The sequence below is a fragment of the Macaca fascicularis genome, chromosome 7 (genome assembly GCF_037993035.2).
Source record: "Macaca fascicularis isolate 582-1 chromosome 7, T2T-MFA8v1.1".
NCBI lineage: Eukaryota > Metazoa > Chordata > Mammalia > Primates > Cercopithecidae > Macaca > Macaca fascicularis.
The window spans coordinates 165,545,248-165,617,336 of NC_088381.1; positions in this window are offsets into that span (position 1 = coordinate 165,545,248).

The following is a 72,089-nucleotide window of genomic DNA, read 5'->3' on the forward strand; positions in this document are numbered from 1 at the left end:
GGCTTCTATCTGGGCACACATTCCATTTTCAAATGTAAATAATCATTTCCACCTTTAATAAATTAGATGGAACCTGTCTTGCTGGGAGAATGAACATTTCAATATCTTCAGACACACAATGACATCGTATCAATATTTAAAATCATTTTATGCATGTATTCCAAGTTGTCCAACTTCATTAAGGCCATTCATCAAGCCCTAGCTAGAATGTATTCCCATTGGACTTGTAGGCCTGGGGGCGTACCAAACAGAAATTTAAACTAACTCGCCTTTTTAATTCACATTATTCTCAAATATTCTCTTTTTTAACCCCCTGCCATGACTAAGGCATTTAGACTGGGCCATGATTCGGTACATGTCAACATTTAACTGACACAATCCCCATTAGTATGTCAGAATGTGTGTGCCCTGGTAAAATACAGTATCCATCCCTCCGTACTCGTTGATAAATTACCCGCTAGTTCTTTTCAGCACTCGGCAATAATTTGAGTTTATTGCTTGGTGTTTCCGTTAAATATTTACAAACATTTTAAACTATGTATAAATGAAACTTTCAATGTTTTGCCAGTCTCATCCTTTCCCCTGACTCAAAAAAAAAAACCTCTTGATCTATTTTTCATATTCCTGAAAATGCCCCACTTGAGCATTGATGCTGGGAATCAAATATTCTTGCAAATAAGATCAGCCCCTCTCCCTGCCATCTGTGTCGACCAGGGTGGATTTGTTTCCCAAGATATGCATTTTCTAGTTGACGCTGAAGTCCCACGCTGCAATGCCGATAAGCAATTAAGTCCATGCTGAGGAACTTGCAATAAAACCTTCTCAAACAGGGCACCGACCCAGAGAAGGTTGGAGAAGCCTGCCTCCACGATGCCACCTTTTGCCAGGCAAAGGCCACAGAATGCAAGCTCATATTTCAGGGGCAACCAGGCATCCGTGAGTGAGTGAAGTGGCTCTTTAGGAAAGGGAGGGGGAGGTGGCATTGTTGTAGTCTACTAAGGCTGTGTGTGCGCATCTCTAGTGATTCTTCTATGTGCAAATTTCTTTTTCTTATAAGGATTCCTATTGGATTAGGGCCCACCCTGCTAACTTCATTTTAGCCGTTTAAAAACCCTATTTCCAAATATGGTCACTGTCTGAGATACCGGAGTTAGGGCTTCAACTCTTCAACTCTTCATTTTCTCTTCAACTCTTCATTTTGAAGAAATGAAATTCAGCCCATAACAGTGCAGGGCTGTTGAAACAATAGGATAGTGGAGGGAATTCCGAGAAGGCAAGGAGCAGCGTGAAGGATGAGAGGAAAAACGATGATCACAGAGGCAGAAAAAGACCAGCAGCTGGGAAAAGTCCAGAGGAATTCAGACCTCTTTGTGCAGGGAAGAAGGCTGGAAACACAAGTTTCCAGTATCCATCGTAGCTCTGACACTTGCTTACTGTCAACATCCACTTCCTTTAATGCTTGTCACTGTGTTTAAAATAATATCTCAACTCCCAAATCCCCTGTGCGATTGGTCTCCTGCCACGTCTTCCCAGGAGCACCCCTCTCCTTCTCAGAAAGCATGTGGCCCTCTCTTTTCTCCAACACACCAAGCTCTTTCCCACTCCACAGCCTCAGCACATGCTGTTCCCTCTGCTTGGTGGTTCCTCTTCAGCTGGTTAATTTCTTCTCATCTTGCAGATATCAATTTAAACGCCTTCCAGTTTAAGAGGTTCTTTCTCGGCCGGGCGCGGTGGCTCACCCTGTAATCCCAGCACTTTGGGAGGCCAAGGCGGGTGGATCATGAGGTCAAGAGACCGAGACTATCCTGGCCAACATGGTGAAACCCCGTCTCTACTAAAAATACAAAAATTAGCTGGGCATTGTGGCACACACCTGTAGTCTCAACTACTTGGGAGGCTGAGGCAGGAGAATTGCTTGAACCTGGGAGGTGGAGGTTGCAGTGAGCCGAGACCACGCCACTTCACTCCAGCCTGGGCAACAGCATGAGACTCCGTTTAAAAAAAAAAAAAAAGAGGTCCTTTCTCTTTACTCTTATCTGAGAATGAAGCCTCATTTTTTAGCATCCTGGTTCCTTTCTTTGAAGCACTACGTTTGTCTACGTTTGTTACTACCATTTGCAATTGTTTTATTTTTAGGCTTGTTTAGAGTCAGTGGAGGGAGAAACTAGCTCCCTGTAAGGAAACGTTGAATTCGAAATTCTCATATCATATCCCGGTGGAGACACCCAGCGGTTCTTGGGACACAAAGGCGTGAAGATCTGAGCTAAAGAAATGGATTTAGAAGCTTCCAGTCTAAAGTCTGTAGTTCAAGCCATGAACTACATGAAGAGGTCCTGAGTCGGAGAGTAAGAGGGAACAGGACAGAATCCTGAGTGCAATTTCCATATTTATAGCTCCTAGAAAGCCACTAGAAAGTAAATAAGAAAACGCCCTAGAAATTTGGAAACATTAGTTGCTTAGTATCAGTGTTTCTTATAACCCAAGAGGAGGCCAGTTATGGGGTCCCAGTCTAGAAGTCAGGAGACATAGATCCTGGCATGGCTGTGTCTGAACTAGCAGCTGTTTCCTGATCTGGGCCTCAGAGCTCCTGTCTGTCCAGAGGGCATGTCATGCCACATGATATGAAGAGTCTCCTCGAGGTCTGCTGTGCCTTTGGTTGGCCAGTGACTGCCCAGCATAGAGGAGAAATCATAACCCTCTCAGTTCCCTGGAGTACTGCTCTGAGACATGTCCTTGTGAGCAGTGGCCCTGCTTGCAGCACAAACAAGAAATAAACTCCTGCGTGCCTATACTCTTGCTTCTTTGGGTGTTTATTTCCTGTCTGCTCTTTCTAGTGAGAAGCCATCTTATCAGGGCTGGTGGTGGGGATACAGGGAAATACCCAGGGCCTGGTAGGGCAGACGGCATCCAGGGCTACAAAGCTTCATAGCAATGCAAAGTCCAGGTAGAGATTCATTGCAGAGTCAACGCCAAATACCTGGGCCAAGAGTTTCCCATCTGCTTCTATTAACCCCCAAGATCTCCTTGTGTTATAGATGAGAAAAATGACTTGTCCCTGGTGGTTGGAACTCAGGTTTTCTGAATTCAAATCTCAGAGCTTTCTATTCCATCTCAAGGTACTGAGGACAAGGACCCTTCCTTCTTAATTGGTCAAGTCTTCCTTTTTGGGCAAAGTCTATTCTCTGTTTCATCAAGCATAGACTCATTTATTCCTCTCCTGAATGAGTAAAGGAAGCAGTCTGCGGGTTCTTTGAGGTTCTTAAAAGTTCTGAGGTCAGCTTAATGCCTCTGTGGTCCTGTTTCCTCAGGGATCAAATGGGGATAAGGACTATTTACATGACAGAGTTGCTGTGAGAGCTAAATGACCCCACAAATGAGAAATTGGCTAGATGACAGTAGGCATTCAATGCACAGCAGCACATCTGAATTGAAAGGTGCCAGAGAGACAGCATTTAAGTTTGGGGTTAAAAACCACAGTGTTTGGAGAGGTGGAGTGGGAAAGTGAAGATATTCCAGGCGTATAGAAGAATTGAGTGCTGCCTTTCCTCCATATTTCCCCTCAGTTTGGGAACTTTGCGGATTTATTTCTTAGTGTTGGGTGATTGCATTTTCAAGTCAGTCATGTGCTCAATGGAGTAATAGAGCATTATTTGAGTCACTTCCAAAATGAAGTGCTTATCTAAAAAAAAAAAAAAAAAGTTGAAGAGCTCCCATAATATTAAATTGTTCTGCACTGTTCGAGCCCAAATCCTCGATCCTTTCCAAATTCAGTACTTCACATTTTTTAAGAGCTCTTCATGTTAGAAGTGAACGGGGTGTTCTGGGCTCGTGCACTGTGGGCCAATTTAGACTCCCTCGATCGTGCTGATAACATGAAGAGCGCTCCAGCTATGTGGAGTGCAGCTCCGGCATGCATCCACTGCTCTCACGAGCCCTTTCTGAGCTGGAGGCAGACTGGTCTCTGGAAGGTCTGTGACCATGGGGACAGCTCTGGGCTGGACCCACCCCAGGCCTCCAGTGCAACATATTGTTCTCATTCTGAACAGAAGTCTGGGTCCCAAAAAGAATTAAATAATTAGGCAACAGAGTATGGGGTTTGTTTTCACCAGGCCACTCAGATGGAATCCTTGTAGAGCTGGTTTATCCATTGTTGGAAGGACAGAGACCAGTTGTCATTAAAGTGCTGCCCTATGCTGGTTGCCCGTATGAAGACTTGAGTTGTCTGTTTTGTTGGGTACAATAACAGGGTGAGATATTTACACACCGTGGAGGCAGAAGCTCAGAGACATTAACAAATGTTCCTCCAGATAGAAAGGAACATCCCTGGGCCTGGACTTGGTTCTACCCATTCCAGTGTCTGTGCTCTCCTCCCAGTTAGGCAGTGTGGAGAAAATGTGGACTTGGAATTAGAAATGGAGCCTGGCCATTAAACATGTCTTCTGACTCCGTATCCAGAGTTCCTTCTGCTCATAACACATCAGTGCCATTCTCTGAAAAAACAATATTCTTTGGTTGGATGGTTCAATGTCAGAGTTTCAATGTCAGTTTTATTCATAAAGAGCAAACAGATTATAAATATGACCACTAATCACAGAAGTAAGTTCCACTGACAGCCACAGATGAGGATGTGGGGATTGAGGCGTGGGGATGGCACATGGCTATTGGAGGTGATGCGGTAAGACAGCGGCCAGACTCGTGTAGATTTTTCTGGTTTTGGCTTCCCTGACTGATACGGTTTGGCTCTGTGTCTCCACCCAAATCTCAGCTAGAATTGTAGTTCCCATAAGCCGCACGTGTCAAGGGCGGGATTGGATGGAGGTGATTGGATCATGGAGGCCGTTTCCCCCATGCTGTTCTCATGATAGTGAGTGAGTTCTCACGGTATCTGATGGTTTTATAAGCATCTGGCTTTTCCCCTGCTTGCACTCACTCTGTCCTGCTACCCTGTGAAGAAGGTGCCTGCCTTCCACCATGACTGTAGGTTTCCTGAGGCCTCCCCAGCAATGTGGCACTGTGAGTCAATTAAACTTTTTTCTTTTATAAATTACCCCATCTCAGTTATTGCTTCCTAGCAGTGTGAGAACAGACTAATATACTGACCCTATGTGCAAAATGAGACTCCTGACCTTCTCTCTTAAGGTGTCCTATTTTTCTTTTTCTTTTCTTCTTCCTTTTTGAATTCCAAATCTCATGCTGTGTAAAGTACATATTCATTTCAGGGACACTGTTTCACGTCTGTGTCACCATCTCCTTCCTTTTCCCTGGACGGTAGGGTGTGTGTGGTCTTTTTGGTTTGAGAGTAAACTCAGTGCCTGGTACAGAACCTGGAACATAGTAGAAACTCAACAGATAGAAAGTGAAGATGTAAATGGGAATCTATCTCTTTCTTTCACTTCTCAGGCGTGGTGTGGAGGGACCTGGTTTTTGAACCTACAGCCCTAAGACTTGCTCTTCTTTTCTGCATAAACTTGGGCCAGTCTCTTGATTTCTTTGGGTCTTGATTGATTTTCTCCTATGTAGAATATGGATAATCACACTCTTTTCCCAGAGTGCAGTGAAAGTCAATGGAGAGAGTATTTGTGAAACATCCTGCCCAGCTACAGAGCTGTGAGTTGGTACATTTGCTGGTTCTGTCTCCTGGGTCTCACTATTTCCTGGAGTCTTAGCCCTTGGGAGGAAAGAGATGCAACCAAAGAAGAGGCTTTTTTTGGGTGGTTGGTGATGCGCTGGCTACACTACAGTCTTTGGCAAGGTGAACACATGACTCGGTTTACTCTGGTAATATTCCAACACAATCCCTTGTCAAATCTGCCCTACTTCCCTCTGGAAGCCACTCTTAGACCAGCCATCTGGGGACAGATAAAGACCTAAGTCCAGTGACAAGAGATTCAAAATAAACACTAAATAAAAGTGAGTCAAAAGTGATCAAGGTCAGCATTGATTTTGGCTCCAAGAGAGCTGGATAAGGCAGTTCCAACTTTCCAGTATAACAATCAATAGGTGAGATTATGTGGAAGTATTTATCATGTGATATTAACCTAAGCTATTTCTTATTAAAAACTGCCCCCACTTAAAAAACAAAACTCCATGTTCATCTCATCCTTAGCTCAGGGACTTATATTCTTACATACTACCTCTGTTCCCAACTCTCCAATTTGCCAGTGGGTTCTACTGCTTTCCAGATGAATTCAAACAAACAAATAAACAACAAAAACAAGAAGCTTCTTCTGCTGTTGTCCACTCTTTCGTGGTTTGCACTCAGTGGCTTTGATAATGTGCTTCTCTTTGCCCAGCTTGCTTTTCCTCTGAGAATCCTACTTTTGTCTTATATCTGCCGGTCTGGTCATATGATTAGCATAAAATACTGGCCCTCTCCCACGAACCCAACACCAAAGAAGTCAGGAAATTAAGGAGTAAGTGATTGGACCTGAACATTACAGACATTCCGAGGAACTCTGGGGAGACTGAGGGCGGTTATACCTAGCATGGCCCCAAGGATGCCTGGATACCACATTTAGTGGGGTGGATATAAGAAGGGAGCTTGTGTATTTTATCTTTTATTTTTTCCATATTATACTTGGAATATCTCTGCCAACTCCTTGACCTCTTTGAGAAAAAAATAGCAAAGTCAACTCAGCCATGTTGGGGTCAGTGAGGAAGTATCACCCCTGAGGGCAAGATGGAGATGCCTGAACGAGCAGTGCAGTCAGAGACAGGCTGCTGAGGGCTTCCAGCTTCACTTCCTTCCTTAGCCACAAAAGATGGAGGCAGGGAGACAACCTCTTGGGAAAGAACCACGCCTGGCTACACGGAGGGAAAGCTGCTGTAAGATGAGGCTTTGGGGTTACAAAGTAAATAGGCTGACCAAGCCCAGAGTTTGGTGTAGGAGGTCTCTATTCTAGGCCACATGTCTCACTCCTTCAACTCTTCAGGAGACTAGAAGCAAGGGCCTGAGGAGCGCAATCATAGTAAAAGAAACGGTGCTTGTAACGCGCAAGCGTATTGGGCGATGAAGCGGAAACAAGCAGTTACAGAGTGGGTACAAAGCAAAACCACGTGGAAAAACCAGGTATAAAACACGCAATACTGAATATAAAGCATGTAAGGAGTGGACTAAAAAAGCACAATGGATACAACTTAAGGATAAATTAGTGAGCTAGAAGGTCAGTTTAAGGAACTCTCTGAGAAGGCAGGAGCAGGTAGAAAGAGTTATAAAAAGCAAAAAAGTTAAAATAAATAGAGGCTAGAGGCACATCTGTCGATACAAATAAAATAGGCAGTCATGGAGAGAAAAAAATAAGGAGAGGAAGTATTTGAAAAACTAATAATAATAGAATAAACAAATAAAAAGACATTCATAGCCACAGTTCTTATGGAATGCCTAATAGAATCTAAGTAAAAAAATCACTTAGACAACATAATTCTATTTAAGCACATCAAAGGAAAAGAAAAAAAGCGACAAGCTCTCCCAGAGAACCTACAGATCACCCATACGGAAATAATATTTAGATTAAAATCTTATTTCTTAATAGCAACATTGAATTGAGAATTATTTTCAAAGTGTTCAACTCGCTTGTAAGTTGTAATCTTATATCCAGCTAGACTATCTCTCAAAAATATAATGATATGTTTAAGCAAGTAAAGACTCAGAAAAGTTTACTACCGCATCGTGCACTCTCTGAAAACAACTTGAGAGAAGGACACTCGAAGGAGGAAGTTTTGAAAAATATGGAAATTAAGGATGAGCACATAGATTGGTAAAATTTACGGCACTAAGTTTTACCCATGCACACGCATGTCTGTGTGTGTTTAAAGTCATATCCAAAAAGAATGAAGTAAAAAGAAAATCTACAACATAATTAATACAGTTAAAATTCTGCACAGTATATCGTAATACCACCAAGTTTGCTGTGGTGAGAGGAGGGAAGGGGGTTAGGAATAATGTCCAGGCAAGCAGCAAAAGGTGAAGATAGTCCAAACCTTTTTATTCTGGAGAAAGATCTTGATCTAGGTTCTCTCTGGTTCGTATACCATCACGAAGCCTGGCTCTACATCCTGGCTTCTCTACTCTATGTCTGTGTCACTTTCTGGACGTTTCTTAGACTCTCCAATCCTCGGTTTCTCATCTCCAAATCCTGGATAATGAGGCCAGCCATGATAGGTTATTTGTGGAGCTTTGATGTAGAGCCTGGCTCCCACTGGATGGCAGCTCTAGGTACTGTACAGATGTTAGCCCTCATTGTTAGAACCCAGAAAATTATCCTTTTTGACAGTAAAAATGTAGCTTATGTGTCATCCTCTCTCCCAGACCTTGGCACAAGCTATGCAACAGTAGGACACTTCTCGTCTTTGGAGGCTGAAGTAGCTTAGAGGTATAAAGGGGTAGGTCAGATCTGAAAATCCAGTTTATTTCATTTAATTTTGCAAATACAGTTTTTGAGACTTTACAGTAAATTTGCTTTTTCAACCAAATATGTGTATATGGCTGAAGAAATCAAGGCTCCTGCAGTGCCCTTAATTGCCCAGTTTGCTTCTTGGGAATAGAGCATAGGCACTAACACATGCTCATTAGGCGTCTTAATTGGAAACAAAAATTACCATGGACACCACGGACATGATTTAAAAAGAGTAAAGCATCCTGGTCAGTTTTCATTTGGATTTTGTTTTATTTCATTTTATTCCCAATTCTCCCAAAGCTCAGGAACAGCAGTTCACGATAAAAAATAATGGCCTGAGAAATGTCCTTCTGCAACATCCCCACAGCTGTGTGAGTTTGCATAACTCGAATGTGCCTAGAGGGACCCATTTTGTTCTCTGGCCCTGCTGAGAGTGAGTTGGGGTGCCTACATGTGAGTGGCTCGGATCCCCAAAACTGCTATCCTGGGACAACCCAGGAGATGGTCTTAAGAGAACAATATCTTCCCTTTTTCTTCTCTCCTTTATTGCACTTGTTCAAGTGACAGCATTCCAGAGTTCCCATCCTCTCGTCTGGATGTCCTGCCAGGGGGCCCTAGAAAGAGTCTTTATATCTCCAAAGAGAATAGAGCAACCTGCCGCTGCCACTTGTCTTTCTAACCCTGCCGTGTAGATTTCCCCTGGATCCTGGAATGACAAAAGGTTCCAAACGCGATAAAGGACTTCAATGGGATGGGACACGAAAAGGTGTGCGGCAAGCCCTCCTATCTCTTGGCACTTTTCTCTTTATTCTTTGATTAAAGTCTTTTCCCTTACTTACATCCCCCATTAAGATGTCTCAGTGTCATTTAGGGTGTTAATTGAGAGGAGGTTTAAGCTCATCAAAGCGATTATAAGTGATAGTTAAAAATTTCTATATATGGCCTGTGCTGGAATCGGCACGGTGGGGTGCCATTTTTTTTCTTTTATCCAACTGACATTGGTAATAATAGATGAAATTATTACTAAATCGCAGCTGCAGAGATGATATCATGATTTTTTGTGTGTAATCTTTGATGAAAAATTAATTTTTGAGAGGGATAATTTAAAATGATTTAAATAGTATTATACTGAAGTCCTTGCTGGTAATTAACACCAATCTTGTCAGAAGGGAAACCACTTTTGCAGCTGTTTCTAAAGATACCTACAGTATTTGTAACTTTTCTGCGAGTAAAATTATAGTGTTTGGACTTTATTTTTACTGCACAAGGACCATTAGAAGAAAAGGCGTCTGATAGAAACCTTTGTTCTCTGAAGCCTGAATCCTGTTTTGTATTTGAAGACCCTGATCAATGCCTGTTTAGTCATCTCTAGACTATGGACCAGAGTAAGGTTGGGTCTTTATTTTTATTTTTTTCAATATATAAAAGTATTCATAGTGGATGCTGCATACATACCTCTCTTTAGTTCTTAATTATTAGTTATGTAAGAGCATACTACTTGATGTGCACAGCATTTAATTAACAGAACAGATGGCTGCTGGTCACAATGTTCCTTCATCTTCATCGGTGCCTTGACTTTCTTCGGAATCCACTTCTTTCATCATGGTGGCAAAAGCGTTCTAACATGGAACAGCTGATAATAGATTTTTCTTCACTAGTTTCTTCATACTTTAAATGACAGAAGTGAGGGAGTAAGGGGTGTGTGTGTGTGTCTGCGTGTGTGTGTGTGTGTGTGTGTGTGTGTGTGTGTGTATTGTGTCCTATATATAAAGACCTGCAAGAGAGGTTAAAAAAAGAAATATAGTGAAATTTACATAGCAAAAAAAAAAAAAATTAAATGAGAATGTGGGATAACTGCACAGTCTTCTGAGTCTTGAGTTTTGCTTTCTTCTTTTTTAACGGGCACACTGATTTTTCTGACAAGATATATGGCACTAGATATCCATGGCAATTGCGGTACCTGCCACCTTGTAATTTCTTTCCCCCTCAACTTTTGTGCTGAGAATGGGGGAAAAGGAATGAGTAAAGGGAAAAACGGGAGACGGGAGGAAGGGAAGGAGGGAGGGGTGAGAGATGGCAGGAGGGCTTGAAAATTGTTATGCAGTGTGTCTGTTCATTAAAATAGGAGCTACGGCCTCAGCTTCTGCCGCAGGTGCAATTTTATTTCACCAGAATGCGATTGTCACTCTATATGTTTCCGTTAAGAAAAGAAAGACAGAAACATGCTTTTTGTTGTTGTTTTTTTTAAAGTCCCTTTTGCAAGCAGAAAAGACAGTTTATTGGTGGAGGCGTGGCATGCGTGCCTGTGAAGTTTGCAATATGGAGATGCCGGCAGATAAGATTGTACTTCTCACAGCAATGCAAGAAGGTGGAGGGCCCTCGGCAGGCCTGTGGGAAAGTGCATCAGCCACAAGGCCTTAGGTGACCACCAAGAGGAGGAGGCCTCTGGGAACGAAGAGCTTTGCCCCTGCAGGGTGAGAAGTGGGTCAGGCAGGGAAACCGGGCTGCCATTTTGCAGCTGTTCACCCTAAATCATGTATCTTGTTTCAAGTGGACTCTTTCTGAGTGCTTCCATGTGCCAAGCGCATTGCAGGTATTAGGAACTGAATCTTCCTACAAAACCCAGGAGGCAGGGGGCATCATCATGCTGCCATAAATGACAACAGAGGGGTTTTGAAGTAAGCGGCCTGCCTAAGTCACAGAATGTGGCTCCTGGTCAAAGAGGAGAGTGAAGGATGGGGGATGTCAGGGCTAAGACTTTAGAAGGTACATAGTGAATGTTGGTGAAAAAAGTGGGTGAATTCACTTCCCTTCTCAGAGCCCTGTGAGTACCCAAACTGCTCTCACCTTCAATCCTCCCAAACTCCTCTAACCTTCAATCACCTCTGATTCTAAAACCCATGGATTTTAGGATTAGAAACACAAGCTCTTAATATTCTTCAAGACCACGCTCTGATGTTATCAGCTCCCACCGTAGAATCAGGAGCCCTTTCCTCTGAAAATATGTCCATGCTTATGGTAACCCTTACCCAATTATATTTTACTTACTTGTTTTTAGGTTTGTCTTTCCTGCTAGACTATTAAGTTTCCTGATGGCAGAGACCGAGCATTTATTCACTTAGGCATTTATTGCATGCATTTCTCATTCATTCAACAAACACTTCCTAAGGACTTATTGTGCACTTGGGCTTGGCACTGAGGATGATACAAAGATAGACGAGGCAGCCTCTGCTTTCCAATTGCTTACAGCATGGTGGGAAACAGACTAGTGGCGTAAGTGAATTAATGACTTCCTGAATGGATGAAAACAGTATAAAATCTGATATACCTTAGAAGGAAGATTGGCCAACTTTCTCTCTAAAGGACCAGGTAGTAAATATTTTAGGCCTTGCAGGCCATATAGAGTCCATGGCAACTGCTCAACTTTGCCATTGTAGCACAAAAACAGTCTCAGATAGCACATAATATGAATGGGAGTGACTCTTTCGATACAGCTTTATTTACAAAAACAGTCAGTAGCCCAGGCCTGAAAACCACAGCTCCCTGGGCTTGGCATAGACTTCATCCAGTTGAAAGTCAAGATGAATATTATGCCCTAATCCATCTGCAGGAGCTTCAGGAAAGGTCAGAGGGAGTTGGCTGGGGTTCGTTGCCCTAAGATCTTTGCACGACTAAGGGACAGGTAGACCTGTTTGTTACTTGGAAGGGAAGAAATGGTGTGGATTGATGCAAAGGAATTTCATCTGTTGATAGACTTTGGTTCCTTGCTCTCTCTGGGCTCAGACAGTCCTGAGAAAACTTGCAGGAAGGCTCATTCATTTGGCAAGGCCAGAGGGCAAGGCAGGTGTGGGTAGGGTGTGCTGAGCCAAGCCAGCCAGCAAGCCCAGATCCCGCATGTCAATCAATGTCCCTGTGAGAGTATGCCATTAGGCTGCAGTAAAAACCTGGGGATGCATCATGCCCTCATCTGCTCCCAACACTCCTTTCCTTTTACTGGCTTGTTTCCAGAGGAGGATCCAGTGTCTTGAAGCCTAGAGGAGTTTGGTCAGTCTTGGCTGGGTGGTGAGGGCTCTCACTGAAGGAGTCGTAGCCTGCTTCTCCATCACTGTTCTCTATCTACTGGTCATTGTCCCCACATGCATGTCCACACATTTAGGACTCCAGATGGGGCAAAGGGGCATTGCATGCTACAATGTGGGACCTCCATGGGCCTGGAAAAAGGCTGACCCACTTTAATGAGCACAGGTATTCCAGACACAGAAGCAGGTGCCTTCACTTCCTTCACAGTCTTAGGTACTGTGTCTCCCTTCCACAGAGGAGGCTAACGAGAGTCCGAGGTAAGACAGTAAGTCCAGCCAATCCACATGCTGTGACTACAACGTTGATACATACCCAGAGCCAGGGGCTATTCATGTCCATTCCAGCAGGTGCAGCTTAACCACTTTTCAGGTCTCTGTTCAAAGATCACCTCTTTCCTGAAGCCCCCACCTGTTGTCTCCACATGTCCACACTTCTTCTCATCTGAGTGCACAAATGACTTTGTCTGTACCTCTCATGTGTGCACAGTCATCATCTGTCTTGTGTTCCAGGTACTCGTGTATGAGCCACCTCTCAAACAGGCTGTGAGTGACCCAGGTGCAGGTGACCTGCTGGAGTGAAGCTTTTGGCGTGATGTAAGCATCCAGTGTGCGCATGTAGGATTAAGTGAATAGAAGAAGAAATGACTTAGATAAACATAAAGACCAAGTAGATAATGGTCTCCAAGTCCCCAAGTGTCCCTTCTCCTGTAAAAAGAAACGGATTCCATTTAGAGGAAGGAAGAAGGCTCATAACAGGATGAATCAGATGGGGATGTGGGGCTTGAAGGAAACAATGAAACACCTGGGTTCAAATCCCACTAGGACCCTGGCCAGTGGCATGTGTGTGAGCATGGATGTTCTCCCAACCTCCCTACATTCTCTTTCTTCGTGTCCTTGTCACTTGGGATGTTTGGAGGGATGCTGTGCCAACAAAATTAAATGATGAACATAAACACAGGTCTGATAAATAATCAATAATTAATGGGATTCTGGGCTTGTCTTGGTGACTTGTGGATCTTAGATTGCAAGCTCCATGACAGTAGGAAACGTGCGTACTTTGCTCATTTCTATGTTCCAGAACCCGGCAGAGTTCCCAGCACTTATAAAGTAGGGCTAAGTAGATACTTATCTTGAATAAAGGAATGAATAAACTGCTTGTTTGTATTTTTCAGAGTCACTGCCTGGCTGGATGAGGGCTTGGTTGGGTGTTCATCCCATCTGCATCCCAGCCAGGCTGTGTGGTCTCTTGCTGCCCAGCCTGGCCCCCTAAGGTGGGAGGGTCACAGAGGCAACCCTAGGAGAGGGATGGGCTGAGCCTATGCAACTCCTGCCTCCCTGAGGGGCCCTCCCCAAACTGTGGGAACACTGCTGAGGATCTCAGGGAAAGCAGCCTGGAATGGTGGCTGTCTCAGGCTGACTGCCTGAGGGCCAGGGCTCTGCCAACTCTCATGTCAGACTTGCCTACACAGGCTGGCAGCTTCCAGAGCTAAAGCTGAGCCCATCTTCCTCAGGGCTCGTACCGGGCACCTTATCCTCTTGTTTTGCTGGGTCTTGCACCTTTTAAGGGGACAGATTGTGAGCATGTTCTCTACCACACCCTTTTCCACCCGCTTCGTGCATGGGTAATGAACTGATAGAGGCCTCCTTTTGATGGAACTCGGGTGGGACCCAGATGGGAACTGAGCCCAAGGAGATTAGGCCCCAACAGGGTGGATTAATCATTTCAGCCATCACCCTAGCAAGGGCAGCATGACTCACGGTGAGCAAACCATATTGCCAATGGCAAACTGGAGGACCTTTGTCACTACAGGACCAAATCTCCCTACTCTTACACACAAGATGTGTGTGTTTTTTGGCCTTGGAATTTGTTTACCACCTTTCCAGCTGACGCAATACTGGGCAAGTAGCAGGCATCCTATGAATTTACTGAATGAATCTGCAACCATGTTTTGGGTTTGATTTTAAGATTATGCACACTTGTGGACCCATCGCAAACAGACTAAGAACTGAGCCTAATGACACAATTTTTCCATCACTACTTGAAGTCATAAAGTACTAACTGATTGGGAAACATTCCTTATGGGCTCACTAGCTGAGTTTCTTGACCTTGGCACTGTGGAAATTTAGGGCTTGTCTAAGTCTATTTGGGCTGTTGTAACAAGTAAACATCTTGTTTGGATGGCAGGCAAAAAACATTTCTTGTTCACAGTTCTGGGGGTTGAGAAGTCCAAGATCAAGGTGCTGGCAAATTTGGTGTTTAGTGAGGGCTGGCTTCCTGGTTTGCAGACATGGTGGGGGAGTGGGCGGGGGCAGGGGCAGAGAGAGAGAGAGAGAAAGAGAGAGAGAGAACGATCTTACATCTCTTCTTATAAGGGCACTAATGCCATTCATGAGGGCTCCACCCTCTCAACCTAATTACCTTCCAAAGGTCCCACCTCCTAATACCATCACATTGAGGGGTTAGGGTTTTAACATACGGATTTGGGGGCACACAAACTTTCAATCTGTAAAATTCATTGGCATCCCTAGTTTCCACCCACTAGATTCCAGTAGTACCATCTTCATCTTCCCAGTTGTGATAATCAAAAATGTCTCCAGAAATATCTCACAAAATGTCCCTTGGAGGGCAAAATATTGAGAAGCACCCCTCTGGGAAAGCTTTCTGAACTCCTCAAGAAAGAAGCACTAATTTTACACCCTGTATCCTTTGGAATGTGTCATGTCCTACCAGGTCTCAAAGTTTCCTTAGGGCTGGGATGGATACTCAATGGAATCAGTCCATCTTGTCCCTAAAGTGAGACACATAGATTAAAGATACAGAATACATCCCCTCTCACCCCTGAACAGCAACCCCTCCAGTCATTGTTTCTGCATGTATTCCCCTCTAAATTTTTCTCTTTGCTGCCTCTCTGCATCCTTGTCTGTGGAAGTCCTGCTAATTCACTAAGGTCCAGCTCCAATCTCATCTGTTACATCAGGTAGTTACCAATCCTGGTGAAATGTGCTCTGCTATGATCTGGATGTCCATGTGCCTCCAAAATTTATATGTTGAAACTCTAACCTCCAAGGTGATAGTCTTAAGAGGTGGGGCTTTTAGAGGTTATGACAGCAATGCCCTCATAAATAAGATTAGTGCCTTTACAAAAGAGGCCCTAGAAACCTGCCTTGCCCCTTCAACCACGTGAAGGCTTCGTGAGAAACCATCATCTATGATCCAGGAAATGGGCCCTCATTAGACACCAAATCTGTTGTCACCTTGATCTTGGACTTCCAAGCCTCTAGAGCTGTGAGAAATAAATTTTTGTTGCTTATAAGCAATAATTTATGGCATTTTGTTAAAGAAAGCCAAATAGAGTAAGACAAAAACTGGTACTGAGAAGTGGGTATGCTGCTTTAACCAATACCTAAAAATAGAGAAGTGGCTTTGGAATTAAAAGAGTTTTGAAGTGCCTACTAAGAAAAGTCTACATTCTTAAGAACAGACTATTAAGGGTGATCCTGGTGAGTGCTCAGAAGGAGAAGAGAAGAGCTTTAGAGAAAGCCTCAAGCTTCTTAGAGAATACCTAAGTGGTGGTTAACAGAATGGTGGTAGAAACATAGATGGTACAGATCATTCTGATTAGGTCTCAGACCAAAAGGAGGAAAACATTATTGGACAATAGAGAAAAATCATCCTTTTAAAAAAGTGGTGAAGAAATTGGCTGTATTATATTTACATCTTAGTGTTTTGTGGAAGATAGAACTTGTGAACAATAAAGTTGTATATTTGGCAAAAGAAATTTCTAAGCAAAGTGTTGAAGGTGTGGCATGGCTTCTCTTGACTGCTTATCCTAAGATGTGAGAAGGTACTAACAACTTAAAAATAACATTTTTTAATCAAAAGAGAAGTACAACTTAAAGATTTGAAAAATTATAAGCCTGTCCCCATTGTAAAATTAAGAAAGCCTGCTCTGGAGAGGACACCAAGGATGTGGCCATGTGACCATTTGATAAGAAGATTAGTATAAATCAGCTAGGTGTTATTCATTAAGAAAATGGATGAGTGATATGAAGGCATTTTGGAGATTATTGGTGCTGCTTTTACTAACACAAGCCTGAAGTGCAAAGACCTTCGAGGTAATTTGATTTAAAAGGAAGAGCCAAGGGTGCCTGCCAGACATCGGCTTCCCAGGGCCACCTAAAGACTTTGCTTCCTGCATTTTGGTGGAGTGCTCCTTTGATGACCCAGGTGTGGCTCCAGTCAGCCCAGGTGTGGTACAGGCCACTGTGACTGCCTCACTAGAGGGCACAGGCAGTAAACCTTGGAGGCAAACCTTGGCAATGTCCATGTTTTGCCATATTCATCAGTGTACAGAGTGCATGAGCTGTGGGGGTATGGCTACCTCCACCTAGATTTTAAAGAATGAAGCTGCCTAGAGCCTGGGGCACATGACCCAGGCATAGGACCATTGCAGAGACAAGGTCACTAAAGGGTCCCCACCAGGGCAATGCCTAATAGAGATCTGGGATATAGCTGTCCCAGGACTCTAGACCAGTGGAGCTACTTGTCTGTGATTCTGGACTGTGGGAACCACAAGTATGTGACTTCAACCCATGAGAACTGCAGCATGGGCTATACCCAGCAAAACTGTTGGGGTGGGGTACCCCAAAGTCATGGGAGCAGGACCAATGGAGTCTTGGGAACCCAACCGCTGCCTTAATGTGCCTGGAAGGTGGGAACTCTGATGAGTGGGCCTGAAGGGCAGAGCCTTGAGTCAAAGAAGATTATTGTGGAGGCTTAAGATTTAATGCTGTTTGCCCTGTTGGGTTTTGAAATTTTTGTGGAAACTGCAGTCCCTTTCTTCTTTCCTATTTCTCTGTTTTGGAATGGAAATGTCTATCTTATTCCTGTTCTACTATTATAGTTTGGGCACATACCTTATTTGATTTCACAGGTTCACAGCTGGAGAGCAATTTGCCTCAGGATAAATTCTACCTTGAGTCTCATCCATATCTAATTTAGATAATATTTAGATGAGACATTGGAATTAGGCTTCACAGTTGATACTGGAATGAGTTAAAACTTTTGAGGCTATTGGGAGGGAATAATGTATTTTGCCTATGAGAAGGACATAAATTTGGGTGGGGAGCTGGGCCAGAATGCTATGGTCTGAATATTTGTGTCCCCCTAACATTTATATGTTGCAATTCTACCCCAAAGTGGGACCTTTATGGAGGTGATTTAAATATAGGCCTCTGTTTCACTAAAATGTTTGTCAGTATGATTTTTAAAATGCTATATATCTCATAGAATGTGACTCTGCCCTCATGAATGAAATTTGTGTCCTTATAAATATGCCCAAGGATCTGGTTTATTCCTTTCACCATGTGAGGACAGAGCAAGAAGGTGGCCACTGTGACTCAGGAAAGGCAGTCTCCTCAGACCTTGAATCTGCAGATGCCTTGATCTTGGACTTCTCAGCCTCCAGAACCACAAGAAATTAGTTTCTGTAGTTTATAAGCTCCCCAGTTTATGGTATTTTGTTATAGTAGCCCAAAGGGACTAAAACATTACCTCTTCTGTATTCTCTAGTTGTCTTAAAAAATTCATTTTACCATCGATCTCACTCTCTTTTCTAGCAGTTCTTATTGAATACGAGACAAGAATTTTTGTATTGAGATTCAGCATGTCATATTTATTAAACTTATGAACCATGGAGGTGAACTGCTCTGAGCATAAGTTCCCTCTTCAAAATTTATGACGTGCAACTCTGAGAACGTTGTTTAAACTCTCTAAGCCTCAGTTTACTCACATGTAAAATGAAAGCTCATAAGAATAAATACCAACTTCACATGCTTTTGTCCCTTAAAGAGATAGTATGTGGAGATTGTTTAGTTGATATTCACTATCATTATGACATAGCTGCCTGTTATAGTAGATTATGAAACCCTGGAGATCAAGGGATTTATGTTAGTCTAGCATAGTGTCTGGCACATAATAGGTATCCAATAATATGTATAAAATTGAATTACAAATCTTTCTGAGGTTTAAATATTAGGTTGGTGCAAAAATCATTATAACGAGGCTCAAACACATCTTTATTAATCAAAATAAGAACCTTACAATCAACACATTTTTGCCAATGAGAAATAAGTTTGTTTATTCCTGTAGGGTAAAAATCTGTGCTTCAGAATTCAGTGAACTCTTGGAAAGCATTTTCTGCATCCTGCTGGTTGTGGAAATGTTTTCCCTGCAAAAAGTTTTCAAGATGTTTGAAGTAGTGGTAGTCAGTTGGTGGGAGGCCAGGTGAATATGGAAGATGACGCAAAATTTTGTAGCCCAATTTGTTCAACGTTTGAGACTTTGATTACGCAATGTGCAGTTGGGTGTTGTCGTGGAGAAGAACTGGGCCCTTTCTGTTGACCAAAGCTGTCTGCAGGCATTGCAGTTTTTGATGCATCTCATCAATTTGCTGAGCATACTTCTCAGATGTAATGGTTTTGCTGCGATTCAGAAAGCTGCAGTGGATCAGACCTGCAGCAGACCACCAAATAGTGACCATGACCTGTTTTTGGTGCAAGTTTGGCTATGGGAAGTGCTTTGGAGTTTCATCTCAGTCTAACCACTGAGCTGGTCATCACTGGTTGTCATATAAAATCCACTTTATTTTTGCTCAGCTTATGAGGAATCCACGTATCAAGCTTTTTCACATTTCCAATTTGCTTCAAATTACAAATGACTGTAGTATGGTCAATGTGGAGTTATTTGGCCACTTGTCATGTAGTTGTAAGAGGATTAGTTTTGATGACGGCTCTCAGTTGGTCGTTGTCAACTTCTGATGGCCGATCACCACATTCCTCATCTTCAAGGCTCTCTTCTCCTTTGCAAAACTTCTTGAACCACCACTGTGGTGTACGTTCGATAGCAGCTCCTGGGACAAATGTGTTGATGTTGCGAGTTGTCTCTGCTGCTTTACAATCCATTTTGAACTTGAATAAGAAAATTGGCCAGGCATGGTGGCTCATGCCTGTAATCCTAGCACTTTGGGAGGCTGAGGTGGGCAGATCACTTGAGGCCAGAAGTTCGAGACTAGCCTGGCCAACATGGTGAAACCTTGTCTCTACTAATAATACAAAAATTAGCCAGGCGTGGTGGTGTACACCTGTAATCCCAGTTACTTGGGAGGTTGAGGCAGGAGAATAACTTAAACCTGGGAAGCGGAGGTTGCCGAGATCACACCACTGCACTCCAGCCTGGGTGACAGAGCCAGACTCAGTCTCAAAAAAAAATTGCTTGAATTTGCTTTTTGTCTAACATTATTTCCATAGTCTAATATAAATATAAAATAAGGAGCAAGTAATAAGTCATTAGCAAAAATCATGAAATGAGAAATGTCCATTAAAATGATGTATAGCATAACTACATTCATATGAGAGTGTATTCCAATATCAAATGGCAAATTTCAACAATGCAAAACCCACAATTACTTTTGCAAAATATGCCCCTGTTTCCCTAACATGTCTGTAACTGGCAGGAAAATGCTACCTACCTCATAGAACCACTCTGAGAATGAATGAAATAAGGCATATTGTGGAAACAAATCAGAGATGGCCCCCCAATCCCCCAGCCCTCTGATGCACAGTTTCTGGCTAACTCTCCTTTCGATTAAATTACATTTTATGGCAAAAGGAGCTTTATAGATGACACTGAGATCCCTCATCACTTGCATTAAATTCATCAAAAGGGATATTATCATAGGTGGGGCAGACCTGACCAGGGGAGCCCTTGAAAGAGACAGGAAGCAACAGCAGACACTCTCCTGCTGGTCTCAAAGAAAACAGTCACATTGTGAACTGGCCATGAAGGGGGCCTTTTGGCAGGGATCTGGGAGTGGCCTCTATGAGCTGAGTGGTTCTTTGCTGGCAGCAAGCAAGAAAAGAAACAAGGACCTCAATCCTTTAGTTGCAAAATACTGAATTCTGCCAATAACCATGTGAAACTGGGAGAAAATTCAGCCTCAAATGAAACTTTGACCAGCAGACTGTATTAAAATGTACCTGCAGGATTTTGATTTTGGGAGGTAACTAAATGATGATATGCAGAGCCTGATGCCATCGAAAGAAGAATTTACTACTTACATTTCCCAAGGGAAGGACACCACAAGCCAAGTGGGGAAGTGCCACGTTTGATCAGGAAGCAGAAGGAGGAGCGAGGGGAATGCTTAGGACACAGCCTCTGTTAGGACAGTGGTAGATAGCTGTTAGAAGGCAATGTCCCCTACTGGGAAGAACTCAAAACACAGATACTGTGGTTTATGGTTGAGAGGGTTGTAATACTATTTTCATTCATCTGCAAAAATTAGATCACAGGGGAAGATGTAAATAACTTCGGCCATTAATTTGATTTTATGATTTTAATAGATGCTGGTATGGTTTGACTGTGTCCCCACCCAAATCTCAACTTAAATTGTATCTCCCAGAATTTTCATGTGTTGTGGGAGGGACCCAGGGGGATGTAATTGAATCATGGGTGTTGATCTTTTCTGTGCTATTCTTGTGATAGTGAATGAGTCTCATGAGATCTGATGGTTTTATTGGGGTTTCCACTTTTGCTTCTCTCTCATTTTCTCTTGCCACTGCCATGTAGGAAGTACCTTTCACCTCTCCATGATTCTGAGGCCTTCCCAGCCATGTGGAACTGTAAGTTCAATTAAACCTCTTTTTCTTCCTAGTCTCAGGTTATGTCTTTATCTGCTGCCTGCAAATGAACTAACACAGTAAATTGGTACCAGTAAAGTGGGGGCACTACTGAAAAGATACCCAAAAATGTGGAAGCAACTTTGGAACTGGGTAACAGGCAGAGGTTGGAACAGTTTGGAGGGCTCAAAAGAAGACAGGAAAATGTGGAAAAGTTTAGAACCTCCTAGAGACTTGTTGAATGGCTTTCACAAAAATGCTCATAGTGATATGAACAATAAGGTCCAGGCTGAGGTGGTCTCAGATGGAGATGAGGAACTTGTTGAGAACTTGAGCAAAAGTGATTCTTGCTATGTTTTAGTAAAGAGATTGGCAGCATTTTGCCCCTGCCTTAGAGATTTGTGGAACTTTGAACTTGAAAGAGGTAACTTAGGGTATCTGGTGGAAGAAATTTCTAAGCAGCAAAGCATTCCAAAGTTGTCTTGGGTGCTATTAAAAGCATTCTGTTTTAAAAGTGAAACACAGCATAAAAGTTCAGAAAATTTGCAGGCTGAAGATGCAGTAGAAAAGAAAAACCCATTTTTTGAGAAGAAATTCAAGCAGGCTGAAGAAATTTGCATAAGTAGCAAGGAGCTTAATGTTAATCCCCAAGACCATGAGAAAATGTCTCCAGGCCATGTCAGAGACCTTCATGGCAGTCCCTCCTATCACAGGCCTGGAGGGCCAGGAGGAAAAAGTGGTTTCATGGGCCAGGCCCAGGGTCCTCATGCTATTTTCAGCCTAGGGACTTGGCCCCCTGTCCTAGTCACTCCAGCTGTGACTGAAAGGGGCCAACATAGAGCTTGGGCTGTAGCTTCAGAGGGTGGAAGCCCCAATCCTTTCCAGCTTCCACATGGTGTTGAGCTTGTGCATGCACAGAAGTCAAGAATTGAGGTTTCAGAATCTCCACCTAGATTTTAGAAGATGTATGTAAACACCTGGATGTGCAGGCAAAAGTTTGCTGCAGGGGTGGGGCCCTCATGGAGAATCTCTGCTAGGGTAGTGCGAAAGGGAAATGTGGGGTCAGAGCCCCCACACAGAGTCCCTACTGGAGCACTGCCTAGTGGAGCTATGAGAAGAGGGCCACCGTCCTCCAGACCCCAGAATGGTAGATCCACCAACAGCTTGTACCATGCACTTGGCAAAACTGCAGACACTCAACACAAGCCTGTGAAAGCAGCCAGGAGGGAGGCTGTACCCTGCAAAGCCTCAGGGGTGGAGCTTCCCAAGACCATGCAAACTCACCTTTTAAATCAGCATGACCTGGATGTGAGAGCTGGAGTCAAAAGAAATCATTTTGGAGCTTTAAAATTTGACTTCCCTGCTAAATTTTGGACTTGCATGGACCCTGTAACCCCTTTGTTTTGGCCAATGTCTCCCATTTGGAATGGCTATATTTACCCAATACCTGTACCCTCATTGTAGCTAGGAAGTAACTAGCTTGCTTTTGATTTTACAGGCTGATAGACAGAAGGGACTTGTCTTATCTCAGTTGAGACTTTGGACTGTGGACTTCTGCTGAAATGAGTTAAGACTTTGAGGAACTGTTGGGAAGGCATGAGTGGTTTTGAAATGTGAGAACATGAGATTTGGAGGATGCAGGGGTGGAATGTTATGGTTTGGCTGTGTCCCCACCCAAATCTCAACTTCAATTTTATCTCCCAGAATTCCCACATGTTGTGGGAGGGACCCAGAGGGAAGTAATTGAATCTTGAGGGCTGGTCTTTCCCATGCTATTCTCATGATAGTGAATAGGTCTCATGAGATCTGATAAATTTATCAGGGGTTTCTACTTTTGCTTCTCTCTCATTTTCTCTTGCCGCCCCCATGTAAGAAGTGCCTTTCACCTCCCACCATGCTTCTGAGGCCTCCTCAGCCATGCAGAACTCTAAGTCCAAGTAAACTTCCAGTCTTGAGGATGTCTTTATCAGCTGCATGAAAATGGACTAATATAGATTCCAAATAAACATAGTATTTATGCAAACAGAACACTGACATCTTGATTTCAGCACGTGCTATCCTGAGCGGAGAGTTTAGCTGCACTGTGTCTGGACTCCTGGCCTACTGAAGCTATGAGATAATAAATGGGAATTGTAAGCTACTATGTTTGTGGCCATTTGTTACACAGCCATAGAAAACCAATACACATACATAGGGTTGACCTATCCCCAGCATAGAGTAAGTGTGCAATGAACGATCTTGGTTTTTTTTTTTTTTTTTTGTATTCTTCTTCTTCCTCTATCTTCTTTTTACAGAAAATGCAAAGCTTAATCTACAAACTCACCTGGGCATAGAATACAGCAATATACACTTTCTTCCTCCTAAGACTAAAGTTAATTTCTCTTTTGGGCAATTCAATTTCTCTTCCTTCCAGCCTCTGCTCTTTCTCAGGTTTGGATATTCTCCTTGCATCTTCCTTGGTTCCATGGCTGGGTTCTACCTCTTGTCCACTCAGTTTCAGGGGAATCTTTCTGTGGTCAGGCTGAGTGCAGAGTTGGTGAGGCTGACCAGGGCCCTCAGTGAAGCCCTAGATATTCCATGAAGCCTTTTATTCTCTGGAGTTCCACATTTCCCTGGAGCTCCACATAGAAAACAGGCCCAATTTGTCTCTATTTTTGGATTCCATAAACCCAGGTGGGGGTTGGAGGCATAGTCCCCTTTTTGTTTTGTTTTTTTTGTTTGTTTTAATAAACATTTTATTCTGGAATAATTTTAGATTTATAGAAAAGTTGCAAAGATAACATGGAGATTTCCCATATACTGTTTGCCAAGTATAACTTTCCCTTAATATTACGTTTCTCTAGTATATTTTCCAGAAGTAAGACACTAACAATGGTAAATTACTATTACCAAAACTCTAGACTTTATTTGAATTTCACCAAGCTTTTCTTTAATATCCTTTTTCGTTGTTGCAGAATTCAATCCATGTTACTCCATTGCCATTGGTTATCATGTCTTTCAGTCTCCTCAATCTCTCCCTTCCCTTATCTTTTGTGACCTTGACAACTTTGAGGAGCACTCATCAGCTACGTTGTACAATGCACCTCAGTCATGGTTTGTGTGAGATTTTCTCATGATTGGACTGGGCCTATGGATTTTTGGAGAGGAGACCACAAAGGCTAAGTGCCCTTTTTATTCCATCAAAGCATGGGGGACATGGTACCTACATGGTATCACGGATGGTGCTGACCTTAATCACTTTGTCAAGGTACCGTTTGCACTAAATAAAAAGCAGTGTCCACATCTTTATCTCTCCCTTGCATCTTCCTGCCTTCCTTCGCCCCTTAGGCTGAGATCAGGAGACAAAAGAGGGAGAGTTGTAACTTCTTCAATCCTTCATGCTTTTGTCTATTTCACTGTTTCCCTAAGGATCTGGGCTTTTGGAAGACAAAAGCCAGGGAAATACAAGTAGCATATTTTATTCTTGCCTTGATGTTCTCTACCTCTGAGGCAATGAGCACAAGAAAAGTCTGGCTGTTCAAAGAGGGTTGGGGAAAGAATTTTCAGGAAAAAAATCTTTAGTTTACATTTCAGAAATATTATTCTGCCACATTTTGCTTGAAGCTCAGCCCAGGGTTTCCACTGCAGCTGCAGTTTCAAATATACTGCCCCATTATCTCTAGAAGTTTTTTTTCACTTATTAGACATGCTACCCAAAGTTCTATTGTGCAACAGAGTTAAAGGACCTGGAGCCCTTGCAAAATTTAGGACGTATGGAAAAAGCCAAGGCTACAGCTGACACCATCCTTAAATATTGGTTCAACAGGCAACTTGCCTTGAGATACATGAAGAGGAGTTAACTGCACTTAAGTAAAAATTCAGAGTTTGGGCAACAAGACCTTCAGAAAGAACATGTGAAGATATGGTTGTATGCAGACAAAATGATTCTAAAACACTTATTTCCCAAATTTCTTATTTGAGAGCCAGTTTGACTAATTTTGTGAAGAATCTATAGTGTGCACTGTCTTAAGTTCCTTCAATTTTCCTACTGGCCTGACAGAACCATCCTTCTTCTTCATTGACCCTGAAGCTCTAGCTACAGTGATTGGCTAAATCGTAGGTACCTGACTGGAGTTGGACCAATCATAGCTTCTCACATCCCTGGCCATCTGATTGGTTGCTTGTGAACACATGACTCAGACTGAGCCAATCTGAACCCTGGTTGAGCATGGGGCATGTAAGTAGGAGGAAGGGAGAGAGGGAAAGTACTCTGATCTCTAAACAGTGAGGATCTGAGCCCAGGAGTTGCTGGTAGTCATGGTTTCAACCTCATAGAAACAGATGTTCTAAGGCCATGAAGTTAATGTGCGAGGAGAATCAGGTAGAGAGAATTCTGATGCCCTCCCCACCCTTATTATGCCTGCATCCATGGACACCCTACATTTGGGTTGTGTGAGCCACTGATCCTCCTTTCTGCCTAAGCAAGTCTGGGTTACTTTTCTCTTGCTTAAAAACAAGGTCAGTCTTGACTAAGAAAGAGTTACGTCTCACAATCAAGGCAGTGCAGGGCAGGGGAAGAAGACTGAGCCCTAAATGCCCCACCTCAGAGAGTCTTGGGTTCAAATGTGATTCCCTGATGCTCCATTGACGATCTGTGCCATCTTGGGCAAGAAACTCAACCTCTCCAGGCAGTAGTTTCTTCAAGTACAGAGTGGGAAAATTAGGAGAATAAATCGTCTTCTGAATCTGTAGGATATGGATTGGTCATTTTTTTCCTCTCCCTCATCATTATTCAGAAACATTGCCTTAAATCCAGTTTATTAAGTCCATACTGCATAATTATTTTTGTTTGAAATTCTCAGTTCCACCAACATACATTGCGGTTGCTCTATCGTGGTGTCTTCTTCCCTGATGAAGGCATATGTTCCAGGGGTGAGCAGGTGATGCAAGATAGGACCATCTATGTTCATCTCACGGTTTTTCCTAGAGGAAAAGAGGGTTTTCTTTTTGGGACATGGAGCAGTTATCTCCCCTGATACACGGAGGAAGTCTGTGTCCAATAGGAGAGAAGGTGCTGAGCAGTGAGAAACAAAGGAAAGAAGGATGGCAAGATAGAATGAGTTTGGTGACATGGAATATTGATGTGGCTGAATCCACCTTAGTGCTGAGCCAATAACATACTAAATCTATACGTGTTTTTTTCTCAGAGTTACTTCATATTGGGCTTCTGTTACTTGCACCTAAAGAAGTCCTAATACCAGCACATTTTATTCCTGCCTTGAACATATTTGCTGATGTATCCAGAACAGTCTCATTTTATGTCTGTTATTCTGGTGTAGTTTATAATAGTATCTAACTTAATTCCTGAAAGTATCCTGGTTTGGATGATAAATTTCATATTACTTAACCCAATGTACTTGCCCCAAAACAAGTGTTCATGAGGGCAGCGAGAGTCACTTATTTTGAGAAAAGCACAGGTGAAAGAAGATTAGGAGAACCAATAGGAATATTTTTGTTGTGGGGTTTGCTGTGTGTCTTTTATTTTTTATGGCTTCTTTCTGTGCATGGGTCAAGGTGTTTTATTTTTTCTCCCAGTCGTGAATGATAAATACCAGACTCAAATCGGAAGTGAAAGGATCCAGAAGATGGTACTCTCTGGGAGTAATGGTACAGGGATGGCACCACTAGAGTTCTTGGGGAAGTTTTGAAGAAAGCAAAGATGTTTTGGGGACATATGCAGTCTACAGTCCTCCACAGAGACTGGAGCCCAGCATTTCGAAAAGAATGCCAATTGGAAGAATTTGGAATAAAGAGTTACTCAGAAATAGAAACTGTTTTGGCAGGGTTGAAATGTTATATCAGTACAGAATAATTTCAAATTAATGGGCAGAATTCAATTTTGTTCATATGCATGCTCCAGTTTGGGAAGGGAATCAAGTGGAAGGGATATATGGGGGCTTTGAGAGACACTGGGTTCTTAGACAGTTCTTCCTTCCTACAAGTTAGAATTTAGAGACGAGTGTGGCCAAACACTGTGGGTGTGGTAGAAGTATGCGTGAGTTCAGACAATGGCAGTGACCGGCAGGGATGCTCTTGACCAGGTCTAGGTCTGTTACTTCAGGTAATATAAAGTCTGAATTATTTCCCAGCCCATGTGATAACATCGTGGGGCTTAGACCCTTCAAGGCTGCTTACCTTGCCAGGGAAGTGCACTTCCACCTTGTAAGTGTGAGATGGCAATGAGAATCCCATCTGTGTGTGTATTTGTCTGTATCTATATCCACGTCTATATTATCGGATAATATGCCTACACATTCAGACACACATAGAGCCCCCAGTTCTGTTCCACACGCGCTTACTGAGGATCCACTCTGTGCTGGAGTCTCTGCTATGTTTTGGGGATACAGTGAGGGAAATGTCTTAGCACTCTCCTCCATGTGTTTACTATTTATTAATGCCAAATGGAGAAGTAAAAATGCTGTCACATTTTCAGAGCCCCTTGACATTTGCGAAACACATTCACATCAAACAGCCCTGTGGATACAGCAAGAGCCATTCCCCTCATTCTATAGATGATGAAGTCAACTCAGAAAGACCAAATGACAAGTTCAAGGTCACCCAGCCATGACTACTCCACATCTCTGCCTCCTACCTCTTCTTAAGTCACGTTTAACCACCTCTTCTTTCTATTTGAAATATTTAACTCCAGAAAGTGGGCAATTCTGGGTGGATATAGTGATGGACAAATAAGAGAGAAACAAAGTAAATCCTTTCTCATGCTTTATACCATGAAAACACACGTGGACAAAAAGGCAGCGTAAATCTCCTCAACTTGTGATTTAATATTGGGACTCTAAGCCCTGGGGAATATTTTCATTTGATTTCTTGCTCCCTTATGCTATAGGAGAGTATTTTTAGAGGGTCAGTAGCCTGGTTTAATCTGTTTCTTCCTTCCTTCCTTCCTTCCTTCCTTCCTTCCTTCCTTCCTTCCTTTTTACCTTCCTTCCTTTTTTCCTTCCTTCCTTTTTTCCTTCCTTCCTTCCTTCTTTCCTTCCCTCCTTTTTTCCTTCGTTCCTTTCTTCCTTCCTTCCCTCCTTCCTTTATTCCTTCCTTCCTTTCTTCCTTCTTCCCTTCCTCCCTCGCTTCCTTCCTTCCTTTACTTTCTCCCTCCCTCTCTCCCTCCTTCCTTCTGTTTTTCCTTTGTTTCTCCTTCCTCTCCTTCCTTCCTTCCTTCCTTCCTTCCTTCCTTCCTTCCTTCCTTCCTTCTTTATTTTCTTCCTTCATTTACTTGTTAACTTAACAAATATTTATGCCCATTCCTCTGTGACAGAAACTATACTAAGGGCGAATAGTTCAGAGACAAATTAAATCCATTTGCTGCCCTCGAGGGGCTCACAGTCTTGTGGTGAGACAAAGCATACACTTGGGAGACTGTGACAAACATTCACCAAGGCTTGGACAAATAGGAGAATTTACCACATCCACTGAGAGGCTTCACATAGGGAGCAGTGGGCATGGCCTTTGGGAGGTGACATTGGAAGGGCCCTCCCAGCCTGGGTAGATGTCCCTCTACCCAGAGAGAGCCCTCAAGGGAGTAATCCCTTGCTGTAGAGAGCCACTCCCAGGATGGAGGGGCAGGCCAGCCAGGAGGGCTTCGGGAAGAAGGAGTGCATGCCAGTGGCCTCCAGTCATGCAGGCCTGAACTGGCTGCTGAGATGAGCAGAAGGATTCTTCCCGATCTGGTGGGCCCTGGAACTTTCAGTGGGCAGGAGGCCTCGCCTGGTGAGGAGGCTGCCTTCCACCTGAAGTCCCTGCTGTCCTCTGTCTCTCTCACACATCCCTTCAGGCCATTCATGCACTACCCGAATGCCTTAGGTGGGCTGCACCTCCCTGAAATGGGCTCTGGCCTCCTGCCTTAGTCCTTGTATTAGTCAGCTCCAGCTGCCACAACAAAAGTACCACAGACTAGGGACTGAAGAAAGCATTTCTTTTTAATCATTCTGGAGGCTGGAACTCTACTGTCGAGGGGCTGGCCTAATTGGTTTCCGCCAAGGGCCACTTCCTGGGTTTCAGTCTTCTTGCTGTGTTCTCATATGGGAGAAAGAGAGAGACCACCCTCCATCTCTGGTGTCTCTTCCTATAAGGACACTAATCCTGTCGGCCCAGGGCTCCACCCTAACAACTTCGTTTACTCTTAATTACTTCCTTACTGCACATAAGCCACACCAGGCCTCAAGGCCTCCACAGGAAAATGTCCAGGGGATCCACTTTAATTTTATTATTGTTGTTATTATTATTATTTTTCGAGACAGGGACTTACTCTGTCACCCAGGCTGGAGTTCAGTGGTGTGAGCTCAGCTCACTGCAACCTCCACCTCCTGGGTTCAAGCGATTCTCGTGCCTCAGCCTCCCAAGTAGCTGGGACTACAAGTGCCCACCACCATGTCCAGCTAATTTTTGTGTTTTTTTGGTAGAGATGGGCTTTTACCACATTGGCCAGGCTGGTCTCAGACTCCTGACTGCAAGCAAGTGATCCACCTGCCTCAGCCTCCCAAAGTGCCAGAATTACAGGCATGAGCCACGGCGCCCAGGGGATCCACTTTAGCCCCAAGGAGTGGCTATCTCCTCACAGCACCTGGCCCAAGCCCCTTCTCACTCCTGTCTCTGCTCCTTCAGCCCCATACCCTCAGATTCAGGATTTGTGGATGGGGCCCAGTGCTGGCATTACACACACACACACACACACACACACACACGCACACGCACACACAACTATAGACTGCTTGAGTGATTGTTTGATAAAACAATACATATATCTGGTACAAACTTCAAAACACATGAAAATGGGATGAACAGCAAGATGTGACTGGCTCCCCCTCACATGACCCAGCCACCAGTTTCTTTGATACAGATAAACTCCCAGTTTCTTGTGTATCCTTCCAGAGTTGTCCTATTACTGTTCAGCCTTTCACTGAGTGGATGTTTCAAGCTAGTGGCAGCACAGGGTCCCACTGCTCTCCATCGTGCCTTTGGTACTGACCCATCTGTCATCGAGAGCATCGCTATCTGTAACATTAGAGCTGCCCGTTTTGATGTTCCATTCTAGGGCTATCCCAAAGGATGTTTAACTAGCATCCTTGTGATAGGCATGACTTTATTCCAAGTCTTGTGGAGGAAATGAATATGTAAGCTCCTTTGGTAATTCTGTTGTCCACTGAAGTTCAAGAACCTCTTGCAAAGTCGAATGCCAGCTCCTTCCCTTGTCTTTCGGAATTTCCCACAACCCTCTCCCTTCCCAGTTCCTACACCCAATGGCTGACTCCTACAGTCATCAAGTCCTATAGTAGCTGTGGCTTCTTCTGGCTCACTCTCCTTATCTTTGAAACAGGGGCAATGCACTGCCCACTGCTGATGAAGTTTGAAAGAACTAAATGGGTTAACATCAGCAGAGCTCTCAGAACTTGGCCTTCACATAGTAAGAATTGGGCAGGGGTAAACCATTTCCCCCACTGCTATTCTTATTCCCCAGAAATGTCCCACATCCAGGAGGCTGAAAAACTGGGTGTTGTTTCTCTCCACCTCTTGGAAATACTGAGATAATTACATTTCTCTTGGAAAATATCAGGTGATCTGCATTCACTGGGGAAATGGTGTGTAAACTGATCTCTCTTACGATATGATATGAAAGTCATTTACAGGTAAGAACCCCAGGATTTGGAAGCAGAGTTTCTGTATTGACAAAACTATTGGAATTTCTTCTCCAAGATTCAGGTGGGATGGGATTCAGGAAGCGAAGCTGCCACTGCAGCTTCCTCCTTTCATGGTCCAGGTGACAGAAGCGACAGCTTTCTTCTTCCCAAAGGGGAGGAATCACAGAGATGCCAACTCTGCAGCTATATAGGCTTCCCTGAGCCCCAGACTCCCGAGTTTCCGGAGAGGGAGCTGTGAAATTCTGGGATCCTATTCAGAGCACTTGCGATGTGCTCAGAGATGATATTAAATGTTTTATACCATTTTGGCCATGATACAGACACATTTGCCTCTGATTCTGAAGAAGCTCAGCATTTCATTAAGTCATTCCTCACTTCTTGATGCACCCTCCTTCCCCAACTCTCTTTTTTACAAATTAGGAAAGAAGCCAAATTTTATTATTTCTGCGGCACTGTAGGTGTGTGTCCTCCATCGCTATTTCTTTAACAACGTATGCATTGCATATATAGGTGTTCTGAAGAAAATCAAATATTATACATTTTGTACTTTAGAAATAAGACTCTTCTAAAACACATGGGGATGCTTTGACCGGCCTACAAATTGTAAGGCATAAACATTAAGCCCAGGTATCCAGATGTTATAAAGTACCCATTTGATGTAGCTTTCATTTGCCATCAAAGGCTGCTATCTCACAATGCAGAACCAAATCCTGTGGCAAACTTTGCTTTGCTTCAATCAGATAAACAGAAAATCCCGTAAAACTGCATTTATCTAGCCTACCCCCAGCCTTCCATTCTGGGGAGAGGGCTTATTGCCTTGAGACTTTCTGTCTGCTGGAGAGACCGACGTGGCCAGTCAGCTCATAGGGTAGGGAAAGGCTGTCTCTTTGCCGAGGCCCGACTTCCACTCCCTCTCCCGCTCAGTGTGATGCAGGCACTCAGGCAGGCAGACAGTGACTAATCGGTGGTTATTCCGAACAAGGGCCGCCAGCCCATCTGCTGGGTGATTGGGATTCTAAGATGAGTGGGCACTAATTCTCCCCTCAGGGCCTCACAGCCATGTCAGGGAGGTGGGCAGGTACTCAGACTAAAGTAAAATTGGGAGGCCTTGTGGGGAGGATTCAGTGGGCAGGGAGATGAAAGAAAGCTTTAAAGAAGTCTAGTGCTGAAATTTTGGTGTGACAGATATGTAGGAATTCCCTAGGCAGATAAAAGGGAAAGGTAAAAGGACCAGCATGTTCTAAGGCATGGAAGCATGAGAGACAACTGTGGGGTCAGTGAAAACAAGGCTGGATCATAGGATGCTATTGGGGAGGTGGTGGCAGCATGTGTCCCTTCAGCAACTGCTTTCTCCTTGAAAGCAGGTCACTGCCCAGCTGGCCAGGCCGGAATCATCACAGACTTCTCACGTGTGCGTGGAATCTAAGAGAGCTCTTGATTGTATTTCCTTTAACTGTGCTGTATTGGTTCTGTCCTGGCCTGGCCCATCAGCTCCTGTGTTAGGAAAAGTAGTCTACTTTTTGCTTCTTCTGCCTTGCTTCCTCAATCCATCCTTGCAACCGCATAGGAATAACTTATCTAAAAGAGTACCTTCAACAGGTCCCAATGATCAGCAGTGGTGTATTCCAAACTGTAGTTAGGTGTCAAAGTCACCTGGAGTGGAAGGAAACCTTTAGTAAAATTCAGTTTCCTCGGCCCTGTTCTAGACCCACAAGATCAGAAATTGGAGATGGTACTTTGTGTCTGCATTAAAGACACCCGCACCCCCCCCACACACATATACATAGTCACATGCACACACACTCATGCACATACACATATGCACATGTAGTATATTGATCGATTGAGTTCAGTGATTGATTAACAAGGTAATATGCCAAATTAAGAATCAAAGTTCACATCTAAGATAGTAGTGGAAGTCATAGGAATTGATCCAAGGTAGTTCCCCTCTGGCTCTGGGTTTGTTATAAAAAGACACCGAAAAGTCATCAATTTTTGCCTTGCTGCCCACTCCCAATTTTAGGTTTCTCTTTGTAAATAACTCCCACCCCTCCAACTCTATACTACTCTTGCTTAGATTGGGTGGCTTGGCAATGTTGCCTTTGGCTTCCTCGCCACCATGGCTTCAGAGTGGTGGACTTGTCACCAAGTAATAGCCTACCAGGGCACTTTCCCTCCCACTCCATCCACCTGCACTCCATCCACCTGATTGGCTTACATATTGGCACATGATCCAACTCCTATTTGAAGAAGAGATGATCTGATTGACATGTTTAAAGTTGGGGTTCATCCCTGGACCAATCAACTGTCCTCAGGGAGTTCGGGTTACTTGGTAAAAACAAGGAATGGCAGAGGGCTCTTCCTTATGGATGAAGGGGATGAGAAACCTCTCATTGAAGGGGAATTTTTTTTGAGCTGAGTTGACTCCCCAAAATATCTTCTAAGAGACAAAATGTGCAACAATTAGGGACTGATTAATAAAAGCTTGATTCATTCAACTCAGAGAGTATCTTGTTTTGTGTCCATAACAATGGTAGTTGTGGAAGTCTTGTAACACTTGGATGGTGATACATTTATATGAATTTTAACAGTAAGCCAAAAATTACATTCAAGGGCTTAATTTTAATTTTAATTTTGGATGGGAAGTCTTTTGCATTGTCATGGGTCTTTAAGCCAGTTTGTCCAAATCGAATAAGTCTTCAGAAATTTTGAGCCAGATTGCTTTCTTAGCAAGTGAGGAAACTGAGGCCCAGACCACAGAAGGGATGCTGTGTGATGCCCATCAGTGAGAAAGGTGCAGCACATACTGGAAGCCAGGTCTCCTGACTCTGGACCAGTGCTTTTTCCATTACACCAGGCTGTTTCTTGCTACCTTGGCTTTGTGGTTTCCTAAAAGAAAAACAAATGCAGGGACATTAACTTGAAGCATAAGGGGAACGCCTAAGCATTCAAATCCATTACTGAAGCGGTAGCTCTCCTGGACCCTGCTAAAAGATAATTTGCTTGGACCTGTTGTTGGTTCATTGACTGGTGCTCCATCATTTGGTACCTTCAGACATTTTCATTACAGATTCTGCCCACTGTGATGCACTGGCACCATGCCATTCCTTTTGCACATGCCAAAATGCTTTTATATAACCATTAGAAGAAACCTTTCCTAATGAGAGTCACATAGGAAATGAATTCCTGAAGGTTAACATGCCTGAGATATCAGTTTGACTACGAGTGGCTACCGTACTCATAGACTTGCAAAGGAACAGTCATCAATGGGAAACCCAACCTACTGTGCCTTGCCCTGTCCTTCCTACATCACCTGTATGATATGTGGTCATTCACATACCTTCACCACCACCAACTACAATTACTACAACTACAGCCACAGAATGGAGAAAAAAGATCATGGTGCAGAAAGAGTCATATCTATCTAAACTTGCTGAATGTCATGCATGGCTGAAGTCTCACCATTTCAAATTGCATCTTTGATGCACAAAGAACATGGAGAGAATAGGCAATGGCCGTTATCTTCTTTGGAGGCACCAGTAGTAAAGACAATGGTCTTCCCCTACATCAAAGACCTGTAGGAACAGAGAAGACATTGTTGTTCCTTTGATGGGAGAAATCAATACTTAGGATGAAAAACATAACTGATTGGACATAATGAAAAGTTTAGGCAATATATCTTGTCTATGTTCAGGTTGAATCTGGAAGATGTGATCATAAATGCTTTTACCTTATTAGGAATAATCAATTAACATTTTATTCAATGTGTAATATTTATTTTATTATTGCTTTTTGCATATCTTCGTAAGAAACTTCCTTCCACTGAGATGACCTAAAGGTGTCTCTATGACTTGAATTAGTCAAACTGACATACTTCCTATATGGATTTGACCTTGAATGGTCTCTCTATCTCAATATATTGTACTGGTTAATGTGTAACAATTGATTTAAAAAAAAAAAGTCCCTGATATGTATGATTTGATGATTTCCTTGGTGTAAATTCTCTCACTGTGGCTAATTTCAAGTCTCCAATGTCATGTCACTGAACAGGAAGTTAGAAAGATGGGCAGTAGTGCACATCAGATATAAATATCTTCAAGGGCCTAGATAATAGGGAACTACAGTAAAATAATTAGGAAGTGTTATGTTTGGAGTGCTTATTATCTTAGCTTTTAATACAGATTATTTAAATGAAAGCTTATGTAATTTAATTTTTAGTAATATCTGTATTTAATAACTGGACTGCAAAATTTCTGAAAATTTTACATTTGTCTGTCATGAGCTGGTATGAGTGGGTCACAGAATACCTGTTTCTTTATCTTTAAAGCGGAGGGTAGTATTGCTGCCTGTCCACACAAAATAACTGGATGATGAAATGTGCTAAGACATGTAGACTATTTAGAAGAGAGCCTCGTCACAGAAAATAGTCAGTCCTTACCTTTGCTTGTCAATACCCTGCTTTACAGATGCAATCACACAGTTCTCAATGGCCATACTTGACCTTGCCATCTTGCTTTCTGACTCTGGGCCAGGTCTCTTTCCACTGCAGAATGTTTAGGATACTTTTTAAGCTTCACAGAGCGGAGTCTTTACAGGGACAGTATGGCCCAGAGGAAGGGAAACAGACGTTCAATTCACGCACTCCTGCATTTGAAATCTGGTCTTGAGCCAAGCTCCTTGAACTTCCTGAGCTTTGTATTTCTCATCTGTAAAATGTACTTTAGTCATGCAAGAGGAGCAAATGATTTGCACATGTAGAGCCCCTATCACATAGTAACTGCTCAATACATGTGAAGGGTATTCCCTTTCAAACTGACAGCCATTTCACAGCTAAGGGGTCCTTCTTTGCAAGCCAGTTAGAATATGTCTGTGAATATACCTCGTTAGGGACACAGGTCTACCCTATGGTATCTAAGGGATTCTAAATAACACAGTAATCTTAGATATCTCCTCTGAGTTGAACATGTGAGCCCCACACTGCTAGCACCTTCTAAGTGACTTTCTTCCATGTCTAGTCTTACACATAAACATGTCTGCTTCCTTCCTGATGAACTGAACCGTTCTGCTCACAGACCAGTTCTTTGATATACTTAGTGTTTTCAACTAATTACACCGTGAAGTCTCCTGGCAGTCCCCATTTGCAACACTTGGCACCATTCCTCCTATTTCATTTATATTAATGATGGGAGTAGTCTGTGCACCATAATCAGTTAAAAATCATGACTTGCCTTATTAATAAATACCAGATTGGTGCATGAGATTGTATTGGCTGAGCCTTCATTAGACAGCCCCAAGCTGCACCAGGAGGGGGATGCTTGTACATTTCTCTTATAAAGTCTCATTGCTCCTTTCTCTTTTGATTTTTCCTGGTCTTTGCAACTCAGAAAAACAAACTTACCCTGCGATTTTGGTATTTCTAAATCTGATCCCATTTAAGCCACTTTATCCTTTAAGTAAGTTTCCTTTCCTCCCTTCTTTTCTTCTTCCATTCCTTCCTTTCTTTTCTTTCCTTCCTGCCTTCTTTTCCTTCCCTTCCCTCCTTTCTTTCTTTTCTTCACTGAGCCAAGGGAAAGAGACACAAAGATAAATGAACCAATATTTTTCATCTGGAGGAGATCTAGGGTCTATCAGTGGCCCCTTTCTTCTTCACTCACTTTGCTCCCACCACCTTGGACTTCTAGTGACCCAAATATACCAGGATCATCCCTCGTTGAAGGGCTCTTCTATCTCCTGGGAATTCTGTGCCTGTGGATCTGTACCTGGTGGCTCCAGCTTGTCCCCTAGCCCTCAGATCAACAGTCTTCTCATCATTAAGGCCTTGCCTGATGCTCCCAGCTATGGCAGCTCCCTCTCCACGTCTTTCTCCATTGCATCATCCTCTTCCTCCTACTTCTCAGCCACTGCAGCCATCTGAAATCATCCTGCTATTCAATAGTTCTTCCTTTCTTGTCTTTCTCTCTGACTAGAACATAAGCTCCTGGAGGCAAAGGACCTTGTTACCCCTCCTCACTGGTGCTCAGTTCAGGCTTGGCATCAAGTAGATGCTTAGAAAATATTTCATAGCTGCATGGCTGGTTAAGACAGGCAAACTCAGTCTACTTGGGATGCTGTAAGAAAGTCTCACAGACTGGGGGGCTTAAACAAGAGAAATTCTTTTCCTCATGGTTCTGGAAGCTGTAAGCCCAAGATCAAGGTGCTGGCAGTGTTGGTGTCTCCTGAGGCCTTTCTCCTTGGCTTGTCAATGGCCACCTTTTCCCTGTGTCTTCATGTGGTCTTTCTTCTGTGCCTGTCTGTGTCTCAATCTTCTCTTCATATAAGGACATCAGTGGTGTTGAGTTGAGGCCCAACCTTGTGACCACCTTTTAACTTAATTACCTCTTTAAAATTCTATCTCCACATGTAGTTGCATTCTGAAGAACTGGGGGTTAGGCCTTCAACAAGCAAATTTGAGGTTCACACAATTCAGACCCTAACACCCAGGCAGCTTCAGCACTGAGAGAATGATCCATCCAGTACCTGAAAATGAGTCACATGCTCAACAGCACTGACCCCCTCTGCAGGCCAATCCGCTCTGCTCCATTCCTCAGCTGTCACTCTCCCACTGTCTGTCTTGTGGAAAGAATAACATTGCCTCAACACTTTGCCGGTGCTGTTCATTTCCCTGTAAGCCACGTTACCACCTGGGCATCTTTGACTTATTTTCTTAGGCTCAGCTCAGCTGTTGCTCCTGGGCTGGGTTCAGGTCCCTCTCTTAAGCTTTCTTAGCATCACGTCCCTGCTCTGCATTACATCATCTTTTCACGTTGCCACAGGATTCAGGACTCTCTCATCTCACTTCCCAGCAGACAGGGAAATCTTTAAGATCAGAAGTCACACCTTTCATTTCTGTATTTTCATGAGTCTCTTGATAGGTGTTCAAGAAGCATTCACTCCATAGACAACTGAAGCTACATCTGAATCTAGCTTCAGTCTCTAGATGTATGAGGATTCCCCAGAGAAACGGAGCCAACAGGCTACATGTATAGAAAGAGATTTATTTCAAGGAATTAGCTCACGTGACTGTGGAGGCACAAGTCTTAAATATGCAGGGTAGGTTGGCAGGCTGGACACCGAGGAAGAGCTGTGGTTCAAGTCCAAAGGCTGTCTGTTGGCAGAATTCCTTCTTGCGTGGAGGGGGGTCAGTCTTTGTCCTATTTAGAACTTCAGAGAATTGGATGAAGCCCACCTACATTGGGCGGGCCATCTGCTTTACTCAAAGTTTACCAATTTAAATGAGAATGTCATCCAAAAACACCCTCACAGAAACATCCAGAACAATGTTTGACCAAACATTTGGGAACTTTGGCCCAGCCAAATTGTCATGCAAGATTAACTGTCACAGCGGGGAAGACCTTTTTGTGTGTGATCTTCATACATGAACAGCTTACATGGACAACCTCATTACTGTTGTGAACTAAGGCACTCCTCAGTGAAGCTGTCTGGAGATTCAACTAGGTTTACCCAGACCACAGGGCATCCCCTGTTAGTGGTTGTGGGAGGTGCCATTTGTGAATAGTTTTGCCTGCTGTTTCCTTTTTTTTGTTGTTTTTTTTTTTTTGGGTGGGGGGCTAGCTGAGGGATTTAGTCTCTGGATACCCATCTGCAACCTTTCCAAGAATTAGATTTGCTTAAAATTTCATATAGAGCCTGTGAGACACTTTGGCCTCACTTTCCCTGTCTCTCTTTCCTTCTCTGCTAAGTACACTGTTAAATAATGGATTTGTGAAATGAATAATAGGCTCTGGCGGTAGCGGTTGGTCAGGAAATGTGTGTGGGCAGCTGGAGCGGTGAGAGGAAGCATTAAGCAGGCCGCTCTCTGGTTTTGGTTGGTTGGTTTGGGTTGTGTCTCCTCCCCACCGCTGCCCCCGCCTTGCTGCTTCTCTCACTTTTATCTCCTGGCTTTGGGTCCTGTTGGGGTTGGACAGAAGACACAGAAGCCCACCAGAGCAGTCTGCTCTTCCAGGGTATCCTTCCCTGTGATGCCCATGACCACAGGCAATGCAGGGAGAAGATGATGCAGAGAAGCTTAGGATGCAGTTTTTTTTTTTCCTTGAAAATTATGACAGAGAAAAATACAGGCATACAAACTGATTAACCACCACCTACAAAAAGACATGAATGGAACACTCTGTACCCAAGTCACGGCAGAGACTTCCAAACCTTGCCAGAGGATACGACCTCAAGGTCTTGCCATCCCAATCCTTATCAAAATTTAGGCGTGATAAATGACAATGTGCAGACCTCCAGAAGGACCTTGGATACATATGTGTTTCCTTATGTTATCTAGTTTTGTGCTGTGGAGAGACACAGAGTGGGTGTGGCCAGACTGTTCACTGTTCACTCGAAAGCTCTTTCCATCTCCTGTAGTGAGAATACCTTGATTCATTTGGAATAGGAATCACCTTACCTTTCCCAGCCTCACTTTTGGCTGGGAGAGCTCACGGAGCAGCAGTGGTGTTAATGGCACATGGGCAGAGGCCCTGGTGTGGGACTTTTGTGAATGCTCTTTAAGGTGAGTTGACCCAACTGGCACATACCCCCTCACACCCTCGTATTTCCTCCTTTTTCCCACTGGGAAAGGAACATGTTACCCTCTAATATGAAAGTGCCTTCTGAATATACACATACACGTCTGTAACACACACGCATTTGGATGTGTAAGCACACATCTGCACATCACATAAACACATAAACATGTCCATGGTCACATATGTGCACACACAGATGTAAACCCATATATATATGGTTTGTACATTTTTTTGTTTGTTGACCTGTGTGCATTTCAACATAAACTTACAGACCTACTGACACATACAAGACATTCACATTAAACACACATGCCTGCCTAAATCCATATGTATAGGCCTATATCTCTTTCTCTGCTTTACTCAAATGCATATCTGCTCATGTGCTAACACACGGTTACATGCATACATTTGCATCTTCTTTGTACACACACAGACTGAAGGAAAGGAGAAGTGGTGGACGTGTACAGGTAACATAGTGTCACGTATGAAAAATGATTTGGGCTTTATCCTCGAAGAACAGTAATTTACCCACTATCTGTGTAAAATGTACTGGCTATTCTAAGTGGGATTTGATGAGGGGTTTGAGTCTGAAGGAATTTATAATTTCCCAGGGGAGAAAACAAAAAAGAGAGATGGCCACGTGATCACCTAAGAAACACTGAAACCAATATAAAGAATGTCACAAAGCCATTGGTGAACATCCACCTTGAAAGCAAGAGTGATTGGAGTTTCCCGGGATAGCATCCTATCAGAGGTCAGGAATAAAGGCCATGTTCACTAACCAAGGCTGTCACATACAGTTGCACAGGGCGTTCACTGTGCAAGGGTGCTAGACCTACATCAAATCTTCTCTCTGCCTTTCAATCCATTCACTTGCCATGGGACTGCACTCTAAGAAGAAAAGACATTTTGGGGGCTTCTAATTTGCATAAAGTTACTCTATGGGCTAAGGGAAGCACAGTCACTAATTGTGTCCAAGATACCTCACACAGTCCCCGTGGAGAAACAGGTACCTACATCTCAGAAGTAAGTCATTTGGCTCCCAGTAGCTCTTCATATGTGACTCCTTGGCTTGTGGTCAGCTTTGCCTTTGCAGCTTGTATTCATAAGCCTCGGGGCTTCTATAGGGCATTGGGTTAAACGAAAGGGATGGGGCAGACAAAGCCCACTGAATTACCTTTAACCAGCATGGAGCAGCGCTGAGAAATTGATTAAAATATGCATTCCCCTAATAGAGCGGCTGGTCCCAGTCTGGAAATTAATTAATGCTAATAGTACACAATCAAAACTGCTTTTGGAAATCTTCTTAGAACATTAACTAAAATGTTCATCTTTTTAATGCATTTGCCTGAGCCACAGAGGCTAAAAGCTTCGCTTGTTCCATGCAAATGTGAAGGCGAGGAAAAAAAAAAAAGCAAGTATATTTAGGTATTTCAGGCTTGATAATGCTGGCTTTTCTGGTTAACCCGAGCCTGCTCCCAGGGCCTGGAGAAGATGCCTTTTTTAGCTACTGAGATGGAGAGAGTGACCTGGGGACTGCAGACAGTCACCTCTGCGTTTTATGCTGTGGACCACAGAAGGGTAAACCAGCAGAGAAAAGGAGCAAGAACTGAAGGAAGTCAGTTGAGGATCACCTGGATGCCTGGCCCTGGTGTGAGGGTGGAAGGCACAGAGCTTTAGGTGACACCAAAGGTCTCCCCAACATAACAAAATGGTACATTTCAGTGATTTCCAAATAGAAGGGTTTTTGTAGTACCAGTTCCCTTAGTAACTAACCGGCTGCCGGTATAATGAGTTTTTAACTTGCTTAGCCCCACCCTAGTCACCATGCACAGGTTTAGGGGGATTTGGATGCTCCAGCCCCTTCAGTGAAAGTCCTAGTGGGCCTTGCCGTGGCCTTACCCTTCAGTCGTTGGTTTTCTCAATTATTATTTGCCTGCTGCCTACTAACTAGCTGCCGAGCGAAGCTTGCCTCTCGGGAGGTCAGAGTTTGGTGTGGGAGACAGACACACAGGCAGGCAAAGGGTGGTGCATGTCACAAAGATGCAAAGATGTGCCCTAGCTGGAGCGGAGCTCAGAGGCGGGGTGCTAGCCCAGGAGAGGGCAGGGGCTGGTCTGAGAAGGCTCTGGAGACGGGATTAACCAAGCGAGGGATTAGAAGCAGCATCAGAGGTGTACGTGAGCGTGTGTCTATGTGTGTACGCACATGCATGTGCATGCTGGTGTGTTTGAATGTGCGAGTATATGTGTGCATGTGTGTGAGTGTATGATAGTGAGGGCACGTGTCAGAGTATGGAAATGTGTATGCAAGCATGTGTGTGTTCATGTTGAGTGTGTTTGAATGTGTGCATGCATGTGATTGTGTGAATGTGTGTGTGCACATGTCTGAGGGTGTGAGAGAACATATTCATATGTGAGAGGGAATGTGTGTGCACATCTGTGTGCATGTTGAGTGCGTGTTTGAAAATATGAACATGTGTGTCTGTGTGTGTATGTGTGCATGTTGAGAGCATGCACATACTTGAGCATGTGTATGTGTGTGAGGGTGCGTATGGATATGTAAGTGTGGGTCAATGAGTGTACATGAATATGTTTGAATGTTTGCATGTGTGTCAGTATGTAATCATGCATGTCCACATATAGGAGTGTGTAGAGGAATGCATATGCATGTGTGAGTATGTATGAGTGTGTGGATGTGATTTTGGGGGCACCTAGGCTGAGGCAGGCATGAGCCTGTGGGTACAGGGGCAGGAATGGAGAAGAGATTTGCAACTTATGAACAGGGCTGGTTGGAGAGAGGCCAAATATCATATGGGAGGAGAAAGTAAGTTACTGCCATGAAAAGGAATTGGGTGAATGTAGGAGATCTTGTTTTGTTTAGTGAGATCATAGGGTGACACGGGGAAAATCAAGAGGAAATACCTCACTGCCATATTTACTCAGATCCCATTTTCTGAGAGCATTCATTAAAATGTTCTCTTCCTTAGGATTAAGGCAAAGCTTCTCAACCTCAGCACTGCTGGCTTGTTTGTGGTGGGGCTGTCCTGTGCACTGTAGGATGGTCAGCATCTCTGGCATCTACCCACTAGATTCTAGTTATGATGAGCAAATCTGTCTTCAGACATTGTCAAACGTCCCCAGGAGAGTGGAGGTAAGATCCATTGGTTAAAGGCAATGAGAGATTATGTCACCAAACCAAAGGACCTTTGCCTGTTGATCAGTGCCAGCCGTGGGCTCCTAAAGTCTCAACTGGTTTCAGCAACTGTGCTTCTGCAACTAAAGCTTTGGCAGTTTAACTTTACTTAAATTTTGAATTTGCATGTATTTTAATCTGCGAAATGGAATGAAATATTAAAATATATTCTGGTCTTTTTTAAAGTAGTTTTAGCCACCCCATCAGTGCTTCCTGGTCTTAAGAGTGCGTGGGAAATTTTCATTAAATTGGGAGCATTTTTATCTTATTATGTTATTTTCTCAGTTCAGGTGAGCTCATTTTAAACTTTTAATTTCTTCAATCTCATTGCAAAATAAACTGTGATAACATAAATACCAACATTTTAATAATTAAAAAGCAAACAACTATCAGATTATTTTACAGTTTATTATTTTCTAGCATTGAGGAAAAGGAGCTGGCTTTGGGGGCCAGGCTGTACTGGGTGACCACAACCCTGAATTCAAGCCCACTCTCTTCTGAACTTGAGCCACGAGACTTCCAGCAAGTCTGTGACCCTGTTTCCCCTTTTGTTTAATGGGAATTTCATCTGCCTTTTTGGACTGTTGGAGAATTCAAATCAAATCAGGGCTATCAAAAAATATGAAAACTGAAAAAAGTGCCATATAAATATAAATAATTATTATATAGGTCAAGCATCTGTTCTGTGATGAGCAGGTCTATGCAACCCTACCTCCAAAGACTGAGAAAGCTGAGAGGCTGAGAAAAGAGGTTGAAAAATCTTGTTTCTCAGAAAGAAACATTTAATAGGAACTTATGTTGAGAAGCCATATCTCAGGCAGCCGAGGATGGCAGATCCCTGCATCTGCCTTCCAGAAAGAATACATATATATATATATATATATATATATATTTTAAAGGACAGGTTCTCACTATGTTGCCCAGGCTGGAGTGCAGTGGCTATTCACAGGTGCAATCCCACTACTGATCAGCGTGGAAGTTTTGAACTGCTTCATTTCCAACCTGGGCCAGTTCACTCCTCCCTAGGCAACCTAGTAGTCCCCCAGTCACTCCCTGGAGGTCACCATATCAATGCCAAGCTTAGTGCAACATCTGATAGCATAGCTCACCACAGTCCAGAACTCCTGGGCTCAGACGATCCTCTTACCTCAGCCTCTCAAGTAGCTGTGACTACAGGCAAGCCAGGCAGCATTCTTTATATAGCAAACTTTTAGGGTAAAACATATACATTTGATCGTGTCTTCACACTTTCTTGCCAAGACTTGCGACCACTAAAGAGGTTAGATAAGCATCTTTGTGAGGGGTTATCTATGCTACAGGCGTTGTTTAAACGACTTACTGCAGAACCCCTTGGTATATGGAAATCAAACATCGGACATTGCGGCAGTTTTGCTTCAAGATAGCATCACTGTTGCCATGCAACAGGCCGTCTTCCTACAGAATCTTAAATCTGAAAATTCAAAATCTGAGACTTTTTGAGTGCCGCCATGATGCTCAACAGAAATGCTCGTTGAAGCATTTTGGATTTTTGATTCTCAGAGTTGGAATGCCCAACCGGTAAACATAAAGCTAATTTTCCAAAATTTGAAGAAATCTGAAATCCAAAACACTTCAGTTCTAAAACCTTTTAGGTAAGGGATACTCAACCTGCAATACTAATTATTATAATTCTACAGAAAGGTCAAACGGCGTAAAACCAGGTAGCACTGAATTCAAATCTTAGATCTGCCACTTAGTGGTGGTGAAAGTTCAGGTACGTTACTTAAATTTTCTAAAATTCTGTTTTCCTATCTACAGAACTCAACAGCAGAACTCACAGCATGGGATTTAAGGATTATAGGCCAAAGGTTTTGCAAAATATGCCCAGTGTGAGGCACAGAGCACATGCTCAAGAAACAGGTACTATATAATCAATGTCACCACAGCTATTATTGTTATCACTATTGTTAATTTTTCAAAGTCACTTAGCCTACATTCACATTTTGTTAAAAGCTCATATGGCTGGGTTTTTAACCAAAAGCTAGGACTTTTGGCATTTGAATACAGAAGGGACATACTATCAGTTTAGTCTCATCTCATTTGCACAATTGCAATGGCATACCTTCTGGTCATTGCTTGTTTTTTTTTTGTTGTTCGTTTTTTTTTTTTTTTTTTTTTTTTGAGTTGGAGTTTTGCTCTTGTCCTTCAAGCTGGAGTGCAATGGCGCAATCTCTGCTCACTGCAACCTCCGCCTCCTGGGTTCAAACGATTCTCCTGCCTCAGCCTACCAAGTACCTGGGATTACAGGCACCCACACCACGCCTGGCTAATTTTATGTAATTTTAGTGGAGACAGGGTTTCACCATGTTGGTCAGGCTGATCTTGAGCTCCTGACCTCAGGTGATTCGCCCATCTCAGCCTCCCAAAGTGCTGGGATTACAGGCGTGAGACACGCGCCCAGCCACTGGTCACTGCTTTTAAAGGATGCTATTTTCCAATCATCAAGCATGTGCCAGGCTGCCCATGGCATCTTCTATTTGGTCCTCACAGTAGCCTTGTAAGACATGCAATACCATTAGCTCTGTTTTACACATGAGGAAATGGAAAGCATAACAGGCAAGGAGGCAAAGACTTTCTTGTTTTCTGCCTGCCTTCAGCCTTATAACAGGCATTCAGTAAATGTCGTGACTGATTCAATGGAGGGATGAATGAATGGAGAAGTTCAGCGAGTCCCCCAGAACTGTCCTGAGTGGAGGAGTCCCAATCAGAAAGCCAGGCTCTGGGCATCCCCTAGGCCCATAGGGACAGATGCAATTCCTGCCAGAGGCTGCTGTCCTGCATATCCATCTCTGCAGTGCTTTATCTGTCCTTTTTTAAAATGTATGTTTGCAGCTTGCAAACCACCTCTTTCCTTGATTTGAAAAATGGGAGAGTAGTGGCTGATTGTGGAAGAGCACCTGGTACTTAGTTGGCCCTTTATAAATGCCTGTGGAGTGCTTGGATACAGCAACCACAGACTCACTGTCTCATGAAACTCATTCATGCCCACCTCTGTCTTCCCTAAAGAACTCCAAGTTCTTTGTAAGCAGACCTGTGTGTTTGAACCACTGCTGTACTCTGACTCCATGTGGCCTGATGAGTGTTCATCAAAGATTTGATAGCTTGAAGAGTTTGTTGTTTTAAAGCAGCCTTGCCATGCTACCTAACAATTGTGCTATTGATAACAGCTCTCATTCATGTAGCACCAAATGAGTGCCAAACACAGTGTGGGCAGGGTGGATGTCCTTCCTTATTTTATCTTTAGAACAATCCTGTGAAGTCAGTATTGTCATTAGTATCATCATCATCATCATCATTGCCATTCCAGTTTAACAGGGGAGGATTTGGGAGAATAGATAGGGAAAATGATTGCCTCAAAAAGTCAGGTAGGTGTCATAGTGAGCCCTCGAAGCAACTCCACTGGCAGTGGCCCCACAGACTCATCTCCTTTCTGCACTTTGGGGACAATGTCCAGCCTCTCCTGGTTTCCCTTCTTCAACCCATAGACACTCTGATCTCTGGTTCCAGGGAAGACCAAAGCAAGGCAGGTCTGTTTCTGGCAGGTGCTGTGGCCACTGCAGCTGCTGGAGCCAACACGGACTGCTGTAGATTTTCTGTGGTGGGACAGTCAGATCCATTTGAGTACTGGGTCATTCATATGAATCATTAGTGTCCTAGTGTATTTGGGATGCTATAACAAAATACTATAAGCTGGGTAATTTATAAACAACAGACACTTATTTCTCACAATTCTGGAAGCTAAGAAGTTCAAGATCAAGGAGTTGACAGATTCAGTGTCTGGTGAGAGTTCCCTTTCTTGTTCATAAAGGACACCTTTTTGCTGTGTCCTTACATGGTAGAAGGGGCAAGGGAGTTCTCTGTGGCCTCTTTTATAAAAAGAGCACTAATCCCACCGACGGGGGCTCCACCCTTAAGACCTAATCACCTCCCAAGGGCTCCACCTCCTAACACCATCACTTTGGGGGTTAAGATTCCAATATATGAATTTGGAGGGGATATAATCATTCAGACCCTAGAGATTGGAATATTGTTAGCTCAAGCAAGCTCAAGTGTCTTTTGGACATCACAGTGAGGAGCACCTGGCTTTCACTGCAGTCCACACTTGTCTCCTAATCGCTGGCCTTAAGTCTTGTTGCTGTGCTGTTCCCTCACTCAACCCCGAGGTTGGAATCCAGTAGCTCCTGACTCCTCTGGGGATGCCTTAGACACTCCTGGCTTTCTCTGGACTCCCACAGCCCACAAAGTGCCCCAAGGCAAGGTCCGAGGGGCATGTCTCCCTTTCATCTCACAGGCCCTCCTTTTCCCTATGGGGCAAATCTCTCCTCCCTGCGAGCTGGGTCCATGGCCTCCACTTGGAGCTAATCTCCACCAGCCTCCTCCACTTGTCCACTGCTGGACAGCGGCTTATGTTCTGACCACTTCTTCCCCTTATTGGAAAAATAGGAGAGTGGTGGCTGATTGCGGAAGAGCATCTGGCACTTAGTCGGCCCTTTATAAATAACTTGAATGCATGGATGCACCAACTACAGACCCGCTGTCTTGAAAGGAAAGCAAGTCACAGTGGGTGGTTGGGACTCAACCCTCACCGTGCCAGGGTTGTATCGAGGGGTGGACACTCACCAGGTCCCTCTTACTGCACCTTCCACATTCATCTCCTCCATAGACTGTCATTGACAAGGCCCTGTCCCTTCTCTGCCCCCATCAGCTCCTCTCCCAAGCGCTGTCTCTGTGCTCAGCTCATGGCAACATGCTATCTCTTAGAAACATGTAGGTTCACTGACTGTCCCTAAACTGGCCCTGTCTAACTCTCCGGCCTTCTTGTATCCAACAACTCCAGCAATATTCTCAACTCTGGCCACCGGAGACTACCCACAGCATACGCAAAGCCCCCGTTCTACTTGCCTGCTGACTCGAGGCTGCGGGGGACTCTTCGAGCCTCAGAACCCAGCCCCGTGTGTGCCTCTCTCACAGCACAGACCACGCTCCTTCGGTGTCTCGTAGTTTTCCTTTTTCACTAATTGGACTGGGACCCTCCTGAGGGCTGAGTCATCTCTCATTCACCTCTGTTTTCTAAGTATCTGCCCAGACGGGATTTTGACATGGAGTAGATGCTCAGTGGCTCAATAGAGCTTTTCGTACACGTGAAAGATTTATCACGGTGTCTCCAGAAAGAAAGATGGAACTTGCATAAACTGACACGATTATTATTGGAATTCATTTATTAAAAAAAACTTCAGATATTTTATTATCCCAAACACTGCATTTTGAGACATTTTTTATGCCAAACCTGACAAATGGATAGCTTTCCCCAGATTTTTTTTCTTTTAATTATTTGCATTCATTTTCTGTTTCAAAGACATTTTAACATTGGGCAACCAGCTGATGGCTTAAACAGACATTATTAATGGGAATATTAGAAAAATTAAAATCAGAACTTTTAATGTAAGTTGAATGAAATGCTTAACCACCCGGCCAAATTGAAGGGCTGATTATGCGTTCTGGGAGCACAGGAGAAGGTGAAGGACTTGAGTGCTGTTTAGTTGGAGGAGACAGGAAGTGAGATAGGAAGCGGGACTCAAGTCCCAGTGCAGAGACTCTCAGGAGCCCTGAAACCTTAGGCCACTCTCCTCCTCTTCCTATATCTGAGTTTCTTCATCTAGACCCTGAAGAGGGGCTGAATGAAGTTCTTAATCTGGACCCAGGAGCTTTCTAGTCCTTCAGAGAGAGCTGCGAACCCACTAAATTGCACGCCAAATTGAGGTGGATGTGCGTTTTTCCAAAGTAGAGTGTTCACAACTTTTATGAGATTTCCAGAGATCTGTGACTCAAAGACATTTAGTAACCACTATACTAGCCAGTTTCTAAGCTTTGTTCATTTGTTCATTCATTCATTCAATCATTCAAGTAGTAATATTTATGGGCACTTGGTAGGTGCCAGGCATTCCTACAGGCCCTGGAAATACAGCATTGAACAGGAAGAAGTCTCCACTGTCCCGCTTCCCACTCAGACCATTCTATTTATGTGTGCCGAGAATCCCGTCTTGATTCATATCTGCATTGACCTTGAAAGTCAAACACCATTCCTCAGCTATTTGGCTTTGATCGGGTATGTAGGATCCAGGGAGAGCTGGACTACTATGAAAGACTGGCAGCTGAGTCTCCAGGACCCCACTTCAGGAGGCAGACCTGCTTTCTGGGAAAGTGTTTATTAGGGAGCAGTCAGCCACAAGGCAGGCCAGGCTCAGTGCCTCAGGGACGGGCAGTGGACATAGCGGGCCCAGCTAGTTCTAGGGCACCGGGATGCGTGACACCAGAGAGCCATTTCCATAGACAGCAGGAGACAGAACTGTGCAGCCTCTCCCCCCGGCTTTCTGTGGCAACAGAGATTCCACAGGGCGGTGGGATGCCCAGTCCTGCGGCGGCTTCCTGGAGAGGAGGATGGTGGAGATCCTGGAATCAGGGCAGTGGCAGCTCCCAAACAGGGTGGCACTTTGATGGGAACTGAGTTACCTCAATCCCAGGGATCAGCAGACACAGATAGACATATGGCTTTTGGAGCCCTGTGTGATCTCCTGTTAGCCCCAGTTCAGGATAACTGGAAAACACAGGTCACATTTACACCCAGGTGACTCATTTGTGAACATGGAGCCTGGAGGGGCCATTCTAAGATGTCCCGCCTGCTTTTTATGGGGGATTAGACAGGCGTGGCCTGGGCATGGGTCAAGAGGTCCCAGGAAAGGAGGTTGATGTCGGCCTTCCACCAAGCTGGGAATGGAAGACTCCGTCATGGACCTGGAATCCAGGCAGATGTGAGGACCTGCCACACAAAACACAGGACTCTCATTAAATGTGAATTTCAGAAAAACAAATGGATATATTTTTAGGATAAGTATATCTCCAATATTGCATAGGACATACTTCTCCTGAACAAATTGTTTTGTTTATTTGAAATTCAAATTTCACAGAACATTGTGTGTTTTTATTTGCTGAATCTGGCAACCCATCCAGAATAACAGCATGGCTCTATATCTATAAAACTGATTTTTTTTTTTTTTACAAAAACTGATGTCAGGGCCGATTTGGTCTACAGGCCATATTTGGCTGACCCCAATCTAAGAGCATGCTATACAACCCAAACAAATTTGAGTGGCTGAGACGGAGCCAGCTGGTAGCATGGCCAGAAGCAGGAAGTCCCTTGTCTGCTAGAATGGCTCCTAGCACACAGTAGGTTCTTAGCCAGGGGCCTTCTTATTAATTTATACACAAAGCTTACGTCAAAAAGGTATGAAACAATTGCATGAATGCCCTTACGTGGGTCAAGCATGCACACACTGCAAGGAAAAGTGTAGCTTGCTGGATAAGGTATAGTATAAGGTATAGCTTGCTGGCCCTGAGGCCCCACCCACAGAACGTAGGTCTGAGGTCCAGCACTTCCTGGTTACGTTTTCGTGAGATATGATTTCATCTCTGTAAGCCTCTGATTCCTCATTTGCAAATGGAAGCTAGAAATACTTATTTCATGAGGTTATACAAGGATTGATGAGTTGCGTTACTTATAATAGTGTCATACAGTTCTCACTTTTTCCTTGCCAGCCCTCAGAGCTTCCTTCTCCTCACTGCTCCTCCTCTCCCAGGTAAGTACACGTTGCCCCAGAAAATAGAAAGACTCCTCTTCCCTTTAACTGGCTCACAATTTAAAGCAGCAGAATCCCTCGGTTCCTGCTGCCAGATCGCATTTGCTAAACAATCATTTTGCTAACTGGGATTCAGACAATGTAGGAAGAAACACTTGAAAACAGTTTTAATTGGTGTTGAAAATAAAAAGGGGGAGAAAGAAAAAGTCAGAACATTATTAAATTTTGCTGCCATAATGACCATTGTAGAATTGGCTGGTTATTTCCCCATTAGAACATAATGACATCCATTGTTGGCGGCTCTGTACTTGATTATAAGATAATGACAATAATTCATTGTTTGCCGCTCTTTACCTTGAGACAAGGTAACCACAAGTTTAAAGGAAGATGTACAAGAGGTAAATTATATGTTGCTAAATATGAAACAGCACCTCACTTGTCCTAGTTTATAACAATAAAAACAACAATTTTAGATAGAACGTATATTTAGTAGGTTTTCCCCCTAGGAGAGACGGAGACGTTGATCATCGCGTAATTACTACAAAGGAAAATCCTGCTAAATTGTTAGGTTTAGATACGGTACAAAACCATCTTCTTGAACTAGGCAAAGTAAAAGGAGCTTTTTGAACCTTTTACTTGCTGTTTGAACGAAGCCTTTTTTCTAATCACAGAGCTGGAAGTCACCCCAAAGCTCGTCCAGGGTGGGAGTTTTTAAGAACCTTTTAAAAATGCAGCACCTATTTGCAAATATGGTTGCTTATGGATGGGCCATATGTGAAACAGATTTGAGCCTCAAACTCAGCCCTAAAAACTCGGCCCTTTTCCACCGCACCCTCTGCTGGGTCCCCAGTCATTTGACTCCTGCCAGCTCCTGCCTGCAGAGGCTGCACCCACTTTGCACCAATCCACAGGGTTACAGGCTTGCCTGCTTGGGCTCTTTTCTCCACCGGCAGTCAAATGAATCTTCTAACCCCCAGATCAGATCCGTCACTCCTCTGGAGGACAGTTTGGCAATTCCTTACAAAGTTAGACATGGTCTTACCATATGATTCAGCCAGCGTGCACCTGAGCTTGTATCCACATAAACTGCAAACAAATGTCCACACAAAACCCTGCACATGAATGTTTACTCATCATTGCCAAAAACGGAAAGCAGCTGCAACGTCCCTCAATAGGGGAATGGATGAACAAACTGGGGTTCAGCCATACAGTGGAATATTATTGAGCAATCAAGAGAAATTAGCTATCAAGCCATGAAAAGACGTGGAAGAAACGTAAATGCACATTACCAAGTGAAAGAAGCTGAAAAGGCTACATACTGAATGATTCCAACTATCTGACATTCTGGAAAAAGCAAAGTTAGACAGTAAAAACATCAGTGGTTGCCAGAGTTTCAGGGGGAAGGAGGAGGGGTGAGTAAGTGGAATACAGGGTTTTTAGGGCAGTAAAATTATTGTAGATGATGCTGTCAGGGTGGATACATGACACTTACGTGCTTGTTAGAACCCGCAGAATGTATAACACAAAGACTGAACCCCAATATCCACTATGGACTTCAATTAATAATAAGCTGTGAATATTGGTTAATTGATCTTAGCATATGAACCACACTAATGCAAGACGTTAATATTAATGGAAACTGTGTGAGGGGAGAGGAGTATGTGAGAACTCTCTGTACTCTCTGCTCAATTGTTCTGTAAACCTAAAACAGCTCTAAAAATAAAGTCTATTATTTAAGAAAAAAAAAAAACCCATACTATAACTGAGCATCTTTCTCAGTTAAAAACCCAAGTCCTTACCATGGTCTCAAGCCCCTCCACAGCCCGCTTCTGCCGTTTCAATGGTTATTTCTTCCACTTCATCCCTCTCGTTTCCACACCTCATGCTGGCCCTTTCCTCAGCCCCTAGTCTTGCTCTTGACCTGTTCCAGTCTCTGTCTGAACGCCACTTGGGCCATCTCACCTAGAGGGTGGTACTCCATCCCTCCTGCTGTCTTCTCTCACTGGCTTTTGTTTTCTTCTTATATGCTGTCCTTTAGTTTTCTCTTTATTTTCTGTCTCTTCCACGACAAGTTCACTGATGCTCCCCCAGCACGTGGCAGAGGCTAGCACATAGCAAGTGCTCAGTAAGCATTTGTTGAATGAATAAAGGTGGGGCTGCTTCCCCTCATTTCTATCCCCCAGGAAGTGCCACACTGCTTGAAACGTCCTGGAAATGTAGTTAAACCACAGATCTACCTGCAAACCCTTGATCTTATACCATGATGTTGGTTAGGGTGTGGGCCCTGCAGGACCCAGTTACCTGATGGGGTATCTTATGTGGCAGTCTTCAACCAGGGACCCATGGGGGAAACCCCACCAAGTTCTCCAGGGCTGCATCTTGAAAATGGTCTTAATACAAGCTTGAAAAAAAATTTTTTATTCTAGCTTTAAACACACACACCCACACACAGAGAGAAATGTTAAGTTTGCTGATGACGTGTGATATGGTTTGGCTGCATCGGCACCCAAATCTCATCTTGAATTGTATTTCCCATAATCCCCACGTGTCGTGGGAGAGACCCAGTGGGAGGTAATTGAATCACGGGGCGGTTACCCCCTGCTGCTGTTCTCATGATAGTCAGTGGGTTCTCATGAGATCTGATGGTTTTATAAGAGGCTTTTCACTCTGCTCAGCACTTCTCCTTCCTGATGTCATGTTTGCTTCCCTTCTGCCATGATTGTAAGTTTCCTGAGGCCTCCTCAGTCATGTGGAACTGTGAGTCAATTAAACCTCTTTCCTTCATAAATTACTCAGTCTCAGGCGGTTCTTTATAGCAGCATGAGAATGGACTAATATAATGTGACAAAGTTCAAAGTCTCACTAAAGCCCACATGTGGTTGCTGGATGAAGACCTGCAATCAAGATGCAATCTGTGCAGAGAAAGCCAAGGTTCTGCTGGCCCAGGGCCAGCCCTGCCGGTGTTCCTGTGCTGTCTGCTCCAGCAGGAGCTTCTTTCATTGAACGTGCTGAGTGGAAAATTCTCTCCACATCTGGATGACACCATCTTCCCAGACCACCTCTTGGGGACATTCGGGTTCTACTTTCTCCTTCCCTTTGGCAGAGCCTCGTGCTTAAGTGTCTGGTCTTGAGCTAGAGTGTCTGAGTTTGCACCCCAGCTCCACAACTCATTAGGAGTGTGGCCTTGGGCAAGTTACTTACGCTGCCATGCCGTAGTTTTCTCATCTGTAAAATGGGGAGACGGAATAAGAACAGTTCAGATTAAATGATTTTGCATATGCCAAGCGATTAGAAGAGTGCCTGGCAAATTGTAGGTACAAATAAGGGCTAGCAATGACACACATCGGTAGTGTCAGTGGGGACATTTTGAGACTTCCCATCTCCATTAAGTGTCAGCAGACTCATCTCTTCTCCAGACCTGTACACAGACGTCTCAGCCAGTTCTGTCCTGGGCAGCAATCCAATGGCTCTCTCTTCAACATTCCACATTGTATTTGGACTAGAGAAACTGAGGTTGGAAGTTGTAATGTGGCTGGGTCAAGGTGATAGAGTAAGTTGGTATCACTCAAGGGATAAAAATCTGGAAACTGTAGGAGATGCTGTTATCTACTTTCTCCCTGAAAACGTCACGATGAAACCGCAAGGACACTGCCCAGCCCCACAGCTGCAGTGGTGCTTCCTCACTGTCCTGAGAGTTGTTGATCTTTTTGAGACTTAAGGTGGGGTGGACATGAAGACCCACCTCTCAGAGCTCCAGGGCATCACTGACCAAGGGCTCCAGCTGTTATGCTCTGAAACCTGTCAATCACTACATTAGTTCTCAGGCCACATGTCCCAGAGGATGGTCTCAGTTAAAGACTGAATATAGCAGGCCCATTCCTGGGAAACCCAGGACTTCCTCACCCCACAGCTTTGCTTGAAGACTCCTTCAGGGCTTTGCTGTATTTCCTTCCATTGCACTATAGAAGCAGATGTTTCTGCCTAACTTTCTTTCCTTCCCTTTCTTCTTCACGTGGGTCAGATCTCTGTCACTGCCAGACGGTTCTACCTCTCTCCCTTCACCCCCTTTGCATACCCACATCTTAGGCATCTCCTCCAGGAAGTCTTCTGTGTGTGTATTCCTGTCTGGGCATCTGCATCTCAAAAGGCTTGGACTGATATCCATGTGACATGATCTTCCCGGTAAGGTGCACTTGTACACAGGCGATCAGAATTCAGGGACTTTCGGGCACCTAAACTGCATCTGCCACAGGTCTTCATTTAAAAACGCCAGTATTTGACTGGATGCAGTGGCTCACCCCTGTAATCCCAGCACTTTGGGAGGAAAAGGCAGGAGGATCGCATGAGATCAGGCTTTTGATATCAGCCTGGTTAACAGAGTGAGATCCTGTTTCTCCAAAAAAACTTAAAAAATTAGCCAGGTGTGGCGGTGCACACCTGGAGTCACAGCTTCTCAGAAGGACGAGGTAGGAGGATTGCTTGAGCTTGGAGTTGGAGTCTGCAGGGAGCTGTGATCACACCACTGAGCTTCACCCTGGGTGACAGAGAAAGACCCTGTCCAAAACAAAAACAAAAACAAAAATCCCAAAGCCAAAACTGTAATCATTTAAAGCAATGGAAGCATATAACAAAGAAATTGTCTCTGCAGTCTGAGAAGATCCGTTTGCTTATTCATTCAACAAACATTTACTTGATGTCTATTTTCTGCTCAGGCTAGTGTCAGTACCAAAAGTGCACAGCTACTGCTCTTAAGATGCCCCCAGGCAGGTGGGGGAAACAGGCAGACCAAGAAGTAATACACTACAAGCGTTTTGGCTGAAGCACAGTCGGGCACGAAGAAGAGAGAGGGAAGCCCAAGTTGAATCTTGATGCAGGAGTAGTTTGACAAGAAAAAAGAGGAGCATGTGTTTCTTTGCATGGGGAATAGCATCTTGTGAGCTCAGGTCGATAAAAGAACGTGGCTTGAGGCTGATGCAGTTCGCCACAGTAGCTAAGAGCACAAGCTCCAAAGCTAGGCTGCCTAGTTTTGGGTCCTAATTCCACTACTTCCTAGTGTGTAGATGTGCACGTGTTTCTAACCTCTCATGCTAGAGCAGTGTCCTGGAAAAAGAGGGGATAGTCATGCCTCATGAGGCTGTTGGGAAGATTGAAATAGTTCATAAGTACAAATCTACTTAGATCAGTAAATGGCACGCACTCTTAAATATTATCCATCATTTTGGCCACCGCGTCAAAAGTGTCAGGCAATGAGATTTAAAGGGTGATTGGATTACACTGAGCACTGCGGGCGTTTTCTCCGTAGACAGTGACTCTGCAGTTTCTGGACCTTATGCGCTTACTAAGAGTTGGGCAGGCATCATCTTTGAATTTCATACCCAAAGCACAGGAGGCACCAAAATACTCCAAGTCTGTCTTAGGAAAGGGCATAAACATAGAAATGCAGCCTCCCAGAGGAATCTCAAAACCATCTGGTTCTCCCTCCCACCCAAAGCAGGAAACCCCTTCACAGCATCCCAGAAAGAGGGCCCTCCAGCTTCTGCTAACACACTTCCAGAAACGAGGTCCTCACTCCCTCCCAAGGCAGCTTGCTCGGGTGCACCCAACTGTTGGAAAGTTTGTCCTGACATTGAGCTGAAGTCTGTCTCCCCGTGACTTCCAGCGCTGTTCCTGGTTTTCCATCTGGAATTCCAGAGAACAAATCAAATCAGCTCCCTCACCCCCGCAAGAAAGAAAAAAAAAAAAGATTTGAAATATGTTGGTTTTGGGAGGCCGAGACGGGCAGATCACGAGATCAGGAGATTGAGACCATCCTGGCTAACACGGTGAAACCCCGTTTCTACTAAAAATATAGCAAATTAGCTGGGCGAGGTGGCGGGCGCCTGTAGTCCCAGCTACTCGGGAGGCTGAGGCAGGAGAATGGCGTGAACCCGGGAGGCGGAGCTTGCAGTGATCTGAGATCCGGCCACTGCACTCCAGCCTGGGCTGCAAAAAAAAAAAAAAAAAAAAAAAAAAAAGAAATACGTTGGTTGTTCTTAAATATTTTCTTCAGGGTAATTGTGTCCAATTCTTCTACCCGCTTTCCGCAGGACCTGGCCTCTAAACCCTGTGCCTCTTGGTTGCCTGCCTCTTCAGGGCTGGAGGCCCATTTGAGGTTGAATGTTGGGACATGTCTTGCCTCTGTACTCTAGAGAAAGCCAGTGCCTCCATTTCAAACTGCTGCTGGAGGAGGGGTACTTTTTCCCTTCTCTCGGAGTTTTATCCCAGGGGGATTCCACTAGCATAGCACTACTGGCCTCTCTCTGCCTTCTCATTTATTCTTACTTTAAGAGTAAACTGTTTGGAAATTTTGGAGCGAATACCCAGGGATGCTTGGCTGAGGTCTCTTCTTATTCATTTATTTATTTTTCCATAGAAAGCTACCTGCATCGGAGAATGTGAGTTCTGCGTGTTCCTGGATGTGGTCAGTTTTGTCTTGGCTTCCTCAAGAAAGGGTGATTGCAGTAACCCACTCTGGGAGATAAGTGCTAGGGAGCTCACCCACTTGCTGATAGAAGCCTCCTTCTCCACGAGCTGCTGGAGAAGCAAGGTGTCACTATGACTGACAGTTTCAAAATCACGTTGGGAGGGAAGGAGTGCTCTTTATGATGTTCCCCTTAGGGCCTCCAAACCTGCATGTGATGGTTCGATGGGAACCCTGATATTTCTGCCATTGGATGGTTTTTGTTATACATATGTTCTCAGACTGTGTATAGTCATAGACACACAAATTTCAAAAAATAGTATCTTTAGATTGCATAAAATATTCTGAAAGAGCCACGTAATTTTCTTCATTTTAACAGTTTCCTTTTCAAACTTACCAGCAGTGTTTTCATGAATGTCTAATCTAGACAATCCTTGATGAATTGGCCTGAACAGAATCTCCCCATAATCCAATTCAGTATGGCTAGATGGCGACCACTTTAGGCTTATCTCAGCGAGACCCGTGACCTTTAAAATAATCACATTGTCCTCTCTATGCATCTTTAAGTACTTCTCTAATACGTGGGGACAGGCCAGCCCCGGGAACTGTAGTGCACCTTCCTTAAAGAGGTCTAAAACCTCTCCATCTCTCTTGCCCAACTGGCTGGAGCAATGATTTTTCCACGTGGTACTTTGTCAGAAAACACCAAAAGTCAAAAAGTTTGCATGCATACCCAAGCTGAATATTTCAGCTTTTATTTTTCATTTTGAGACTATGAAGTCTGAGTTGTTTTTCATACTCCATAAACTCAAAACTCCGTTTTATTAACACCTTTTTTGAAGTTATACAAGTTTCACCTATCCCAAAACGCCAAACAAAATATTTATTTTTTTAACTTCCATTTTGAAAACAGGTAGTTATAGAATATCTTCATTAGATAAAAAGTACATTTTTTCCTTCCCTGTAGCTTTCCACTTTAAAAAATCTGAGTTTCCAGTCTCCTTTCCACCAACAATTATTTAATCAAATATTTTGACTTCTAGCACCAGTTAGAGGAATATATATTAAGAGAACAATCCTTCTATTGGAAGGAAAAATGGCTTGATCAGATCTAAATGATATACACACAGAGGCAAACATTGTAATTCAGGAAACCACTGCTGTGGCTCAGAGAACGAGAGAACTCACATAACTTTTTGTGTCTCCTTCTGTATTTTGTTTGTTTGTTTGAGACAAGGTCTTACTCTGCTGCCCAGGCTGGAGTGCAGTAGTGCAATCAGAGCTCACTGCAGCTTTGACCTCCCGGGTTCAAGCTAGCCTCCCATCTTACCTTCCCAAGTAGCTGAGACTATAGGTGTGCACCACCAAACCTGGCTAATGTTTTTCTTTTTTGTAGAGATGGGGTCTCACTATGTTGCCAGGGCTGGTCTCCGACTCTTGGGCCCAAGCGGTTCTCCTGCCGTGGCATAGCATGCCAAAGTGCTGGGATTACAGGCATGAGCCACTCTGCTCACCCTCTTTGTCTCCTTCTGCTTGGACTCAGTAAGAGTCTCTCTCCCCACTGTCTCATTTGCACCCCACTATCTGTGCAGAGGCCTGGCCACTGTTTCTCCAGAAACTTCTCATGAATTCAGAAATCCGCCTCCCACTCCTAGCAGAAACTCAACAACCTCCCGGGACCCCCAAGTTCCCAACTTTGCCTTCCTTTTGCCTCTTTCAGCTGAAACTGAAGTGAGTCATTTGGAAAGCAAGTTGAAATTATTATTACTATTAGTAATTATTTTAATACATTCACTCTGGGAAACTTTAAATTCTCTACCAACATGAGCATACACAAGTCCTCTCAACACAAGTCCTGACCTGGTCACCAGGCACGGAAGGAGACTTCCCAGTGGTATTTTATAGAAGAGGAAGTTGAGTCAAAATGAGAATGAAATGACCTCCCAGCAGCTGGTAAATTTCATATTTGAGATTCAATACCAGATTCTGTAAGTCCAGCATTTCTATTTTGATACCACACTCTCCACATCATCTCTAAAATGGGTGTAATTAGACCTATCTCATGGGATGAGAATAAAGAGTAAATGAAATGAGAGATGCAAAAAGTCCATCTTACTTGCAGTAAGTTGCTATAAATATAAGGCATGTTATCATGAATGCTTGAGAAGCTTAAAGCCTAGATTTTCTACTTCTAAGGTCCGTGTCATCGGCCAAATGCCCCTTCTGAAGTTCAGTTACCTTATCTATCATTAATTATTATTTATGTGTACCTGTAGGGTTGGTATTTATTATAAGATCTGTATCGGAGTCACCGGCATATAATAGATGCTCATTAAAAGTCAGTTTCATTGTTTATGGGAACTCAATGATAACAGGGACTAATGTGAGCTTGAATCAGGAAGTCTTTATTAATAGTGTTTTTTTCCCATACCTTCTCATTTAAAAAGAAATCTAAAACCTCCAAAACCAAAAGCAAAACACCAACAATGATTTTCATAATGTTCTAAAGCAGCAGCACCCAACCTTTTTGGCACCAGGAGCCAGTTTTGTGGAAGACAGTTTTTCCATGAACCAGGGGAGGTGGGGGAGGGTTTAAGGATGATTCAAGCTCATTACATTTGTTGTACACTTTATTTCTATTATTATTACATTGTAAATATATAATGAAATAATTATGTAACTCACCATTATGTAGAATCACTGGAAGCCTTGAGCTTGTTTTCCTGCAACTAGATGGTTCCATCTGGGGGTGATAAGAGACAGTGACAGATCATCAGGCATTAGGTTCTCATAAGGAGTGCACAACCTAGACCCCTCACAGTAGGGTTTGTACTCCTATGAGAATCTAATGCCGCTGCTGATCTGGCAGGAGGCGGAGCTCAGGTGGTAATGAGACTGATGGGGAACAACTGCTGTGTAGTTCAGTTCCTAACAGGCCACCAGTACCAGTAGGTGGCCTGGAGGATGGGGACCACTGTTCTGAAGTTCCCTGACTCAAATTAGTTAGTCCAGATGGGGTATCTTAATGGAATCGCTTCTTTCACCCTGCAACCCATTATTTGAGTATGTAACTGTTCACCATTCATTCAACGTAACTCCTTCCAGTGGCTACTCTGGGGCAGGTTTGGTCTTGCAATTGAGATATGGAAATGTACAAGACACAGGTCCTGCCTTTAGATAGCAAAGGGTCGTGGGAGAGATGGCAGGGGATGAGTCATAGTAATAACTGTGATAATTAACATCAATTAATATTACTTATTCACTTAAATCATTGATAGTAATATTAATATCTGTGTAGAGGGGGCAGGGGAAGGAGCAAGCAACTGACAGAGAGCTGTAAGGAAGAAAAAAAATCAGTCACTGGAGAGGACACTCCTGAGGAATACACTGCAGCTCTTCCAGATAAGTCAGAAGATCATTCCCGGCAGGAGGGGCAGCCCAGGAAAACAAAAAGGGACATTAAGTTCAAGGAATCACATTAGGTCAGTACAAACGTCATTGCGGTTTTAGCCGTTATTTTCAATGGCAAAACTGGCAATTATGTTTGCACCAACCTAATACGGCTGCCCATGACAATGGTCAGCGTGTGACAGGGACAGCAATATTCTATGAGGGCAGTTGCTAGCAGGGAGGTCTGACGTGGCAGGTGGGCTGTGATAGAAGGATGTGATGTATCCTAGCGCGTTAATTTTCAGAGAAGAGCGTCGTTAGTGCCTTCCTCCCTGCAAGCCCCCTGCCCTGCCTGTATCTGCAAGGCCTGTTGGTTCTCCATGGAGCCGGACTCTCACTCGCTCCAGCACAAAATGCCTACGCCCTCAGAGGTGCTCTGTGTTGTGGGGGCCACCAGGCCACGCCAGGCGGTGGGGGTGAGCCGTGAAAGGAGGAGAGGGCCCAGCCTCTCAAAACCTGTTTAAGACAACATGAAAAACCACTCACGTACTTTCAAATAGGTGAAATTTCGCTTTCAGCTTTATTTACCTGAGAATGAATTTCAGTCTGAAGAGGCCTGTATGTCGCTGGAACCGAAGCACCCGAGATATAAGCAATTTTCAACAAGAGTGCTACACATTTGTCTTTATAACAATTTGTGTGTAACAGCTTTTATGCAAATGACACTAAAGTGGCACCTTTTTTTCTAAATTGGACATTTTTATGGTTATAATTTTCTTCTGTAATAACAGCAAAAAAAAAAATGACTGTCCCAGTGGAGTAGAACATTTCATCTTTGAGCACTGTCTTGTGAAGTTGGAATGACAAGTTTCTTTCATTTGCGCCAAGAATGTCAAAAAAGTGTTCTTTGTCTTCCTTGTCTTAGTTTTCAGAGGTGGTTAAACTTCAGGTACCATCGTCCCCCATCAGCAACCCTCAGTAATCAGAATGGTCTCATAAAATCCGCACACAGCTTCCAGGCACCCCAAAACTGCCTGCTTTTTCTCCTTCCAAGCCGAGCAGCATAAATTAACTCGGTTAGATTTCAGTTGCAACACGTTGTTGGGTCTTTTGCATTCATGCCCACTTTTCCCTAAGTCAGACAGGTGACTTTTATAGACAATGAGGTTTAATTGACTCCAATACAATGGAATTTATATACAGTATTCCAGACAACCATCCCGAGATACTCATAGAATAATCCACGTTATTGTTGCTTAATCGACCGAAAATTTTTGCAGAAACAACAGGAGACGGTGTGTGTTTCAAACAATGACTTAAACATATCCAAGGACTCGGGGAAACAATATCTATAATTTGTGGCAGTGGAGGCCTTTGGGATGGACGAAACTAGAAGGTTGCAGCAAGCGCACGTGGGAGGAGTAGAGAGAGGTGCTGGGAAGAACTGGAAAGAACAAAGGCCTGTTACTGGTCTGACCTTGGAGGAGTTTCTCCCTCTTTCTCCACTTCTGATTCCTGAGGTTCCCCCTCACCTTCATTCTAAAGTCAATAGTTAAAAGGGATTGTTTTAATATATTCAGAGAAACTTGCTGTAGTATTAACTCCTGATTTTTTTTTTGAATTTGGAGAGAGCAAGAGAAGAAGAAATTGAGAGGCAAGAGACCAAAAACTGTGCCTATTGTGTGGTGACAAATTGATATGCACCATGGAGGAAAGAGACTCCAGGACATGTAGACTTGAGCCCAAGAATTGAGAACTTGCTAGGTATTTGACATGGAGGAAGTAATCTGCCCTTTCTAAACCTTTGTCTACGGTGTGTCTTAGTCCATTTGGGCTGCCGTAAGAAGATACCTTAGACTAAGACATTTATACACAGCAGTCATTTATCGACCTCAGTGCTGAAGGCCAGGAAGTCCAAGGTCAAGGCACTGGCAGACCAGGTATCTGGCGAGGACCTGTTTCTCACAGACGGCGCCTTCTAGGTGTCCTCACGTGGTGGAAGAGACAAGAAAGCTCCATTAAACCTGTTTTATAAGGGCACGAATCCCATTAATGAAGCTTGGCTGCATGACTTCATCACCTCCTAAAGCCTCCACCTCTTCATACTATCACATTGGGGATTAACTTTCAATGTATGAATTTTGGGGTAACACAAACATTGAGTCCAAAGCAACCCACCTGAAAAATGGGGCCAGTGATATCTATCACACGAGATTCTCATGAAACTCAAAGGAGGTCGTGAGTATGAAACTTGCTAACATCTATAAATGGATGTTTATGTTTTCATTGATATGATGAAGATTTATTTTCTTTTCTTCATTGAACTAAGATTATAAGGTCACCCAGAAGCTACCTGCTATGTTGTTAATACCACTCAACCCGAAGGGTTGTAATTTGTAGCTCGAAAATGCACACCTCTGTTGAGTCACCAATCACAATCCAATGCGTGCTCCTTGGCTTCCTTTCTGAGTCGTGGCCTTTCCTTTGCCCAGCAACACTTACGCTGCTCAGACATGCTCAGTCCTAGGCAGACACTGGAGATTCAGAGATAAACAGGACGCTGTCCCTGCCCCTACAGTTAGTTAGTTCCAGCTAACTCTAAGTACAGGGTTTTGACTGGATGTTTACTGAAGCCATGCTTCCTCTCTTCATCTCCCCTGGAGGGAGGGTTGTGCCCTGGCTGGTGAAATATTGGGTGATTTTTACTTTTAATTTTAGCCCTTTTATTTAACCCTTTGTGAAATATATGAACTTTTTTTGAACAAAAATGTGTTATACATAAGATGAAAAAGCTGCTTTCACTGTGAAATGAAAAAAAGACTTATAACAAAAATAGTTCAAAAGGGAAGTAGACCATCTTTGATATACAGGTTTTGAATTAGAGAGGTTTTAAATGACAAATGGAATGTGTAATTTGTTTTAGTAGAAAAGTTGATCTATCTGTCTACCAATAGATAGATCAGATAGGTAGGTAGGTAGATTAGACAGATGATAGAAGATAGGTAGGTAGATAGATAGATAGATAGATAGATAGATAGATAGATAGATAGATAGATCTGGAAGCTAGATTTGCACATATGTGGGTACACTGCGTACATGCATAGCTGTGCATATACATACACATGCCCACACCTATCAACATAGCAGCATTTTGTGAAACAGTCTACCAGCAGATAGATCAGATAGGTAGGTAGGTAGATAGATTAGATAGGTGATAGAAGATATACAGATAGATAGATAGATAGATAGATAGATAGATAGATAGATAGATAGATACATAGATAGATAAATAGATAGATAGATAGATAGATAGATAGATAGATAGATAGATAGATAGATGGATGGATAGATGGATAGATCTGGAAGCTAGATTTGCACATATGTGGGTACACTGTGTACGTGCACAGCTGTGAGTATACACACACATGCCCACACCGATCAATATGGTGGCATTTTGTGAAACAGCACAGCTTCAGCTGAGGCTACTTGGTGGGATTCCTGTGCTTTGATTTCTTCCTCCTGGCCATCTCATCTACCCCTGGGTGGGATGTCTTGGTGTTCTCACTCTGGCTCTCCTTCATCCAACTGCCCTTGAGCCTCCACACTGAAGAACAAATGATAGGACTAGGCAGCCCTGGCTCAGGACCACAGCCTTTGACCACATGATTTCAGCATGCAAGTCCTCCCAGGCCATACAGAGGAGGGGGAGCGTGGTCTCTGGGGATCCTTTCTCCACACTGCCACTTGCTGATTAGTTCATTTGTTTATCCTTCATGCACTTTAGTCTCCTTATCTGCAAAATACAAAAAATGAAGACAATCTCAGTGACTGTTAGGGGAATGAGAGCCCTTGACGTATGCTGGTCATTTTATAAGCATCACTTCCTTTTTCTCTGATTTGACGTCTGGGAAGAAGGACAGTGATTTTAAACTCCCTATAAACTCATTAATAGGAATTAAGTTTGTTTCAATTTTCTATTTGCAGAGAATAAACTTAGAGACATTGTAGTTACTATCCTTCAGCCACAGGACAGATGAAAAATCTAAGTATCAAAGTAGGTGGTGCCTAAGTGCTGGTGACACAGACCAGTCTATAGTCCAGCCAGCAGGAGATGTCTATTGGGGAAACCTATCCCAGGGTTTTATCCCACATATCACAGTGTGCTGGCAGCACGGTTTCACCGTGCACTCTCACAAGCAGAAATGCTTAGGGGCCAGTGTGCATACATCAGCATATATCTATATATCCTGACAGAAACCAAAGATTGAAGCGTGTCACCATTCTAGGATTGCTGCACAAGACAAAGCAATTTGCATGGATCCTTTGTGAGCTTTCTTTTGCAGTGGTAGAAACTCATTAAAATCTCATGAAATCCTTCTACATAAAATGTGAAGCAATGCCGAGCGGCCGCCCTAAAAGTTAATATGTGTGTGTTCAACGGGAGGGGCTAGGGGGAGGGGACACATGTATTTGAAGCAGCTCATCATTGGATACAGCTGCAGTAGAACAGGAGGATTCCTTAGCATATTTTAATTACTGTCTGGCTGCCCCTGTAAATAAATGAGCCAGTGGCTGGAGCTTGGAGCAGGCTGGGGATGGAAGCAGAGGCGTGGAGTCCCAGCGGTCCCTCTACTTGCGGCGGGGCTGAACTTGGGCATGATTTTTGCAGTGAGAAGAAAGCCTGCTGGCCTACCTGGGATTAATGAGTACCCAGGGAATGTGGGATGGCTCTAGGCTGGAGCCGGGGTCATTAAATTCCGCTGGTCATTAATCCCCTGGAAATGCCCAGGGCTGAGGTCATTATTCTTGGGAGATAAAAAATTCAGGACCAAACAGCACAAGAACATGAATATCGTGCATGTCTCAGATTGGTGGTGTGTTTTTCAATTTGTTGGCAGAGTCCAATTCCAGGAAAACAAATCTCTGCTCCATATATCCACTGTGCATGCATTGATCATTTCTACTTTAACTTTGAATCTAACCAGCACTTTTGGTGTGTCCCTACTGTGTGTCAGGAGCTGTTACAAGCTTAATTTCCTTTAGCCCCTTAGGAGGTAAAGGTCATACCCTTGAGTTTAATTGTGAGGAAATTGAAAGTTGGAGAGTGTAAGTGACTGGGGTAAAGTCACACAGCTATTCTTCAGTCTCTGGCTTGGTGCTTTCTTCCCGTATCGAAGCCGCTTGCCCAGTGGTGCAAATTGTTTTAAGCAGCATATCAGACAGCAAACATCTTTAAAAAAAAAAAAAAATCTCTTCAGTTAGTTGTCCTTTTCCTACAAGACAAAAAAGAGGCTCAATTCCACTTTAAAATTACTACAGTGGCTGGGTGCGGTGGCTCGTGCCTGTAATCCCAGCACTTTGGAAGTGAAACCTTGTCTCTACCAAAAATACAAAAATTAGCTGGGCATGGTGGCATGTGCCTGTAATCCCAGCTACTTGGGAAGCTGAGGCAAGACAATTCCTTGAACCCAGGAGGCGGAGGTTGCAGTGAGCTGAGATCGCGCCATTGTACTCCAAACTGGGAGACACAGCAAGATGCTGTCTCAAAACAAAACAAAACAAAAAAAAATTGCTGCAGTCTTTGATGCTGTTGTAAGAACAGCCTGTGGGGCATGTGCCATCTTCTTGCAGAGTGGATTAAACTTTTAAAAAGTGTTCTACATTGTTCTGAGCTAACTGGTAAATTAGACTGCATGATTACAATGCCTAAAACCATCTTGGGCCAACAGCAAATGGACTCTGCAGACAACTTTACTTCTTTGTGCCTCAGTTTCTTTATTTGTAAAATGGAGCCAATAGTTGTGGCATCTTATGAGATTGTCGTGAGGATAAACTAGTGTTTGTAAAGTGCTGAGAACAGCATCAATGCAGAGTAGGATGCACAGACGTATTTGTAAAAGAAAACAAAGTAAAATGAAGTAAAACTGAGTAAGTAAAAACAGATAAAATAAAATAAAGTGATATAAAATAAAATGCATTATTAAGGCTGGAAACAGGCACTACTATAAGGAGTGTATGTTCTTTCAGCTACTTTAGTGTGTTTGAGTGCATAAACTATTTTTAGATATTTATTGGTCTTCAATACAACTTTGAAAAGGCTTCCAACTTCAACAGTTTTATTGATACCCCCTTGCTGCCTGCCACTAGTGCATATGCAGACACCAGCAGAGCAGGTCCTGTTTGTTGCAAGTCTTTGAGACATTTTGCAGGAACCTTATGCATTCTTTTACACGCAAAGAGAAAAGAGCACCAACACTTTGAATCCCAACCACGCGCTTAAAACTGTATATGAAAACGAGTCTGCAAGTGAGAGTGTTTTACCCTTATTCTGTAAGGCTTCAAGGTGTTGGAGGGTTAATAAAAACTAGTGCCAGTCGCCCAGCTGGAAGGGGTAGACTGGGATTTGAACCCAGTGAGGCAACTTCAAAAGCTTTGGCTTGTCTCTCACCAACAGACAAACATTTGTATAACTGTTTAATGCATCAGTTGCATCACCACTGTAATTTCTAGTAATATACTTCTTCTTACATTTATTTATTGGAAAGCATTTTTTAATAGCAGTGCAAGCCACAGTACAAGAATTAAAAACTGAGCTACAGTCTCTTCTAAAAATCAAATTTTCTGTCTTCTTTGGTCTATGGTCCTTCCTAGAGCCTTCGTATACACATGCAGCACTTTTACATAGTTGTAATCAGAGCAGGTTTAATTTAGCTTTTTCTACTTAATATTAAACCAAGATAGGTAATTTGAAGGACTTCATATATTCTGAAGCCTTTGCTCTAATGCTTTTGTTAAAAAAAAATCAAAACCCCTAGTTATGTTGTTTCTATGATCGTAATTGAATACTGTTCAGCTTCCAATAATTACCAATTAGAGCAGTGTACATAATTTTTAAAATTGCATCAGAAGAAGGAATACGTCTTCCAGGAGCAATGAGAAGCCTTTCCATGATAGTGGGAAACTGCACATGTCTGTTACGAAACCACAGACTTCCAGACACTTCAGAGGTGCTTTGGTGTGGTTTTTCAACATACTCAACGATCAAGGATCGATGCATTTACATTACTTGGAAAATTCTTTTTATTCATTATGTGAATTAAATTTCTGTAGCCCCAGAAGTCTCACCATAAAGTTTACTGACATGGGATATTTAATATTCATATCTGTGTCTCAAATGAATTCGTATCATTCATTCATTCAATATGTGTTTACTGAACACCTGTTTTCAAGGTACAGGTTAGGACATTGATTGGCGAACTATGAAGTGCATGCGAACTCCCAGGGATAAGAAGAAGATACAGATTCTGATTTGGTAGGGTGAGGATTACAATATGCAGCATTCTTAACAAACTCCAGGGCCCCAGAAGATATTGCTGGTTAGTGGATCACGCCTATGGTGCTAGTGGATGCTGATGGCAGTGAACCCACCATTCCAGTCTGGGAGGCAGAGAAGAAGCAAGTAGGCAAAGGCCAAATGAAGTTACTTCAAACAGTGATAAATGCTGTGAAAACATAAAAAGAACCTGGTATGGGGATGCTGGGCCTGTAGGATGCTCAGGGAAGGCGTCTGTCTTGGAAGAGGTGACAGTCGAGCTGAGAGCTGTCAAATGAGAAGGGCGCAAACATGGGGAACTCAGGAAGACGAGCATTCCAAGCAGAAGGAAGAGAGGTGCAAAGACCCTGACGTAGAAATGAATGGGTTGTGTTTAAGGAACAAAGAAATTTAGTGTGGAGAGAGTAAGTGACGAAGAGAAGACTATGAAATAAGATCAGAGACATAGGGGAGGACCAGGGTGTGTCAGGCCCTCTAGACCACAGTGAGGAGTTTGGATTTTAGTCCATCCACGCTGGGAAATCATGCCATGGCTTTAGAGGGGTAATAATGTACTTGGAGGTTTTTTTTTTTTTTTTTTTTTCAAGGAACTCTTTAGATAATGTATGGAGGGCAGGTTCTAAAGAGGTAAGATGGGAAGCTATTCACCAAGAAGATATCTGATGCCAGAGCCTAGAAAAGAGATGATGGGGGTTTGGACAGAGTTGGTAGCAGCAGAGATGGGGCCCCACAGATGGATGGGGCATAAACCCTGGAGGCTTGTCTTTCTGCTACAAACCTTCTGACTTGGGTGCTGCTAATGTGTCAGTCCTGTGCCAGTGTTGTCTGCTGATAACCACCTAGCTATGGGAAGACTCACTATACCCAGGGAGGGAGACAAGTGAGAGACTCACCATTAGAACACCAGGACCGAGTGCTCCCCATGTACGGTGCTCACTATAAGAGCAGGTGATGATGCCTGTCCTGTGTTGGACACTAGGCAATCCATTTCGCTTGAAGTACTTGCTATTTCCTCACTTTGCAGATGAGTAAAAACTGGGAGTAGGGAAGGCTGAGTACTTCGTCTAAGGCTAGTGAGAGGGTAACCTGGGGCCAGTGTTGCAGGCTGTGGCTGTCTGACTCCAAAGCCTTTCCTGTTTCTTGGAACCCCACACATGTTTCCTGGAAAGCCTCATTTTTCTACAGTCCCACAGAAAGACCCTTACACTAGTGACCACCAAATGTGGGTCTCTGCCCTAGGTCGCTACCCATCTGTCATGAGGCATGTGCATAAAACTCTGCTTTCAAACGTTGTTTCATTGAGCCTGTCATGCCAGACAAAAATGGTGTGACCTAGCTTGTAGTAGCTTTTGCCATGAAGGTATCATTTACTGGTGAGTGTATTTTACTGCACTGTTATAGATCTCTTCACTCAAGCAGCTGTCTAATATGTTGAATAGTCTTTCATCTTGTCAAACACTTCCATGCGCCTTTCTACAGCCTCCTCAGCCAACATGTACACACCTAATCAATCTAATGCCACTGTCTCTAGACTTTCAAACCCAAAAGCACTGCCCCAACCACTTTCTTAAAGAGACAATCCCTTTTCACTGAAATCTTTATATTGCATTCACAGAAGGGTTTCTTATTAGTGGATGCTTTCAGAGTGGTGTAAAGGAAGAGGAAACAGATTTTTTTTATTGGTACATAATATTTATACATATTTATGGGGTAAATATGATATTTCGTTATATGCATAGAATGTGTGATGATCAAATCAGGCAGTGTATTTACGGTATCCATCACTTTGAGTGTTTATCATTTATGTGCATTGGGAACATTTTAAGTCCTGTCTTCTAGCTATTTTGAAATATACAATACACTATCATTGACTATAGTCACCCTACACTGTTATCGAATATTAGAACATATTCCTTCTATCTAACTGTATGTTTGTACCCATTAACCAACCTCTTCATCTCCCCCACTGCCTCACCCATGTACCCTTCCCAGGCTCTAGTATCTATCATTTGGCTTGCCTGTGTTTCTACTAGATCAGTTATGGAAATCTCTTGCTACAACAGGAAGATACATGGGTTCTTTCTTCTGCCGTCTTCTGGGCCTACACGTATACACATTGATAAAGCAGGTTTTATCAGTGGTGTCTCATGTATTCATCTCCCACATGAAGCCTAAGGTTTGCAGAAGTGACACAGGATGTCTTCTATCTTCTAACATCAGAAAGCACCTAACCTCTCAGTCTCACCTAGCACCTTCCATCTCACCCATCACCTCACTCTGTGCACTCCTGCAATATCAGTGGCCGTTATTTTATGCCCTCCTGTTTTGACTATCTTCCCATGGCCTATAACACCTGCCTCCCCTGATCTCTCTGATCAACCTCCAAACTCCGTGAAGACATTATCCTTCCTAGAAAGCCCTTTTTGCATCTTCCAGAGTGCACGGCTTTGTCCTCAACACCCCAGGGAGCTGTGCCTGCTCTTCCATTATACATATTTATAAAATGATGGTATATAGCTTATCTGTCCCTGAAAGGCAGATTGCAAAAACAGCTCCCATTGTCACCCCTGCCTGTGCCCACACCCTTTGCTACGTAACTTTGAAACACCTTCCCACTCTTACTTAGACTCGGCAATGTCACTCTTGGCCAGTAAGATGTTAACAGATGTGATGCAAACAGAAGTTTGCAAAGTGCTAATGCTACTGTCTTGCATCTCTGCTCTTGCCATGAGAGCATGTCCAGGCTAGCTCCCTGAAAAACGAGACTAGAGCCCACTCATCCCATTTCTCCCCACCACCACCAACTTTGTGAACTTTTAGACACATGGGCAAGGCCAGGTGAGACGAGCGGAGCTAATAAGTCAGCCCCTCAAGGTCCAGAAACAATCACTTCTTCTTGTTTTATATAAGCGAGGTATTATTGTTTATTAAACAGCATTATTATGGCTATAGGTAACCGATCCAGTTCCCTAGAAACCTACATTCTCCTAAAGAACAGGCATTGAGTTTAAGTCATATTTGTGTCCTCAGGTCCCAGCATTTAGTAAAAACTCAGTAAATCTTTGTTGAATTAAAAGCAAAATGATTTTCAAATTCTATATACATGATAACAGCTCTAAATCACTAATACTTAATCTGGAGCTTTTGTTATGCAGTGGAAAACTCAACATCATTTTTCTCTTTAGACTCCAAGTTGCAGAATTTCCATTGATAGATTGAGCCTTCGTTTGTGTGAGGATAGAGGGGAACCCCACTTTAGAACAATCTTACCAATCTCCTCACAGAGCAGAACTCTTCTGTAAACCATGGCTGTGTACAAAGTGTACTAAAATAAGAATTAAAACCTCTTATTTTAGTGTAAGTATGTTACTCAAATTAGTTAGGGGAATTGTGTGCAACGAACCACGTGCAGGGCAGAGATCACTCATGAGTTAATAGTCACCCCTAAACCAGTTAATCGAAATAGATTGTGAAAAAGTCAGTAGATAAAAATGATTGCTATTAAAAAAAAAATCAAAACAAAGCAAACACACACACGCATGCACACACACACACGCACACAAAACACTCTCTTGCTATTCCTGCTATTTAGTGATAGACTGTGGGTTTTTCAATTGAACTTTTGTGTCTCGGTATGATGTTTTCTGTTTAAATTTCAGATTTGCTGCAAATACATCCACACAAAGAAGGCACTGAACATATAGGTAGATGTGTATTCTGTTTCAGACTTTCTCCTTAAAACATTTATATATGTATATATATAGAGAGAGACACACACACATACACACATATACACACATTTGTATTTGAATTAGTCAGGATGGAAGGAGGTAAGTCACTTCAACCTTTAAGCCCCTTTGACATTCACAAGGTGCTAAAAGTCAGCTGGGGTCTCAGCTCTGACAAATTTGCATCTCTTTGAATATGACGCTTGAAAAACCCCAGCGACAGATTAAATTTTGCCAAGGAGAAAATGAGAGAGAGGCTTCCATCTCTCAGGTCTGCTGGGAGGATCTTTATGGTTGATTTACTTTTTTTAAATAAATGTTTCTTTATGTGTTTCCCGCAGTTCCTGCCCAGGCTGACTCTATCATACAAGCTGTAACTTCTGCCAGTCCTATCAGCCAGCAAACAGTAAGTCAACCTGGTTCTGAATACAAGGTGAAGGGATATTTCAATCCAAGCTGCATATACCTTCTGTGTTTTCTGATTAAAATTTGCAAGCAAACCTTGGAATAAACTCTACCTGACACGACTTCTAAAATAATTTACGCTCTTTGCAAACCTCGAATGTAGGGATTGATTTTAGTGCCTGTCACTATATTTCAGATGATCAAAAATGGATCAGGGCTTTTAAGTGAATTTAATGACCAAAGATGTTTCCTTTAAAAAAAGAAATCACTGAGGTTAGAAGACAAAATTCCTTATCTAAAGCCACAGAAAATGGTTCTTTTTTTCTTTTAAAAGTGGCACATATTAATCATCAAAAATTTGAAAAACACAGAAATAAAAAGAAGAAAAAATCACTCTTAAACAAATCAGAGATCCATTGTTATGCTTATGTTAACACATAAGCATATTTTCTTCCAGTCTTATCTGTGTCTTTGTGTTTTTTGATATAGGTAAGCATAGA